Source organism: Schistosoma mansoni, assembly GCF_000237925.1.
Source record: "Schistosoma mansoni, WGS project CABG00000000 data, chromosome 7 unplaced supercontig 0100, strain Puerto Rico, whole genome shotgun sequence".
NCBI classification, from domain to species: Eukaryota; Metazoa; Platyhelminthes; class Trematoda; order Strigeidida; family Schistosomatidae; genus Schistosoma; species Schistosoma mansoni.
This window is the reverse complement of record NW_017386020.1, coordinates 374,858-446,946: the sequence shown is the minus strand read 5'-3', so window position 1 is coordinate 446,946 and position 72,089 is coordinate 374,858. Positions and strand designations below refer to the sequence as shown.

Sequence of the window (72,089 nt, the reverse complement as noted above, 5' to 3'; positions counted from 1 at the left end):
TGAAAGTATAGCTCGGAAGTATCTTGTGTTACTTTCACTTATTGAGTTAACTCTCCCACAGCATATTTAGCTAATATTCTGATTAGGACTGGTAGATATAGATCACAGTATAAAGATACTATAAAATAATTTAGTTTGGTAATGTGAACCGTTGGTTTCAAACTCAGCATACTACAGAAATGGCTATGGATTTGAGACATAAATATAGCGGGTAAGATCCTTCTTAGGATTGGAGTTGCACACTTCTACTGAGAGATTACACACTAGGACAAAATAACTGTCTATTTAATTTTGAGTATTAGTGTTTATATAATTGAATTCAATCTCTGATAAAAAACTAAATTCGAATGAGACAATCCCTCATAGAATAACTTATTTGTAAAGTATTAGTCGAAAAATTGCCAGTAGGTCTACAAAAAATTATCACAAAAACAACTGTTTGACAGATATATCATAGTTCACACCGCGAAATGACTTTAGTTGGACAACCATTGAAAACCAGGTAATATTAGGTTTATTGGTCATTCCTTATAACACAAATAACTCTGTTAAAAGAGACCCCAAATCTTTGTTAAAACACTAAGATTTTTTAAGACATGATTAGTATCTGTGAGTGCTAACCAGCATGAAATTTAGGTCCAGCATACGCTGGACGTTCATCAGTAGTAATGTTAGATTTCCATTGATTCCTTAAAAGTAACTTATTTAATGTTTGTTTATTTTCAATTTAATGATTCACGTTATTCAACTATATTTTCTGCTTCTGCTATGTATCTTACATACACAGGTACACACACATATATATATCCATATTAAAAACAATCATATTCTTTCAGTGAGAGTAAACAATTTTTAAATGACTTTGAAACATTTAACCCATTCTATGTTGTTGTTGTTGTTATTGATGGTCAAGTTGGGTAGATCAATTAGTTTAATCATTTGATGAATTAAAAGTGAAGAGAAACAGTGTAGTAATAATAATGGTAATAGTAATGGAATAGTAGTAATAATAATAAGAGAGAAGAGGCCATCCATCTCAGTATATCATCAAATGCTTATAGATTGTTTGTGACTGACCGTTGAAAATAATCATCAAGGTTAAAAATTAAGTAAATAAATGAGTAAATGAATTAAAATGAGATGAGATATTCTTTATGTTTCTGTCATCTAAAATTTAAGGTCAACTAGATAAATAATCACAATAAGGGTAAATAAATAAATCACCATTATCCATTTAGTTACAGAGTTAATATTTACTTTCTATCAGATACATGGTATAAATTCTAACTTTAATCAGTTAACATCTTGACCAATAAGGATCACTTATTTAGTTCACCTTACAAGTTGAATTTAAGCAAACAACCATTTGAAACCAGAGAGTATTAGGTAGTTGTTTTTTCCTAGTCGTGAGATTCCTCAGTTTCGATCTTCTTCCATGACCTATACAAGAATCGAAAAAAAGGTGTTCATGTTTCACAGTGAACTTAGAACTAATAAGTTAACATCCAGTGGTTTTCATGTCTAGCCTCAGCAATATGGAGCAAATATTAACTATAGTTATCGATAATATCTGTCTCACGACTGACACTATTGAACTTCACTTTATTCAATACCATATATTTAGTGTAGTAAGAAAATTTCCGAATTATTCTTACTATTCATTCTAGTTTTACGGATCTTTCTACGCATTATACATACATATTAAATAAGGTATAACACGGTTATTTTGTGTATCTCTTTATGGGTATTGGATTCTAGTATAAAAAACTTGTGAGTAAAGTGAAATGATTACTGTATTCATTCTGGATGAAACCCTAGCCTCCTAATTTATACATTACTTTGTAGTGATTTTGTATCAAATAGAAATTGTCTCATATCCGATCATAAATAAGTCTATCCACCAGCGTTTTTACTTAGGAAATCAGTATTGAATCTATTCATAAGGGAGTAGATGATGATTATTTCATTAGATAGTTTATGGAAATCAACAAATTCAATTAAATACTAATTATTCAAGATGAACTGATAGAAGCTGTAAAAATCATCGAAAACCGAATGAATTAAAGATATGTACTGGATTTCTCATATTGAGTAATGTATCATTTAACCATTAAGTTCGTATTCAACTTTTGAAATCTAAATGGATAAACTAACAATCTATTTAAGTATGTATAAACTGTCAAACTGTCTCTTGTTTTTGTTTGTTTTTGGAAACTCAATATGAATTAATGTAATGAAATACTTGAATAATAATAAGATGTTTTACGGATTTATATACTCTTTCTTTAATAGTTAACCAGAATTAATGATCACTATATATGTATAAACATGTTTTGTATGACCAGTATGTAAGTAGTTACTCAAAGGAGAGAGTCAGTATGTAAGAATATGCATATAGACATAAAAGCAAAGTACCAATTTGTCTTTTGTACATTTATTTCCATTCACTTTCTAAATTAAAGAAAAAGAAGATAATCTATTGAGTATCAGTCAGTCAGTCAGTCACAACGTAGAACTTCGTACGTACGTACATCAGTTCGAGTTGCCATACCACATTAGCACAGAGATGCAGTTGTCGATTCAAATCCCATAGTGGTAGAAGTAGTAGGAGTATAATCAGAAATCCAAAAGATTAGGGGTTTCAAGAAATTATTGAAGGAGTATAGTACAGTGAAATAAATTTGGAAAGAGAAAAAGATAAAGACATGAGGAATTCAGAAGATTAGAATTTGGTAGAACACAAAGAGTGGATGCATCTTCGCCATTGCAAACGATTTTGAGCCATGTCATTCAAGGTCTCTAACCATCGGTTGCTGTCATCTCGCGAATCCCAACCAGGTAGTCTACACCTACCAACATGGCCCAGTCCACTTGTCAGTGACTTCATTGATTTGTGCCACGTTTTGGTCTGGCCACCCCTAGCTTTCTTCCAACCTACTCCTACACCATGAAACATTGCACGTCGGGGCAGTCGGTGGTCGGGCATACGTAACACATGTCCCAGCCATCTCAACTGATGAAGTTTCACTACTTCATCAATCGATTTGCCATCCCTACCTAGTACTCGTTTCCTAACAACTGCATTACTTACCCGGTGGTCCCAGGATATACGAGCAATGCTTCGAAGACACCTATGATCGAACACTAGTAGCCTACGAATATCCTCTACTCTTATTGGCCATGTTTCACTGCCATAGAGTAGGACGGAGCGAACTGCTGCACAGTAAACCCGTCCTTTGGTTGCTAGACGGATATCTCGCCTACGCCATAAATGACGCAAGTTGGCGAAAGCTAGACGAGCCTTCTGTATCCGTGCTGAGATTTCGTCACATACCAGACCACAAGGGCTGATGAGACTTCCAAGATAAGTGAAGTGGTCTACACGCTCAACTACTTCACTCCCTATCATTAGTTCAGGTGTCGATGCAACCCAATCCTGAAGTAACATTTTGCACTTCGAGGGAGAGAATCGCATTCCGAACATGCCTGCATTGTTGCTTATAGTGGTCAGAAGACTCTGCATGTTGTCAGCGTCTTCACCGAGTAAAACTATGTCGTCGGCGTATTCTAAGTCGACAAGTGAGTCTCCTGGTAAAAGTTCAACTCCTGGAGGTTTAGCTGATGAAAGTGCTATCTCTAAAAGTAAGTCAATGACAAAGTTAAACAAGAATGGGGAGAGTGGACAGCCCTGACGAACGCCACTTGTGGTAATCAGTTCTGATGACAGTTCGCCATAGGCTCTAACTCGACCAGTTGTGCTCGAGTAGAGAGCCTTTATGAGGTTAATGTACTTCTTTGGTACTCCTTTCAGTGACAAACATTGCCATAGAACCTCACGATCAACAGAGTCAAATGCCGCCTTAAGGTCAAGAAATACTACTATTGTGGGACGTCTGAATTTGTGTCTATGTTCTAGGACCTGACGTAGGGTGAATATCTGGTCTATGCAACCACGTCCAGGTCGAAAACCAGCTTGGTTTTCTCTAGTCTGCTCTTCACGAGCTTTGGTTAGGCGACCTAGTATTATTGAAGCTAATATTTTAGACACTATATTAGTCAAACTGATCCCTGTGATTGTCACAAGAGGACTTTTGTCCTTTCTTATAAACTGGCACAATCAGTGATTGGGACCAGTCAGATGGAATTACGTCCAGTTCCCAGATTCTACCTAAGACCTCAGTCAATCTCACTGCTAGTACTGGACCACCATCCTTAAAAATCTCAGGGGTCAACCTGTCAGGGCCTGCTGCTCTCCCTCGCTTCAGATTTCCTATAGCTTTTCCAACCTCACAGAGGGTTGGAGGACTTACATCAATTTGCCATTCAGGACGACTGGGGATCGTGGGTAATTGAAGTGTGGCTGAAGGCCAGTTGAACTGATCCCTAAAGTGTTCTGCCCATCGATCCAACCTCCTGGATTGAGAATGAATTATATGCCCATCTTTATCTGAGATGGTTTCACTGATATTCGGGTTCCTAATACCGGTTTCTTTAACGAGTCTGAATAGCTGCCTACTGTTACCTATTGCCGCTGCCTTTTCCATCTCTCTTGCTTTCGCTACCCACCACTGTTCACGATCATTACGTAGACTTCTTATAAGCCTGCGCTTAAGTTGACTCCGCTCTTCGTTATGCTCAGAGCCAGGTGGGATGAGTTTACGAGCATCTATCAGTGCGGTAGATGCTGCCGAGATCCATTGTTTCTCCCTAACGTTATGGTTTACCTTATTAGCGGATATCACTGCTGATTCCACAGCTTTTCGGATGTCATTCCACGCTGCCTCGGGGTGGACACAACTTACATGGCTGCCTAACTGTTTTTCTAGTTGTTCCTGAAATATATTCTTAGCTTGCCTACCATTAAGTAGAACCCTCAGAGGCTTCCCTGCAGTGTCTTTCCTACGTCCAGTAAGACGCAGACAAATACGTGCTCGCACTAGAGCATGATCTGAATCTAAGCATGTGCCCCAGAATGAGCGACAGTCTTCTATCGAGCCCCTCCATCGGTGGCTGATAGCGATGTGATCTAATTGGGTCCAACGTTGGGACGAATTCGGGGGTCGCCAGGTCAAAAGATGTTTTTCCTTATGCTTAAAGTTAGTATTTGCAAGAAATAGGCGGTTATCTGAGCATAGCTGCAACAGACGGTCGCCATTATCTGTTCTTTTCGCCATGACACCATAAGATCCACCCAGGTGTCCTTCCCTTTCACTTAGTTTACCTACTTGAGCATTAAAGTCACCTGCTACTATTACTACATCAGAACGCCTAGCTTCTCGGAGAAGGTCAGAAAGTTTCCTGTAGAACTCATCTTTTATATCGTCTGAGCTGCAGTCAGTGGGAGAGTAGGCAGAGACGACGAAGAGGCAACGACGAATTTCCCTATCTTTCCGAGTCCTTACTGATCCGTTTAGTCGAACAGCGCATAGACGACTGTCTACTGGGATCCAGTCTAAAAGAGCTAGTTCTGCCCTAGGACTTAATGCTATACCTACTCCAGCGAGGCCACGGGAAGCAGCGTCAGGGCTTCCAGATACACGGAGCGTGTATCGAGATGAAACTTTATTTTGATTAGGTGCGGTCAAATGAATGACACTACTCGGATCTTGTATGCGCGTTTCGGAGACGCAGCACACATCGATGGTGTAAGATTCTAGAGTTCTAGCTAAGGAAGCCTGTTGTCCTATTTGGCACAATGTTCGGACATTAAAAGTTCCTATATGTAGTTTAGAGCGTGGTTTCAAGAGACCAGGAATAACGTTCTGTGTACTCGAATCGTTTGCCCTAGCGGTGCGACGCGATAAAAGGACGTGGGAAGGGTTAGTCGAGGAGATAACAGAGTTATTAGGTGTAGGAAGGATTTGAAAGCGACCAACTTGGTCTTGTGTGCAGTTAAGGGTATGAGGGCTAGTATCACTTCCCGGCTGCCCACACCGTGGAAGGGTATTTCTTGAGGGACCTGAAAAAGAAGTTGGATTAGTGTTGGTCTTAACGACCTGGGAGCGTGACCGCAGTGCCCAAGGGACATCTGCTTGAGGCCGGTCACGCACGGCCTTTTTGTGGGGGATTTTTGACGTGTTAGCTCCGTTCTTCAAAAGTCCTTACCGCCGGAGACGGAAATCCGTGGGATAAGGCGAGGTGTGCATTTTTAGGGTCGACCTTTTCTAACCCCACCCCTCCTTGTGGGAAGGCAGCATCGCTGTCATGCTGGTTGTCTGAAGGAAACACCTTACTGCTTTCACACCTCTGTACAGTCAGCAGTACGACTTCGCCTTCGGACCTTGGGATTGCTGCTTTTAGTCTCACCGCTCTTCAACCGACCTGTCTGGCATGGTAGGACCTTGAGGAACGATTGTTCCAGCCAGCATAGCTCGATTGGATCATCACGATAGGCAAGCCCGACCACCACGTCAAGGTAGCAGCAACTCTATTGAGTATAAGTGAACTAATTTTCCTATGAAGAAGTAAATATTGAATTTCTTATTAGCATCAACTATGTTATCTGTACAAATAATATTATATGACTTTTCAAGTCGGCTTGTCATAGGACAGTATGTTTTGTTGATTACTTTCATAGTCTTATAGATTGTTACACAAGTTACATAAGTTTAATATACCTAAACATTGGAAATGATATAACACCAATTTATGTGTAGAAATGTTGTAAACGGAAAGTTGTTTTCATTAAATTGTCATTTACCTTTTTTAAAAGTTGATCAAAGGTTAAATATCTTCTTGAATTCATTGGGATGTTAACTAGATGTGAATAGTTGTAAAATGTCAAAGAAAGAGATTTGAAACTCAGAAGAAGGATCTTTCAACAGTGTTCTGTTCTTTGAGTTAATTGCTTTTATCTATAAATTACTCATTGTCTTTCCACAGATCATCTTAGGGAAACAGATGGGTTACTGGGATCGATCACTTGTGTGTAACAGTTTAGTATGTCATTATCCAACGTGATTTGTCGTATCGATAATAACAAGGTCAGTTTAGCCAATTATTTTGATTGGTTTACCTTGGTCTTGTCTGTGATTTTGTAAGTTGATCACTGACTGGTGAACTGAGTTTGGCTCAATAAGTCCACTGGTTGCTGAATAATTTGAATGCGATACTCCGAAAATAGTCTCTAGTTTTCACTCTAAAGAGCACAGAAGCAATCTATTAAAAGTCTTAGATTTAATTTTTGTGCTAGTAAGCATTCACTGGGCGTGACACTCAACAACACTGCCCTGAAACTTAAAAGAAGCATTGCATTCATCCAGATGATCGATATACTATACTGAGACGTCTGGACTAGCTTAAAGCTGAGGTTCAAAGCTTATAGTCAATCACTTCCAGACAGTTAACAGCAAGACGTAGTACATGTGATGTTTTATCGCTGAGACTAGTAACTATATTCAAATTTGAATTGATAAGTATAGGTGAATTAATCAAAAGTCGTCAACTGTTTGTCTTTTTTTTTTAACTCGACAACCAACAGCCTATAAATGACAGTATATTAGGAAATCCATTTCGTATTTTCCCTCAGTCAGCTAAAAATTAAAACAATTCAGTTTGACTGGATTAGATTAGAATATTACTTAACTGAATTTAGTGAGTCTCTGTTGTGATGTAGGCTTCTTGATCAAACATCACAATTTTGTTAAATAGTAAAATATGAACCCTTACAACTAATGATAAGTTGTGTTAAGACCACCCAGGACTTTTGGTTTTAAAAGTTAAGTTATTAACTGTTATGTTGATAGGTTGGTCACCAATGCTACACATAAATTAATCAATAATATAATACAATGATCATTTAATACCCTTAGTAACAACTACTTCAGTAATTCTTCTTTAATAAATTTTTTTTGGAGATTTAAAATCTTAAAAAGTGAACTTTACTCATTTGATGAAAGAAGAATATTACTATGCAGTATCAAAATGACGAATACTTAAAAAATTTTAATTCCCCCCTTACTTCTCCCCCCCCCGATTGCTTTCTTTGTTCTTTTCACTTATTCGAAATGAATTAATTTGCTCACATTCATAAACAACATAAACTAACATAGAATTCAAAGAAAAAATTCTTTTTAAGAAAGAAACACTATACTACTGATTTATTTATTGAAAAGTTGTAATGATCATGTGTTCATCTACATACTTATTGTTTTAACGAGTGTTGTTTTGCGCTACTTCCCCTTTTAACAATGTGTATTGTGTATCTAATCAGTGATTGACATGACAATGAAAAGGAGAAAATTGTGTAGAATAAAAATGGTAAATTATTCATATTAACAACAACAAAAAAATGTTGGGAAATTTTCAATCATTAATCAATTAATTGTTAATCAGTTTTTCGAATAAAACAAAAAGGCTCAGACCATTGCTTAACCCACACACATACATAAGAATCATTGAATGTAGCTTACAAATGTAGATTGTTCAATGTAGTAGATCATTTTTTATCCATTTCCTTACGAAAAATAATTATGAAAAGGAACTGAGAAAGAAATAAAGTCAAAATGGTTGGAAAAATTTCTGATTTCATCAAACCTGTGAAAGCAGGATAGAATTTTGGGTCTGTACAATGGTGGAGTAAGAGTGGGTAGTTCTAATCAGAGAATAAGTAATACAACCCAGTTATTACATTCTCACCATTCTCATAATTAATGAAAGAAAAAAAATGGGGAACTGAATGAATCAGTTAGGTGATTAATTACTGAATTAGTAATCAAGTGAGTCAAATAGTTATAAGACTCAGTGAAACAAATTTTACATCTGAAGGAAATATACATCACGCCCCCCTCGGTCATGAACATACAAAGATGGTAAAAGATGTGTATTAAGAACAGTTCTTCTAAAAAGAACACAAAAATAATAGAAGTAGAATGATGAATGAAGACAGAAAAGTCTAATTGTCATGGTATTAGCTAATCGTTTGGTGCTACTCACATATTTTCAGAACCAAACTCTCACTGGTCGATTTCTACTCAAATTATTCAGTATTGTGAGTTTCTACGTTTGAACGACTCAGTTATGCGAAGGATGAAAAATGAAAAAGAATATCAAATTTTATCTAAGTGGTCTAGATGTATTCCACACACTTTGCAAGATTTAAAGTTCTTGATTCTTACTGAATAGATGGTTGTAGATTATAATCACTGATAAGTTTAAAACTATCTATCTATCTACCAGTATATATATATATATATATATATATATATATATTACATGTGCACATCTCCTGGTTTTCATTACCTCTTTAGATAATGTTGGTTGACAAGAAAATTTTTTTCCTTAACTTACTGAAAGACATTCGTAAATAGATTATAAGTAAATGAATAAGAAAGATTGAGAAAACGCTTTCGATGAACAGCCGTTTTTTCTTAGTAAAATGCTCCTCAGACGTACGTATAAACCAGGCAATATGACTCTCCAGTGTGTCCTGGCCTCGAACTCAGTTTTCAATAACTATTTCAGTTACAGAAACTTCATCAATCTAAATCATTTTCAGATCAAAATGGAACATCACACAAATAGATTAGAATTGACTTAAAGGCGGAGCAACAAAGACATTCTATATTTTTATTATTTCTAATAGGAATTATTGTTAAACATATAAGCAAAGCAATTATTTCAAAAGAAACTAACCAAAATTACGTTATACTGACTGAATATAATCTGGTTCGGTAATCCATTAATTTGTAACTTGTCTTCTTCAACACAAAATGATAGAGACATACACACATATACCTAATTCAGACATTCATATAATTAATTAGATTATTATCCATATATGTTATTAGATATACATATGCATACCTGTATCTTATCATTTCGAATACACATAAACTAACATTCGTCTAAACTTTCTTAAACTAGAGTTTTGCTTAAAACAACTTTGAACACATAGCGACGCCGTAGTTATGCTTATTTTCCAAAACAGCCATTTCGATTGAAGGAGTTTGGTAGAGGTCGGTTTTATTCATAGATTATGTTCAATGTAGACTGTTTTCAGTAGGAGAACCATTGAAAACCAGGGGTCAATGGACACTAATTTTATCGTAGTATGCGACTTCCAAATACAAGTGAACATATACGACCTATGAGGTATCAGACCTAGAACTTTGAAGTCTCACTTTGACCCCTGAGAATAATTTGTAATTCATATAACTTACAAAAAGAACATTTACTTGTGGACTGTAGAATTTGATAGGGTAAAGGTTTGAGTCGGCCCCTATTCAAAAAAAATGTTAGTTTTAACTTTATTTACTATAGGCTAAATAAATAATGATACAATTTAATTGATAAATTGTTTATCAGAAAGACATTTTACTGAAATTAAATACACTTTCTTGAATGTAATTTCCTAACTAATGATGACATAATGAAAGACGGATGTGTGGATGTGTCTATCAGATTCGAATGGATGACTTTTAGGTTCTAGTGTAAAAAGTGAGTGACATTTATCTCTAATTATTTAAAAAATTTTATGGAAACAATTAAATTTAATCTCCACACTTTTTAATTTTTTTAAAATTTAGTTTTCATCATCATTAAGTTACAATGACAATGTTAAGTGTGTCAAACCGTTACTTCTTTCTATGTAGATTGTGTATACTACCGGAATTAATTGACCCCTATTTTAATAATATTTTGTTTACAGTAAGAGTTGCCAAAAATTTATTTGATTAGTGGTTTATTGAATAATAGACGAGCTATTAAAGTGTAGATATGTTAAAGAAGATGTTTTCTACAGACAACTACATCATATCGCTGTCTCATAACTCTATCCCACTAACGTTTGAATAGATTCACTGATAAAGATTTTGCAAGCGAAAATTTTCTATGACATTTCTTTTCACTATGAGAAATATTTAAAGATAATGAGAAAATATTCACACTCAGATTAATGAGGTTATATAAGAATATTATTTTAACAATATGGTCTGATAACTGTCTTAATAAATCTTAAAAAACTTGAAAAACTTTCTAAAATCATAGCAACCTATTCATTCTGGTTCATGACTTTTCACTAGTGGGCATCCAACATTTTATAACAGATTGAACTTCGAATATTCTGACCTCACGGCAAACACGACAATCTTGGGCTACTGAATTGATGTTTAGCAGATCACATTCCCCTTTCTAAAGTTTCACATCGACCTAAATCTATTACTCAACACCATTATGTAATGCACACGATGTTGAGTCACTAAAATTTATGACTACAATACAATTCGATCAATAGAATTCAATCAGCATTTATCATTAGACAAACATGACACTGGTCACTGCTCAGTGATCAATCAATATGAGTATTTCAGAATAGCTAAATGGTGAGGATTACGGCGGCCTGCTTGAATATATGGGCTACCTCTTCCTTCCATATCGATACTTCAACAAGTTATCTAATTTTGTTTGTTTTAATGCATCCTTATGTCGATTAATCTCATAAACTATTCAGGTGAGTATCTGAAAAGTGTACAACATTTTGTTGTACACGGTACAAAAAGCTCAATCAGAGATATCGTGGTTTCTGGCAATATGCAGCGAAAAGGATGTACATTATTCAGATATCGATTGACTGAACTGCTAACTTCTAACTGGCGATCACTCAAAATCTATCGTCGGGATCGACCAAGTACTAAGAAATAGAAACTTGTTGAAATATTTTGTGCTGAGAATTCTATATTGTACCAAAAATATAATATTGAATAAAGCTACTACTACTACTACTAAAATATAATGTTGTAGACTCTTAAACTGTATGAAGCGGGTTTGAATCTCCTAGGAAAGATAATTTCCCCCAAATTTATGAATCAAGAAGAGTTCCCCACACCCTGACTACCTCCAACTGCCAAGGAGTGTTGATGTGCAACTTTTTATCAATAAGAGGGAATGAGAAACTAATCAATCGATTTATTGTCAAAACTGTTTATATAGTCATTGGATGTTACATGAAATAAGGAGGATGTAAACCTTATTTTGTACTTATTTATGTAGTCAGAATAAACAAAAAAGATGATCGTGTAAACATTTTCGGACGTAAAGAGATCAGAAATGTAGTTGCATAGACTTCTATGACCTAATTTTATATTTAAAAACAAGACATCTAAAATTCTTGGTTAAGTTTGATTAAATTTGATGCATAACTTCAGAAGAACTACCTATGCAACATTTTGGTGTACAGTATTAATTAAATGTACTGAAAATAACTACTTCCTGTTTTATTTCTCTATTGTTTATTGAACTGTAAAGATTGATATTCAGAAATAACATAATAAATCTGTCTAGCTTCATTCATAATATAGCCAACTATACACGATTATTTAAACTGATAAATTAAGAGATTGGGGGGGAGGGATTGATTTCATGAATTGATATAAACTAGATCACCATTGAAAACCTGAAATCACTTGATGGCCACTATGCACTGTCGAAGAATCCCATACTAGAACGAAACGTTTATCTAGTGCTTTGAGGTTTTCAATGGTGTTCTAGTTTATATCAACTCATGAATTCAATTATTAAAGAAAAATTGATAAATCTATGTTCATTTCAATAGTTGAAATCATGAGTCAATTGAAGCTAGACTACCATGGAAAACCTGGAAGCAATGGATGGCCGTTTCGTCTTATTGTGAGACTCCTCAGCAGTGTGGATCCATGTCCCACAGTAAAAAACGGCCGTCTAACGCTTCCAGGTTTTCCATGGTAGTCTAGCTTTAATTGACTCATGATCTCAACAATTCAAATGACTTGAGTATCCACAAAAACTCCTTTTGGTGTAAATCTATATTCATCAGTATTATTTCTATCATACTTACTTACTTACGCCTGTTACCCCTCGTGGTGGAGCATAGGCCTCCCACCAGCATTCTCCATCCAACTCTGTCCTGGACAATCCTTTCCAGTTCGTTCCAGTTGTTATTCATCCTTTTTAATATCTGCTTCTATTTCCCGATGTAATGTATTCTTTGGCCTTCCTCTTTTCCGTTTCCCTTCCGAATTCCAAGTTAGGGATTACTTTGTAATGCACATTGGTGAATTCCTTTAATGTATGTCCAATCCAATTTCAACGTCTTTTCCTAATTTCCTCTACAACTGGAAGCTGGTTTGTCCTCTCATTTCTATCATAACTTAAATCAATTAACTACTTAAGTTTAACCTACACAAGTAGTATGACTCTTAAATATTAAAATATTTCTCAAATAATAATAATTTTCTTATTCTATTAAATAGAATACTTCTATATAATATATAATCTCACATGATTATTTTATACACTAAAAGAGTAACAAAGTTTTGAAGAGTATAATACCTGGCAATTATTTTTTTTTAAATTCCATGATTATATAACAGTTTTTTTGTTTTTTTGTTCTGAAAGAATAATAATAATAATAATAATAATAGCAGTTCAGTATGTTTAAGCCAATTAAATAGGTGGATATTTTCTTCAAAGCTAAAACTATTTAGACCCTCATGCTTAGTTGTTGCTGTTGTTGTTTTCTTTTGTCTGTTTATTTTTGTATTTTTAATTTATAATAAGAACAAATAAGAATATAATTTTATTATATGTACAATGTTTCAATTTTTATAGGTTGTGCCTTCGTTACATTTTGTCATAGACAATCAGCTTTAAAATGTCAAGATGCTTTACATGGTAAACAGACGTTGCCTGGGGTAAGTTAAATAATAATTATTATCATTATAATAACTAATACTCATCTACACATACACACACACACAAACACCAATATTTTAAAATAAGGTTGGAGATAAAACCAAAAAGAGACATACATGTATGGTAAGATGTGAAATTGCTATTTTTCTTAAAATTTGAAATATGGATAAGGGGGGATAAACGTGCTCAGATAATAATTTATATACATGTTTCAAATGGGAATGATAGAATTCAAATGTATCGTGAAAGATTTTATTAAAATATATAAAATGGATAAAAAAATAAGGGATTTGTTACAATCCCTTTTGTACTATGATTTTCAATATTTTTTTTCTATGGTATCTTTATTATTATTAGGAATGGTGGTAGTAGTAGTATTATTATTATAATTAGAAGTAGTATAATTATGAATTCTATGAAATTTTCGAGTTACATTACCATTCATTTGTTAGTTGTATTATGAAGCTATGTGTAACCCTTTTCTCCCTATACTTTCACTTGTTGACTGATTTCTTGTTCAACTAAAAATGTTAGTAAGTTTATTAAACGAAGAATAATTTTCAACACTGATCATCCATAACTTCTAACTAAAACTTGAGAAATTCACTTCATATACCTCGTGGTGGATAATAATAATCATGTCGTCAGTGAAACAGATATTAACAGTGACATTATAGATGATCTTAGCAATCAACCATAAATTTATTGTATTTGGTAATTCATGCCATTAAATTTCATTTCATTGGTTTAAATGGTTAAGGGTTCACCAGTAAGATTTTATGATTGTGATTTCATATTTTAGAGAGACTATGATTGTGTACTCACAGTAGTGTAAAAAGGGACCTAGTACCCTTTCAGTTTTCAAATATCCTTTAACCGATGTCAGGCCTTTATAAGTTAAACTAATCTCTATAAAACTTTAATAAGCTATAATATAGTTTATTCCATGAACTGATATCCACCTTAGTGCTGGTTGATATTGATGAAAACACTTGTCAGGTGATATATTATCCCTAGTTGCGATCCTATATGTCTGACCTATGACTGTCAGCCTATGACAGCATGATACTGTCAATGATAAATGTTTCAAACTTTATTTTCAAAGAAGTAGAGAATAAGAATAAGTCATTAAAATGTTATGAGTACCATTTAAGGGCCTTGTGTTTTTAGTAATGATCTAATAAGGAGTGGTTGGATGAGGATTATTTTGAGTTTCCAATCTATGATGAAACATCTAAAGACTGTTTCCTAACATTCAACAATTTTCCATTTTATATCAGTCCTGGAAGTAAAATAATTACAACCTTATTTTTCCTCTCTTTAACTTAGTGTGATTTCTCACTTGCCTTGATTCATATGCAAGAATTTTTAAAATTCTTAAATAGGTGGCTGTATACCTGGAAAGATTTGTGCACAGACATTGTTTGATTTATCATGAAATAAATGATTTCAAAGAAACAACATTACTTATTCAACGGGCTAACCTTAGCTAAACCACCAGAAACCACCAGAACCACCAGAAAACACCGGACAATTGTTACAACAATTGTTACATCCAGAACCTCACCGGATATCAAACCCAGAAACTGTAGATCTGACAGCGAGTGCTTTACATCTGGATTACTGATTCAGCACCGATAGTTTATATTCTCACTGTTAGTCAATTCATGATATTGTGAAACGATTTCCCAATATTATTTTTGAGAAACTGCATCACACCCGATACAATTGAAATTCACCGATCACAGTTTCTCACTAAAATTCTTGAAATTAATCACCACTGAACACATGATTATCATTATTATTAGTAGTAATAGTATTAGTATGGGAGATTTGTAGAGGTTATTGAATTGTATAAGTCCCATCACGAATTAACCGACTTATATCTCAAATGGGGATGAGAATTTACACCGTCATAGAGTTCCATACAATGACGAAACTATCAGTGCACAATATTGCCAATCAAATTCAGAAACGTTTTCAAACCCTATACACTAACGACAATATTGATTAGTGATAATACTTAGTAAGAAATATTTGATAACTTTTATGAACATATTCTAACACACATTAACCCTCAGAATGAAGCAGTCTGTCAATGTTTTTACATAATTTGTACCGTTTTGACGTAAAAACAAACAAACAATTATCCTATTAATTGTTTCAATAGCTTATTCCATGTATATATATACTGTCTAGTAGAATAAGTGATAGTCGATTGATCAATTTTTTAGTATATGAAATGTAATATTCAATTCTTGAAGTAGGTTTCACGGGATCGTTTGTATAATTTGAAGAATCGAATCAACCAGATGGTATTCAATCACCATTTTGTCTCTTTACGATGCTTGTCATTCGCAGTGAAATCAAGACCTCTATGTAGAGGTTTGAACAAACTAACCCTTTGTATCTCTCTGTAAGCATGATGAACTTCAGTTAAGGATTTCGCTACTCAACGTCTTCATTTATATGTAGAATATAATACGATCGTCATTGAGTGTTATCTCTCCTAGTCAACATTTGTGACAGTATAATAATATCATTTCGAAATGATAAAAGACATTCTTAAGAATTGGATAAATTCTTGTATAATCAATCAGTAACTAGTTTCGAAACGAATTCCATTGGGAGTTCTGCTGGAATATTGTGATCTATAGAGTGAGACGGTTAGAGAGTAGGACATTAACAAAACAATAAAAATGTAAGATCAATCTTATTCTATATTGTCAATTGACTGAAACCATCACAATCCGACTCACTCAATTTATATTCAATGGCTATATCGTATTTGTTGTAACACTTAGAGCTTCACTGTATTGGATTCTCATTGTAAAGTCATGAGTGTACACTGCTGATTAACTCAAAACTAGAATAATTGTAGAAACTGAAGTTGGTTAAAGATGAAAATCTATCATCAAACTATGGACACCTTTATAACAAAACATCGAGCTAAATAATAATAGTCAGTATAGGGTTATGGAGATTGTTTGGTTTAATTAAAATCACGAACCGATCAATGTTATGCCTATTGAAGTTCTACTTATACACCATCAGACACTGGGCTCAGCGATATAGAGGTTAAGCGTTCGCGTGCGAGACTGAAAGTCCAGAGTTCAATCCCCGCTTGGGGGTTCATAGACACGCACTGCTGGAAGACCCTATATTAGGACGAAACGGGCGTCCACTGATTTCGAATTTTCAATAATTGTCCAACTTTGACCGGTTCGTGATCTCAATAAATAATGACAAACATTTTGAATTGTTTAGTATAAAGGTTTCTAAGTTGAATTCTGATCAATTTCCTCATAGGATATCAACAGTAAGAAATCGATGAAGTTTATCAGTAATGGAAGTTTGTTAAAGTACTTCAACTAGGGATATGATCACTGGTAAGGTTGAGGTTGCATACCTCCATTCAGCAATCTCATAAGCTGAGCCAGTGGGCTCAGTGGTCCCCAAAGTTTAAACAGTTGTCTAACTTCATTCAGTCACTGAAATCAACTGTAAATATAGAGTAGGCTGTGATGAAAACTTTTACCAACAAAAAAAATCATTCAAATTCACAGATTATTAACTATCAGTTAAAAATAGAATTTTATTTCATGACTTTCATGAATTGAAACACTGTCTTTTCATCTGAAAAAAAAACAAAATTTCAATTTAGTTTTAATTAAAACAGAACAAAAAGATAAATATTTATCATTCAATAGGGTAGAAAGGTGGACAATAAGTGAAGTGAGAAGTGGTAGATAAGGAAGAAGGAAGAAAGGTGACAGAGGAATTGTATAAAGGATACAGTGTTAGAGAGAAACAGAGAGAGAGAGAGAGAGAGTAGAGAACTTCACACTAATTAAGTGAGATTTTTTAAAACTGAACAACAGCGAAACAGCAAAGATTGATGATGATAATAATAATAATAACATAAAATGGTCGTATATGGTCAAAATTAACATGATTAGAATGTTGTATTTTGTCCATTAAGCTACCCGATCTATCACAATCATACAAACATGCCGATTTACATACATGGTTAACATATTTCATTTCAACCGTCATTACTAAAGCATTTCGTCTTTTTTGTCTGTCTTACTCTCTAGAGGCAATAACATAAACCTTTTTTATCACAAAAATTAAAAATGAAAATTTTTTTCTTTTAAGCAACAAAAAGTTTTATAAAGATTCACACCAATAGATCTGCATAGTTTTTATTGTATAAGCGGTTGTCAGTATGTATATGCAGTATCTATGAGCTTGGATTTGTATGTACATGTTGATGTGTAGGTAGGTTACTAGGTGGTATTTGATGATAATCAAATGAATTATTTATTGAATGAGAAATCATGTAGTAAGAAAAATGTTTTGAAAATTATCTTCTTCAGAAATAATCACATCTTGTGCAGTGATGATAATATTTAAAGTACATAATAAATATATAGAGAATATTGATTTATTCTGTTTGAAACTTCCCATTGATGTCTAGGACTACAGTTGATCGGTATGTTTTGAAATATATGCATTCTGTGAAGATTACCTCAACGTAGCTATTAGGTCACAACTATCTAAAGGAGAGTTGGATGGTGGCTAAAAGCACAATCAAGGACGCATGTTTAGTCCTACTTCGGGTTCACTAGATGGATTTACCTGATTCTCACAGTTCATGTTCACTCAGAGATCCAGTGGTTAAGTGGATAATGCGTTGGCGTTTAGAGTCAAACTCATGAGGTTTGAATTCCAGAGTCCATGCACACATAACTGATAAGTCCTAAATAGGACGAAACACGAATTCTGGGTTCGATGGCTAGTCACCATCTAACTCTGATTAAATTGTTATTAACATATAGAGGTAGTGTTTGTAGTATGTAATTTAGATTATTTCTGTAAGAATGGGGTTGAGGAGGAGGGAGGGTTAAGCAATAAATAATGACCGACCAATATAATATAATATACAGTATAATATAATATTATGTGAAGATTTTATCTTCAAATTAAAGGACATTTTTTACCAAGAAATGGGGCTATAGTGATATCGAATGAGAATCGCTACACACAGCATACGTGAATTCGGTGACGCAATGATAGCATAGTCAAGAGAACTGACTAATATTTAGTTCAATCACATATATGTGGTCGTGAGTGCATACTGTAAAATGAAGTCCAAAGTAAGGTGAAAGAGCCATCCTTGTTTGATATCTGTTTGTGTTGAGAGAGGTAATAGCTTTGTACGAAATTTTTTTCCAGATGTACGTTCCCACTGAAAAGTTTTATACTACCTTGAAACAATTATACAGTGTTTGTTAGCGGTTTAACTGACACGAGTTCGTTGTGTAAATTATAAAATATGGAATTTATTCTCGGTCAAATTACTACTTCGTCATTTCTTGTGAGTGTTTTAACTAACTTCAGCACAGAAACATTGCATTAATCATGTTAATTCATTTACAATATTGTTAATAGAACTCATATTCTCGTTAACTCCTTTGCATGACTTTACTTCAGGCAACTACACTAATCGAGGTAGCACTATTTAAAGTCGAATGAACACTGTACATACTTTTTTACGCCAGTATGGAGCTTCTTAGTATTTAGTAAACATGACCACACATCGAGGAGATAAAACGCTCGATGTCTGGTTACCATGTTCGTTAAAGATGATCGACGGGTTTTAATTTGATCGTTCATGGTTTTCGACTTCCACCAATTCCAATTCCAGGTTAGAGCTCATCAGATCTTGTCAGGTTACACATCAATCATAACTCGTTAGGGTGCTGGGTATGATTCTTTCAGGGTCGTGGTCCTGCCTCTCTATTTCAGTTAATTATTATTTAACACAGTATGTCCTTCAACCAATACTATCGATAATAAGGTCTACCTCTTCCGGAGTGTTAAGTAATGTAACAGATAAGAACTGTATGAATTTCAGTCATTGTAATCAATTGTTACCGAGTGGTGATTACTGTCCAAAATTGGATTATTTGAAGCAATAGCTTTAATTGAACGGATATCAGAAGACAAAATAACAAGTCAGTAAAATATGGGTAGTTTTCACAGCAAAAATGATATACGATTTTATACAGAGTATTGCACAAAATAAACATGATTAAAATCCGTTATTTATATTCACTACAGATTGATAACCGTTGAGGTATCTATAAAAGCCAGAGAACAATGGTGAGTTGTGTGGTCTTTGGACGGAGCCTGTCAGTGCTAATGCAAATCCACTAACCTACTACAGACTGAACAAACAATCATCATATCTCATTGTGAACACTTAATCATTAAAATCACTGTGTTGGTGTCCAGTGGTATGCATGTCCAAAATCAACCAACTTTCTATGTGTTGTGATGATCATCCACTTCATCAGTGACAACATTTTTACACCCAACATGTCTGAACTCTATTAATTACGACTTTTTACTAGAACTTCTGTAACAACTTGAAAAAATTCGTCAGTACGGCAATTTATAGTTTAGTTTGGAGGGTTTTGTAGAGTCTGGTTTAACTTACAGGTCTCGTTCGTTACAAAATGGTCCTTCATATTTTATTCCTGAGTCATCGGTGCGCACTACTGAAGTCTCATGCTAGGGTATAACAAATGTCTACTTTCAAATGGTTTTTAATGGTATCTCAAGTTCAATCAATATGTGATGAATACAACGTTTAAGTCAAACCAGTACACTCGAAAACCCTTCAACTAAATGATCAAAAATGTATTTAAACCTGCAACTATTGTAAGACTTAAGCCACTCATCAAAAGTTCCTGAAATCAACTCCTTATTAACAAATTTACTTATTTCGGCAGTGTTGCGTACACGAAGCCAGATGTTCTATTTGGAAAGCCTTTTTTGTTGTTCTGCTCAACATAAGCACAGCATAATTTACTTATAAGGGAGCTTCCAGATTATTCTGTAGGTATTAAGTCAGTTCATCCCGATGATTATGTTTATTACTGACTATCTTTGGAGGTCTTGTTTTCATTATACGTCCTCGGGTTCCCACTTTTTTTGGCTAACCTCTGACTATATGATCGACTGACCATTTGCTCATAGATCTATACCGATTTATATGTTGAACGCAGACCATGCAGAATGGCATATTTCCAGAAATTATCTGGGGTCCTCCACAGTTACTCGGTCCAGAATTTTTAAGATCTCTCGTTCAAATTTGTGGCAATAGATGTCTGTGTGAATTGACATATGTGATAGCATATCACTGCTTGCCTATGTTAGAGTATACTTAGGTGAAGAGAGTGTTCACACTCTCCAATGCAAAACTTCCCACAGCTGACAAAATTTATTTTATAGATAATGGTGCATTCAACTTTCTTTGATACTGCATCTTTAGGTCTCTATGCAACAGGATGAAATAATTCTACTGGCTTGTGAGGAGTACTGATTTAGAAGGATACCATAATCCTTACAGTGATTTATGAAATGTATTTCACAAATGATAGGATAGTCTCGTTCCTGGTTTCCTTGGTTGATTTTGAGACGCTAGGTCAATCCGGTAGGCACATTGTGATGAAGCTTTTTACGTAGCCATTCTTATAGAAAGTATGTAAGAATCATGATTTTTCAATTATTTGTGTAGTGAGTATGTTGCAGTGAGATTTGGATCTTCTGAATAATTAAACATAATCATTCTTGTGGAGTGCTGAGTTGTGATTGTTATAATTTAGTATCTAATCTGAAAGGTTTTGCTTCCTGTATACCTGTTTTCCCAATGTTTTCGTGTTTACTCTGTTTATCAGAACGACTAGGAAGACATTTTATTTTCTGAATCTTGATCTCTCATGAATTCATCGCCATCAATGATGTTATTGATCACTCTATAAGTATTTGAAAACAAGAAATATATATTATGCGTATAACATATCCAAATCTTTGATGAAACTGTAGCTTTTGCATCACTGCTTTTTAAATAAGTCCTGGTGCAAGAGATTACGTTTAATTCATTGCTTAAACTATTCTCGCAGTACAGACATTCGCTTAAAGTAGTCACATTCTTGAATAGATTGATCTTTTCAACGGAATATTGTATCACCTTAATTGAAATCAATTCTTATTTCATCTGGTAAATAAAATGATTAAATTGAAGTAAAATAAGGCAAAATTATGATTAAAATCATTTCAATTAATTTAACTACAAGTAATCCAAATGAATCAAAAGACTAACAAACACAATTATAATACACACTGATTAGCAAACTGTTAATGAGTTTATAGTAACATTTGAACAGGTTGTGTCGGATAATTTATTATTGCGTGATAGGGGTTAGTAAAACTGTTAACAGGTTAAAATCAAATGAATAATTGTGCTTTTCTAAAAAAAAAAAAAGAAAAAAAGAGAGAGAAGCAAACAATGAGTTTGTAGCTATAATTACGAAGGTTTGACTTGATAATTTCGAATAAATTGAGCATTGGGTAGATTGTTATAAATAAATAAATAAGTATAAGCCACTTTATTCTCTGAAGAAGTAGCTTACACTAAGTCACGAAACATCAGAAAATCTAATTTTTTTTTACCTATTGGGATATTAAAAATATATTACTTATGTATAATATTAAATAGGGTTTGAAATGGTTATGTATGTATATTTATGTTATGAATATATCATATTGAGCAATTGTTCTTTTACTATCTCAGTAGTTAATGTAACCATAACTTTTTAGCATTATTCAGGTTTATTTATTTATTTATTTGAACATATAAATATTGGTATAAGGGGGCACCAGATATATATGTGCCACACAAAAAAAATGTCATTTCATTTAATTGTGTGAGGGCTAGGATGCTGCCCGACTGCACAGCAGATGGTTTTCTTCGAGGGCCACATTCGGAGCCTTCAACCTAAAAGCCTAATCCACAAGGTGGTAGAGAAACATAAGAAGATGCAGTCTCATGGTAGCCGACGACCGACGATTGGTTCATACGCTATTTGTTACCTCAGGATTCTGGAGTCATTGGTTTGGAATCAGGGTTTTCCAACTCCCCTAGGCGGAATTTCTGTATCCACCGACCCGGTTAAAGCGCCGGACATTCGCTTTTCGTTCTCTCAATTTCGTAAACAACACCCCCACAACAAGAAGGCAGTGTGTAGAACTTTCCTGGCAGAGGCTATATACGTGTGGCCATGTGAGGACATTTTGAGAGGGAGGGCGGACTCTCCCCACTCTCGGCCGTACCAGGGCCGATGTATGTTTATAATCTTGTCTTCTAGTCATATTTATCATACTATTATAAAGTATTTCCTGAATTGATCATTAATGTATATAGTCAAAGTCGTATTCCTACAGATATAAAATAAAAGTACGTTACAAAGATTACAAGAATATTTTCTTCTAACAGATATATAGTGATTATCAGATGGAATTTTGTGGAGATTTTAGTAATTTTTTATATAGTTGAGATCATGAGTCAATTGAAGCTAAACCACCATGGAAAACGTTTACTCATGATCTCAACTATTGAAATTACTAAAATCTCCACAAAGTCCCCTTCTGATAATGACCATATTTCACCAGTGACTGGCTCCATGAGGTATTTCCTGGAGTTATAGTGAGAAGCAGTAACTAGTGGAGTTCAACCAGGTCTGTTGAGAGATATTGGCGAATGGTCGCTCAAATTCGTGGGTTGGTTGAAGTAAGACATTGACACCGTTGGATGCCAGCTCAGTGGTCTAGATGTCAGGCGCTCGCGCGCGAGACTGATAGATCCTTGGTTCAAATCTCGCGAGGTGGGATCGTGGATGTGCATTGCTGAGGAGTCCCACAATAGGACGAAATGGCCGTCCAGTGCTTCCAGGTTTTCCATGGTGGTCTAGCTTCAATTGATTCATGATCTCAACTATATAAAAGATACATAGTGAGTTAAAAAATAGAAAATAATAACGACAGTAACAGTAATAAATTCAACTTCATCTTGTAATAGTTAATTGAGAACAGTCGATCATTTTTTCTAATCCTCATGTTAGCATTAATTGCTAGTCACTGGGTTAACGAGCGAAAGCTTATAATCTCACTAAAAAAAAATTAAATCACATCATCATTATATCATCATATAATCGGTATCAGGAAATTGCCCTGATTAATTAATAAGAGATTAATTGAGGTTTTCCTAAATTAATTTCAAACTGGTTTATCAAATATAAAACTTAAATTTAATCGATGGTTATTTTTATAGCCAAAGGGTAACAGAAAAAAAACAGTTAATGTTGTTTAGACAGAAGAGCAATCAGAGTGATTATGTATATATATATATGGAGCGGACGGTACTGGGTTTGATTCCCAGGGTGAACATCAACTCTGCGGTGCAGGTACATCTAGCCGGAGAGTCCTGAATAAGAAGAAACGCGCATCCTGGATTCCACTGCTAGTCAACATCCATCTTTGTTTATAATGGAAGTGACGTAAGGCAATATCGATGCAATCCACACAGGATGAACATATGCTAATAACAGACTGATCAAATCCAGTCGTTAACATCAATGGGGAGGTTCGAACAAACAATACAAAATGAATATCTATGTTGGATTTATATTAAAATTAGGGAAAAATATTCTCACTGGGAGTTTACTAAAAGTAATCTTGACATTTTTTATCTAATGTGTAACACTCTATTAGTTTGTAGGCATAAAATAATCACCTACAACCAGATTTCGATAAACGAAATTAATTTTTAATCTTGAATTTCGACTTACGGTTCAAATTTTTAAAAAACGCTTTGTTTGTATGACTAATGCAATTTATAAAAAAGAGGGATCGTGGTAAGCAGTGGAATTCAAGATGCGCTTTTTGACCCGTATAGGACTTGTCATCTGGTTGCAATTGAATCATAGTATTAATATTTATACCGAGACTCAAATGAAGTACTTTCCTCTCCAAACTACCAACACCTTATTTACTAAGCTAATGGGTCCAGATAACTACTTGTACATTGAGTTTGATATCTATATAATTATTTGAAAGCGTTTAAATTATCCCACCATTGACGTTTTTGATTGAACTTGAAGTGGTCTTTATTAGTATATGTTTATTCTGTGTGGATCCCTTGGATGTATTCATTTTTTTATAAGTTTTTATAGAATAGATAGATTATCGATAGCAATGGAATCTGGTAAGTCAACGGATAACGCACTGGATTTTTAAAGCAAAAGTACTACATTTAAGTTCTGGTGTGAACATCAACACTGGGATCCAGGCACACCCAGCTGATGGAACCTACACACAATGGAAAGAGGATCCTGTACCCTAAATTCAGCAACAGTTCATCTATTTTATAAAAAACTCGAAAAAAAACGAATGTGTAGAGACAGTCAGTACAAAATGCATAGATCCTAACAAGGACTAATCGAAATTCAATTAAGATTATTACTGTTATAACCATTCTACACCAGATTATAAAATAACTTAATATAGTCATTTTGTGTCAATTTTCTACACAATTTTGCATAAAATAACGTTGCCGACTGAAACACTGAGCACATTAAACTGTTGATCAACTGCTTCTTTTCAGTTTACAGTTCCAGAGAAATATAAATATATATGAATGGCCTCATATAAGATAACACCCCAGCTAACATTAAGATCCTTTATTAAGTCGGATACAACAATATAATGCCAAAGATCTACAAACTTAAGTTTTAGTCAACTTATATTTCCTACTATCCGGTATGACTTCCGTTAATATTTTATCTCATGATAAATATTACTTTTAAATATACAAGTAGTAAATTCCACATGAGAAACCTAATGAATAATGAAATAAAAAAAATTCTTTTGATTATTTTATCATACAATTCATAAATGCTTTTTCTTAATATATTTGTAATCTGAGTATCTGAGTCAACGATAATCGGTAAATTCGATGATTTAAACATAAAAATAGGGGGGAAAAAATTCTTTTTTTTCCTAATGCACTAATGTTGTGTGATAATTGAATCCATTCAAGCGTATATGTGTTTATGTGTGTGTGTGTTTGTTTGCATATGAGTATTATTAGCCTATCTATATATGTATCTATATAGGTAACTCTTAGAGATATCTGATGCATAACTGAATGTATATAGATCATGAAATTCAACTTTATATTGTTTTAATAAAATTCATTACAAGTTCATATTGAACAATTGAAATAGTTGTTTTAACTAATAACAAACATAATTAGTTTTTGAATGAATGGATACATATATATATATATAGATATAGATATGTATAAAGGTAAATAGATATAAAGGTAACATTATTCGATTAATCGGAAGTATTAAATATAAATGGAGCATTGAACATTGAAATTTTTTTCTTTTTTTTTAAAAAAATCCATCAAGTTTATTTCAACTTAGGTGTTTTATATTTTTTTTTATTGTTTTTTTTATCAATAATTTAAATAAAGGGGGGAAAAGGTGGGTTAATGGATATGAAACTTTTGTATAACCTTACTTTTATATGATTTAATATTACCTCTATTATATACAATATGGTATGATTTGTTTAGATAGTTTTAGCATTGAATTGGGATTGAATATCTCATATTTGTTGATCTCGTTTATGTTGAAGATCTTCAAAGTAATTTGTAATAATTATAATTATCTGCTTACTAATAATTCATTTGGAGAAGTAATTCCTGAAATTTTAGTGGGGGTTCATATATGTGTAGAATAAAAATGTTGTCTCTAATGAAATGAATGATAACCAATGGATACTAATCCAGTGATTTTAATGATGAAGTGTTCACAATGAGATCTGATGATTGTTAGTTCAATCTGTAGTAGGTTAGTGAATTTGCGTTGACACTGACAGGCCACAACAAGAAAATGAGAGTAAAAAACATACTAGTAGAAGCAGTTCAGTTAAGAATGGATCCTTTCATTTACACGGTTTCTTCTCACTTATATGAAAAACATAGAAGAAAGTTACAACACGATCTCCACTGCCTGCTAGTCCGAATCACGTCCGAGAACATCTCAAGGCATTAGGTTGTACTATCCTCAGGATCAAAACCATGGAGTTGTGAAGGACAGATAGATACCAGTGCTGTACACTTGTCTCTCATACCATGACAACATGTCATACACCGACTATCTCACCATTTTTCTAACCAGTCACAGTCTACTTAAATAATTCATGATATTAAATTCAGTGAGATAACGTTCGCAGCACTTATTCAAGTCACACAAGTCGTTGTTTCAAAATGGTGACACTGATTGCATTATCGTCCGTATCCGATAACACAAATTGTCGAATCTCTGCATTACAGACATGGGATCATCACTCAATGTCAACAGTGCTTCAGATACAACGACGATCGAATACAGAGTTGACTCACATCCTCAACTCATAAAGGTCAGATTTCACCAACACAGAACAAAGCTGATTTCACAGATGCCCTGTGCACTTGAACTCATGCAGACAGACGGACCTCACGAAGGCATCAAAACTGCCTCGGACTTATACAAGTCACTGAGTTCCAGACCAACATAAGCTGTTCTGGTTTTCACTATGTGTAGATTATCATCACTTACACACCTACTAAAATACACGAACTACTCAACCACTTCTGACTGCTCACCAACAAGAGTGATTTTAGGCACAGAACTCTTCCAGTCCTGTGAACGTAGTGTGCACTGGAAATGTGCAAGCACGTGACACTGATCATCAACTGATCAAGTGCGCATTGCATTGCTCGAGAATCGCCGCACAGTAGGAAAACTTCATCCACATACTCAAAATCAAAGTCTTTCTACACGTAAGTGATGCACACCACCACTAACTACTTCCATCAGAACTGTTTCCAGAATATCAACGATGGTATATTTGAAGAGGGATCGAGGGATCGGGCAACCCTGTCTAACCCCATTGCTCGAATGGAACAGTGGAGAATGGAGTTTGAATGTTTTCACCATGCCTGAAATGTTTGTTTACAGGGCCTTCAAGATGTTAATAAAACTTCCTAGACACACTCTTCTTCTACTACAGACAATCACAGAGGACGGTCTTGTAAAACAAATGGAATGCGGTTCTGATATCAAGATACACAATGATTGGTGACCTGTGAAGCATAACGGAAGTTAATAGTTTAGACGCAACTGCAGGTAGACTAACCAATTCATAGCTGTCACTCATTATGGAAGGTGTTATTGGTCAGTGTCCCATCAGCTTCATGAATAATTTCATTCACACTAGACTTCGTGCCTCAAGTGTTTCGGATGAGTCGGACGGAGTCTATCAGTTATCAGATGCAGATGTTCTTTCTAACTCGTTAGCACGCTCTAATCACCAGGGTTCTCAGTCCTGATACAAAAACTCTGTACAATTTCATTTCGTAAAAATCTACGTTTATCATCAAACTCGCAATTGATAAGAGTAGATTGACTTGGTTCAAGAAAATGTAAGGAGAGTAATGAAATTCAATGTTTATATGTGTGCCTTTTCGCGAAGCCGCAGGCAACTTCACTTACCATTTTCACAACATCATGTAAATGTAGTCAGTCCTCATTTATACTTCTCAGTGGGTTGATAGCTAGCCGTGAACAGAACTCGGCTTGGTTACAATGAAAGTCACCACTATCAAAAGATAAAACATCAAACATGTATATCTATCTAGCTGTTACCCATGTTATTTTCATATTTAGTCATAGAAATCATCAGATAATTACAAATTAGAATCATTGAGTATCTAAACATCTTAATCATTGCAATGAATCTTTTCTATGATAACTACGAATAGTATTATTAGATTTTAACAATCCATTAAATATAACAGGTTTTTCATAAATCACTTCTATATAAGTTCATCAGCTATAGATCATTCCTTCATTTATTAATTAACTAACCTTTGAATTGAAATTTAGCCATGATTTTTAATTCTATTCAGATTTTATTCAAATTATGAAGCATAATATAAAACTATAATTTGTGTCATCTTTTTAAATGACCTGAAATTCAATTTATCTTAGAATTTAAACAATAATAGTTTACTAGAGTAAATAATATTGACTTTTATGTTTATTCTTAATATCTAATGTATTCTGTCCTTAAAATGAGTAACTTAAACTTTATAAAATATGATTTATAAAAAAAGATCCAAAATATGAAATCGATGCACTGTGGATCGGTTGAAGTTAGACATTAACACCGTCGGATGCCAGCTCAGTGATCTAGAGATTGAGAGTTCGCATGTGAGACTGATAAGTCCTGGATTCGAATCTCGCGAGGTGGGATTGTGGATGTGCACTGCTGAGGAGTCCCACAATAGGACAAGACGGCCGTCCAGTGCTTCCAGATTTTCCATGATGGTCTAGCTTCAATTGATTCATGATCTCAACTATTAAAATCACTCTTTTTAATAATTTGATAAGATAAAATGTTTCTTGAACTTACCAATTTTTAATCATTATAACTCGGTAATTGTGTATGAAATAGACAGATTTTTTTTATAACACATGAACAAAAAATGTCAAATAGTAATTTAGCACCATCTCCATGTGTATTTACTAATTTAACTGCTCCTGTAGTACCAGTTATATTCGGCAAGTTCGTCATAGTATAACAGAACAGTTCTATTCTTGCTCCACTTGGTGGACACAGGTCATCAAGGTTAAATTAAATAAAGCTTTTAAGGTTATCCACCATATTCCATCAAATTTGCCACATGGTTTAGGAGTTCGTTTTTTGCACATTTCTGAAGCCATTGAAATCCATATTCACAAACCAAACCTTTGCATCAAAAAGAAGTTAGTACAACCACTCTCGTTACCTTGGTCTTCGGTATGAGGGAATTTGTAGCAGAACTTTGATAAACTATCTTCGTATTTGTACCACATTTTGTATATTTTACTTACTTTCAAAATTCATCTCTTGATTCTTACATAACTACTATACTACTGACTATCCATCAAAATATTTTGTTGGCTCTTTCTTATCCTTTTATATATTATGCAACGTAGCAACTGATTGATTTTCGAATAATCACCTTGATTATTATCAAACCTTTTTTCCAATTACTCAATGTTAAAAGCGTGAGTCAATTGAAGCTAGACCACCATGGAAAACCTGGAAACACTGGACGGCCGTTTCAATTGACTCAGGCTTTCAACTATGAAAAATACTAAATCTGCACAAAACCCATTCTGATAATTAATACTCAATGTTAGTTTATAGTCGATATGTCATTATATCTATATACGTATCTACTCCATGAGTATAATCTCATTATTGTAAATCATATTTATATTAGTGTAGAGCCATAATGAAAAACTAATTGAAAAGAAATTTCTTCGCTCTGTTCTCTCCTTCTTTATTTACTAGATGTCTAAATGGGAATTTTCACTAATATTTACTAATTTGCTTATATTCAGAATATATAAGTAGTATAAATTTTACAAAATCAAAAAACATTCCTATATCTAATTACTATGACTATTGATCCATATGTACACTGTTTTTTTCTTCAGATGGCAAGACCATTACAAGTAAAAACTGCTGATATGGAACGTCGTACAGGTCCGTGATTTACTCAGCTGTTGTAATTATTCATATACATGTTGTTATTTGATTATAAAAGCCCTTTGTTGTACATTGATTGTCACTCTGTATATATTCTGTAATAATATTTGATATGAATGTTGTTTACTGTTGTTAACAAACAAACATAATAAATGTTAAATGTTGTAGTTTGTTGTGTACATCATTCTTGTTTATAAACTTTAATAAACAAAAATGTTTATTGTTATAAGTTACAGTTAGCCGGAATTTTGTCAGTCAAACTGAATGATGATAGTAGTGAGTTATTTTCGTAGATTCAGTTAGGTGCAGAAGAAATATGTAGACATAAACTACCCCATTTATACCAAAGCATATCAATAAAGTCGTGATAAATATATTATTGATTTCAATTGAAGTTATTATCGCCACGGACTGATATGTAATTGAGGATTGTTGATAGCCAAGAAGAAATGAACATAGCTATTTCAAAACTGTTTATGTATTCTTGGAGCTATATGGCTATAACAGTATATATATAGATGGTACTAGTTGAGTATCAACATATATAATATCATGAATTCATTTAAATTGAAAACATTAACCGTTGGATATTGATACAAAATCGAGCTCTTTACAAAAGCTAACATTTCTTAGTCTGATACAGTAGGAATGTATGAATATAAGTTGCTGAAACGTCTTCACATTTAGACTAGAAGGACACCTAGTTGATCATGATTTTCTTCAAAATAGTTATACAGATTTGTCCAGGTCATGACACTAACTAATACTTAAATTTAAATTTAGGCTCAAAGTGGAATCCAAGATTCATACTTCTTTCTATATGGAACTCGTCAGCTCTTTGTATCAACCTACTGGTATGATGGTCTTACTCTAATTTGCGAATAATACCGATGGTTTTAAATACCAACATGTCATCCAACAGACTTCTGAGTCTCCAGATATCCGCTAAATTTTTATGCGGGTGTAAATGTGTCATATTAGATCCTTCGTACGGGTTGTATGGTTTATACTAATTAATCGTTTCATACTAAGACAAATAGACCATATACTGCTCTTCATCTTATATGTTTTTCCGGCTTTAGTCAGTTAATGGTATAAATTATCTTTGATTGTAGATTACTTGGCTGTTAAATTTTAAACTAAGCATCATATCTGCTGTTCTACTTTGTTTCTATAATGTATATGTTTGTTATAAAAAGTGGTAACACTGGAAAAAATTATTAACACAGATTTTCATACTCAACAATCCTTGATTGATCGCACAAGCAAGTGGCTATCAGGACTCAGTGGCCGAGTGGATAACGCGATGGCGTATGAAGCGAGGGTACTGGGTTCGAGTCCCAGAGTGAACATCAACTCTGAGATGCAGGTACATCCAGCTGACGAGCCCCAAGTAGGACGAAACGCGCGTCCTCGATTCCACCGCTAGCCACTATCCATCTCTGCTAAACCTTGATTGTTATGTTTGCTTTTTATTATATACTCACATCTTGCAATTTATTTCATGACCAGACCACGTTTAGGTTAGATATAGAATTAAAACCCTATTCTAGTCCTGTTCTGTACTTCAGTAAACTGTAAAAACTTTTCGAGATTGTAATCACAGATATAGATGAATGGACACAAAAAATATTTTTAAAAATTACAAGCTACTAACTAATTTTGTAAGTAACATAATTAGTTATTCATAAGTTAAGATCGTGATGGAATTATATCACTGATTTCAAAATAGACTGGAGAGAATTGTTCGTAGATTAAATTTAATGACAGGTCAGCCTATCAATGGAATGGAGCTTCATAAGAAAAGCATTGGTTTTTCAGATCCTTTGAATTGGGATCCATTTGTTTATAACAATTAATGCAAATATTTATTTGTGTAGAAGGTGGTTTGAGGCAACCAGTAGACAACATGATGTAACATAGGTTTGGTGTTAAGAATTATTTAGAACGGTAAAAGGCTCTATTCCCCACAAGAAACCCGAATCGAATTCTCTTGTTAATGTAATTAGAATCAGTTTCACTGGAGCATAATGGGTAACTATTATCCTTCTGTAAGAAGTGAATGTTTTGAGATAATCTGTAAACTAGCACGAAACCGTTCTCTAGGGTTCGTCATCAACTTCTTGCAGTAGTTTAACATCAAACAACTGTTCACTGAGACTTCGAGTCAATTAATCAATTCGGTACATTCCAAAACTCATGTTATGGGATTCAGTAAGTACTAAGGATTAGACGATATTACATTGATTACTTTTCATTGTCCCGAAAATTCCGACTTTCCTTATTATAACTATTCTATGCCAAGTTTACCAAACTTTAAGTATGAATTTGAGTGCTTATGAGTATTTGATGAATAATAGTTTCGTGTTTAAAGCAATGTTTACAACTGATTATATTATTCTGCTTGGGTGGAAATACAGTGCAAGATAATAGACATAATTATTAAAACTATTGAAAAAAGTCATGCATGAAGTTTCAGTTTTGACACTCATATAATTAGCAGAAAAAAGTGTACTTCCACTAAGATATATTTTGATAACTAGAAGCTTGATTTCAAGAACAGTTAACAAGGTGAATCTAAAATCTTAGGGCGGAATTGATGTCCACCCTACTGTTCGAACATGAGTCATTTGGTTTCAGAAAGTGAACTTTTCAAGTCAATGGTTAAGGCGGATTTGAATCCTTCAGTTATAACGAAATATAAATCCATGTATTTAAATTCGAGTCAAGCTCTGTTTAAACGTTCGTAATATTATCTCCATTCCATCGAACTTGAAGTAAATAGACTATTGTTCGAACCCATGATTAAGTCTTTGAAAGGGGTATTTTTTAGCTCCTAAAAAACTACTGAAGCATGAAGTCAGGTTACAAAATTTTCTCTTAGTTTCATACCAGTATGCTCAAGATAGACCGTATATATATATATATATATTTATCCACCTAACTACCGTGGTTGACTAGCCTTCTGAATCATTCACTTAATATCCTTTTTTACACATGTGACTTAATTTGGTTTTAATTTTGTTGATTGTTACATTTAATCTAGCCCATTAAAGCAAATGACTTATTTACTGTTCATGTAGACTGACATAATGAAACGATGTATTGGATCGTCTAAATGTCAAGATATAATTAATTTCTCTAGTTTGTGTAGGGAAATTAAACCGTTTTATGAAAGGAGTTAGTACACCATATTTTTAAGAGTTTGATGTTTATCTCATATAAAGAGATAAATTGTCTTTGTTTACTTGATAAGGCTTTTCATAACCTATAACAAAATAAATTGCTTAAAATTTCCAACAGTGAACCCCGACTCAATGATCTAAGTGTTTCGTATCCGTTAAGAAACATGATGCTCTCCCACTAGGTTGGAAATGAGCTCTTCTATAAAGAGTCTAGAAATCAAACGTAACATGTGTTAGTGTTGCATTCTAGTTTTCATTAGACCTCCTAGTTGATGTTAATTTATAAGTGAACTAAAAAACACATTCATTTATACTTCATACTACTAACATCATGAACGTTTTTAGAGTAGAGTAGACTGGTATCAAAATGATTTTTCATCTTAAACAGTATCATTTTCCATTAAACGTTTTTTTCCATTTAATTCATGACCTTTCAGTTCACTAAATGACAGATAACAATCTGCTAATGATTTGAGTAAAAAAATAAAACTGATTTCCTAAAATAGTCTACAATAATCAATCGTTGCCTTACTTCAATCAATAAGTTAGTATCGTATATATGTTATTGACAAAATGTGGACACAACGCTAACTTCTAAACCTAAGTCAATTGATATAGATGTTTAAGCAGGGTGAAATAGTAAACCCAATTCTCCAAACTCTAACTTGATAAAAATTCAATGCTTTTCTACTCAGACTTACAGACATATATATGTATATAAATATCTCAGTGGAGATTTTGTATGCTGTAGTCCTATGTACATAAGTATATATATATATATTGATATGCTTATATGAAACTCTACTTGGATTGGTTGAAAAGTCGTCTACAAAGGAAACATTCTCTTCTATCCCCTTTTTCTTTGATCAATGAGTATACGGAAATAGGATTCAAAGAGAGAATAATATTTTCTCTTAATTCTCCTCTTAAGCATTTAATGATGAGTCTGTACTACGCCTACATCACCCATCTATATCATTCTTATTCAATACTATTAATCTGTCTAAATTAAGTGAGCTCGAACAGGAGAATATATATATATATGGGCTGATGGTCTGTTTATCTACATTCTTATTCTTCTTTTTTTATGTACATTCATCTCTACTCTATTTTAATATCAATAAATTTAGCAATTGGTCTGTTTAACATACATAAATATAAATATCCCCACGGGAAGGCAAGACTCATTGAACTAGCGGGCGTGAGAGAAGAGAGAGCAAATCAATAACAATACTTCCTCTCATACAAACATGTTATATTAATAATAATATAAGTATTCCATTTTCCATCATATCTAACTAAGTTGATTAGAGTATCTTAATTCCTTATTTGTATGTATATATACATAAATTATTCACATTTGTACAGATGAACTCGAGCAAACAGAACAAACACAAAATTTAACCCAGGACTATAACAGGTTATGTATTTGTTTATATTTATAATAAATAAATGACCATTATGACTAATGAAATATGCTCAATTTTATCTCGAAATACTAATACTACTAATACTACCAATATAAATACTACTTATAATTCTGATTGTACGACTGACAGTATGGATGATATTCTTGATGCAATAGTTGATGAAAATGATGAAGTTATATCTGGTGTAACTAAAGAAGAACGAACAAATAACAATAATTATAATATACACGGTAAAGTTTCAAACAATACACCTTGTTCAAGTTCCATTGAACATTTAACAGCATTAAATAGTAGTTTTCAATGTAATATAGAACAATCGACATCATTGAAAGATACAACGAATGCAAATAATGATAATTGTGATGAGGATGATAATAATAATAACGTGAATATTTCAAAAAATAGTCTGTTTATTACGAATATTCCTAAAGCCTTGACCGATTGTTGTCATTCATATGAGTTTTTATTAAATTCTGAACATTTGAAATTAGAAGGAATTGAAGATAGTTCAGTACAATCAAATGCATCAATGATATTATCGTGTAAAACAACCATCACACCGTCATCAACATCGTCGGATACAATACCAACATATACGACTAGTAGGTTGATAGACCGCACTAATTTGAATGATACAGATTTCATTGAACAACAATATCATCATTTAATGGATCAACAACAACAACAACAACATTCAATGGAGACGAGTAATTTGAATTCACAAAGATCTTCTAAACGTGGAAGTAAAACTAGTCTGAACAGTATGGATATGTGCAATAATAGTAATATTGGTAGTAGTAATATTAATTCTAGTCATAATAATAGTAATAGTAATAATAATAGTGGCAATACATCTTTTAATACTAATCCAAAGTCACGTAATTTAAATGCTGTTACTAACAGTAATAATAATTTTAGCAGTAACACCAATAATAGCGGTAAGTTATTTTGATGACAATGGTTTACTGTTTTTAAGTGTTATTTTAAACAAAATAGTTAAGTGAAACTGAACTTTTTTGTATATGAATTACCGCTTAGAAGAGATCAGGGTCATCCAATTTACTTTGTTATTACAAGTTAGTTATTTGAAAAGGATAACCTCGATAACATTTACCAAATTCATATTTTCGTGATGACGTTTACTTTTACGTGATTGACTGTTATCGTTTTTTGTTAGGTTTATTATGTGCTTCAAGGTCATTGCATATTACAACCTAAACAGTTATCCTTTTTTTAGTGTTTGACTTTTGTTTGAAATATAAAGTTCAGTCTCGTCAACTTCATATTAGCGTATAAATTATTAACGTTGGAGTATTGTTGTGTGTTCAATCTCTGGAACTTCAATACGTAATCCTTTTAATCAAGATCTAACAAACGCTATTCAGAATACTAAATTTAACTCTATTGATTTGTATTTTTCACTTATCTAATGTCACTAGTGAGCTATTGCCTCGCTGCAACCTAATCGATTTCATGGTGTTTTACTAAAACTCAGAAAATTTTTCTTGTAGTTAGTCAATAATAAACAAATGATAATTATTAGGGTAAGAAGTTTGTAAAGAGTGTTCACTTTGTAGAAAGTTGCTCGTTGTGAAGTGATCTTAGACAATGAACTTAACACCGTTGGATGCCACCCCAGTTCTCTAGATGTTAAGCGGTCGCGCGTGAAACTGGTACGTCCTGAGTTCGAATTTCGCGAGGTGGGATCGTGTAGGCGCACTACTGAGGAGTCCCATAATATGACAAAATGGTCGTCCAGTGCTTCCAGATTTTCCATGGTGGTCTAGCTTCAATTGGCTGATGATTTCAACCATAAAATTAAAATCTCCACAAAATCTCCTTCTAATAACTTTTAAATACTTCATAGCCATGTTATTACATATAGAGTATTCTACTTATTCTTGTATTATATTATGAATTTCAAACAAGAAATTTAAACAATGAAATGTGTCCAGACACACGTTTACTTTTGCAACAAATTACCGCTTACTATATTTAGAAAGAAATTAAACGTCCTAAAAATATTATCATAGGTTGAATTTAAAAGGAAAAACCAGATCAGTATTCACTTTTAAATCATCAATGTATCAGGACACATATATTTTATAGTTGAATTCATGAGTCAAATGAAGTTAGACCAGCATCGAAAATATGAAAGCACTAGACGACCGTTTCCTCCTAGTGTAGAACTCCTCAACAGTGCGCATCCACACATACATTTAACAAAAGTGCCAGCTCAGTGGTCTATCGGTTAAGGGCTCTGGCCCGAGACTGATAGGTCCTGGGTTCGAATCTCGCGAGAGCGGGTCCGTGGATGCGCACTGCTGAGGAGTCCCATAATAGGACGAAACGGCCGTCCAGTGTTTCCAGGTTTTCGATGGTGGTCTAGCTTCAATTGACTCATGCTTTCTACTATGAAAAATACTAAATCTCCACAAAACCCCTTCTGATAAAAGTGTTAATCATTATCCTTCTGTTAATTGATAAATCTATTATACTCTTATTATTGGTTGGTTATCTCTTTTTTTCAAAAAAAAAAAACATATTCAACATGACGTATACTAAAAGCTTAACAGCAAAATCTACAATATCATTTCGACTTGTTAACTAGACTTAAAACAGCCTGTATATAATGTAGTTTACCAGATTCTGTTGTTAGTCACAATCCATCTATCCTGAAAGTTGTAATAAAATTGCTATGTACACTTAGAATGCATATATACCAACTAAAGCTAACCAAGATTTAGTCTTGAATATCAATAGTGGGAGAATTTAAACCTTTCCTAATAATAACAATAATGAATATTCATCCATCTAGGGAAATTTCCATGACCTTAAAATAAGGTCATAATATACAAGATGAGTCATATGAAAGAGGGAATTCAATATGTTGTGTTTATGGTGAGCATATTCACTCTAACTTTCCTTATGCACTCACCCTTTGTTCTCATAATATTCTTTGTGTTGAAACTAAATGGGTCATTTCTCATCCATACCTTGTACGTAAACATTTCAGGAGTGTGAATAAATGAAATCGTCCATAGATTCCATTGGTTATAGAATGATATCATTTAGCGTACCAGTGGAAACAAGAGATTAGTCGTCAAATATTTAGTCCTATCATAGGGCTCCTCAATGTCAATGAGTATCCACAAGCCCCTCGCGAGTCGAACTCAGGACCTCTGGGCTTTGAGTAGTAAGCTTAAACTTCAGACCACAGAGTTCGGATCAGTTGGTTTACATACTTAATGGCAGTCATTATGTGATATTTGGTAACCATTATCCATTGTTGTCGGTGTTAGTTGTCTCACACTTGGTTGTTTGATGGTTAAATGCTCATTACCAGTCCTGATTCGTCCTAAGTCCGAACCTTGGTTTGGTTGCGAATGGGCACTGTTACTGAGGATTCTTATACGAGTGCATCCATACCAGTATATCTTGGTTTTCAATAGTTGTTTGATGAAGTTCAATCCGTGAAGCAAAACTACAATATTTTATGCTTATAATTCCATGAACTTATTCCTTTTTTTCATATAAAATTGTCTATTTGGTCTTTCATTTTATCACTAAGTCTATTATTATTTCGGCTCGCTTTCTATCCATCTCGTTAATTTTATCTCGTTGTTCTGAGGTAGCAACGTGAGTTGAACAAATATATAATTGTGTGAAATCCTCAGTTGATAGACTTAAGGTCGAACGACAAATGTGTATCATTCGGATAATGAAAACTTAATCGATACCTACAAAAACTGAAGAATAACGTAAAACGGTACTATTTATAAAGAACATGCTATCCTTCATACCATTTATGATTCTGATGTGTCAGTTCTATTTCATTTTCATGGAGTCAGATTTTTTTAATTTTTTAAACTGAAATGGATTTAAGCGCTTGAATTTATTCGTATGCTTTAGTCGATAAGAATAACTTGTCTTCATTCGTGTACAGTTATTCAACCTTTGTAAAATTCGTTTATATCCATCTACATGTATATCTGATTGCTTTATTTTTCCAGGTAGTTCAATTTTTAAAGAAAAACTCTTGATGACAACTCATAAAATTAACTCTCAATAACATAAGAACGACTTACACAATTCACTTCGTTTATCCTCATTGAATAGACTCTTAATTTAACTAATTTGTGTGTTTGTTGTTCACAAAGTTTCAAGTTCACTTAAATTTAATATCAGAAAAGGTTTCGTGGATATTATAGTAATTTCAATAGTTTAGATCATGAATCAATTGAAGCTAGACCATCATAGAAAACCTGGAAGTACTGGACGTCCTATTGTGGGACTCCTCAGCATTGCGCATCGACGGTCCCATAACGTGAGATTCGAACCCAGGACCTATCAGTTTCGCGCGCGAGCGCTTAACCTCCAGACCACCGAGGCGGCATCCAACGGTGTTAATCCCAACTATTGAAATTAAATTTAATAGTTTAACTCATTAGTCAATTGAAGCTGGACCACCATGGAAAACATGGATGCACTAGACGGCCATTTCTTCTTAGCGTGGGACCCCTAAGCAGTGCTCATCCACGATCCTGCCCTCGAGATTCCAACCCAGGACCTGTCAGTCACTTAAATTATAAATCGATTTCAGTAATTTACTAAAATTCACTAAAATATTATCTACAAACTGGAAGCGGTCTAACTTGCATTAACGAAAATTTTAACCATAGACATTTAGAAATTAGTAGACATCATTCCCTTTGCTCTTAGTGAATATAAATAATTGTTGTTTTTAACTCACAATATTTCCAACTGAATCCAAAACGGTCGCTCAAAATCGTGGATCAGTTGAAGTTAGACATTAACACCGTTGGATGCCGGCCGGCTCAGCGGTCTACCGGTTAAGGGCCCTGGCTCGAGACTGATAGGTCCTGGGTTCGAATCTCGAGGGTGCGGGACCGTGGATGCGCACTTCTGAGGAGTCCCATGATAGGACGAAACAGCCGTCCAGTTGTTCCAGGTTTTCTATGGTGGTCTAGCTTCAATTGACTCATGATTTCAACTATGAATCCAAAATGTTTAGTAAATGATGTCATCATTCAGTTCATAATCAAGATAGTGAATCTTTATTAATTTTTGTATTAGTGAAGACTAGGTTTTACTGATAGTTTGTAGGACGAATAGAGCAAAGTGATATTTTCTAAGACTATACTGTTTATGATATGATAGCCAGATAGTAACTCTATTGGGGTGATGTATAAACGTCTTATTAACCAATCGTTTACGAACTTTAATCATATTTCATCTGTTACGAAAGAACAACTTCTGTCTAGTAGTCTTATCGTTGATCTGAGTTAATTTAAACATATTTCAGTCTTTTGGCAACCAACTACACAATCACATTATTTCACTACGTATCATTTATAGAATAAAATCGAATTCATTTATTTTATTAATTCCAAGATGGCCCCATCATTCATCTACTCACAACCCGTAATATAACAATGGAATTTGGATGGTGATTTTAAAACTATCCATTATACCTACAATTTGGTATAGACAAACAACTTTAGTAGTTAACTTAAAAACACACTTTTCTGATACACGCTTTAGAGGAAATGATTCACCATGTACTGAACTTTGAACGGTCAGCGCTTTAACCAATATTCCACTGCTATAAGATGCTTGAAGTTGATCAGACAAATATCATCATCACCGTAGTTTCATGCTTGTTATCAGTCTTCAGTTAGATGTGTTGGATGCTTTAACAAATAAATCAACAATAAGATATACCAGCCACAAACTAATTTACGTAGGATAGGATTATTTTTTGAATTCGATTCAGGATAAGAATCAAGCAAGTGTTTAATTACTTTAAATTAGTATCAAAATGGGTTAACCTAAGCCTTCAATCTAAGTCTAAAACTAATTAGAGTTTATTCAGTGAGATGTTGAATGCTTTTAGTTCATCAATAGTAGACATATATGTACATATATGCATGTATTATAGTTCTGCAAAAGGTTTGTTAGAGCCAGGTGACAGAATTTCAAGTGTATGATATAGAATTAAGTTATATAAAGTTATTTTTATACTTTACTGACAAATATCACAAAGCCATCGACTGATGGAGGTCAGACAAACTAAAACAAACGAACACATTCTACTTTATCATGGTTTGGTATGATGATGCTCAATAATAAAGTTGCATACCTTTTGGTGACAGATATTGAACAGGTTTACTCACCAACTAGTTCATAAGATATTTCCATTTAAAAGTATGAATAGCAGTTTTATAGTAACACTTTACATACTTTGTTATTACAAATGCCAGTTGGCTTTTAATGATTGCAAAATTTATTTCAGTTTATAACTTCGAATTTCTACCATTATGGTTTGTAAAATCAAATTTGTAAACTGTGTAATCATGTTTTAAGCTCACGAAATCTTATTTATTGTCATTTACTGGTAATTAAGATTTGTAATTTAGTATTACTCTATGTTGTTTATTGAATAATTGACGTAACTGATATAAAAAGTTTTATTATTGTTCACTAGTAGCATGCTTGACTATAAGGATGAATGTTTATGATAGTTAGAGCTTTGACATTAAACAGTTAATGGCAGTCGGGAGGAAGCCCTGAGCCTAAGTTTCATGCTCATCACCAACATAGACCAAGATCCATGAGAGAAATGATGATCCCGGTGAGATTCGAACTCCAGTCACCAAATTTTAGAGTGTGAGACGTCACCACTGTGTACTGTCTTTTTATTTTAGATGATTTCAAGGAATTACGTATTATTTATTATATCGATTCCCGATGCTATTTCCACCTTGTAATAAGATGAAAAATTGTTTTGTATACAAATCTGTTTACTGAATTAATGATAGTAGTTAAAGTTAGTTACGAAAACAATCCCAACTTAAATATGTTAAAGCATACGGTGGAAATTTAATGTATTTGAAGATAACTTTTATAATTCATACCATTAAAGGATTATTGACAAGTAGGTTTGAACTAAAAATAAAGATAATTTGACATATTAAACTATGTTGAGCCACGAGAAATCTACTGAAACCTCCTAATGTATGAGCTTTAATCGCAACCCATTATTATATAAGATTTAATAATAACACAGTTTGTTTTCAGAAGGGGTTTTTGTGGAGATTTAGTATTTTCATAGTTGAAAGCGTGAGTTAATTGAAGCCAGATCATCAGGGAAAACCTGGAAGCACTGGACGGCCGTTTCGTTCCATTGTGGGACTCCTCAGCTGTGCGCTTTATTTTCTCAAACAATCAATTCATCAGCCTATTGTAAAGTATAAAATGCTAATAATGACAATGGTGACGATTCAATTTTCTACCGGATTACGTAAAATGTAGAGTATAAATATGTAACAATTGTAATACATGTGAATGGAACATACTATGATTAGTGACTGATAAGAAAATCTGTTATTGTTTGACTATGTTTGAATGCAAAAAATGAAACGATATTTTAAAGGACAGTAATAAACTTAATTCAATGCCACACTGAGTTTACACGTTGATCTATAGATTTGTTTAATATTGCTTATCAGTATGGGGATTTGTGAAGATTGTTGTATTTTTAAAAGTTGAATTAACGAGTCGATCTAAGCTAGACCATCATTGAAAACCTGTATGGGACATCATTATTGTTGGATATTGACTCAGTATTCAACAGTTTAAGCTTTCGCTTGCGAGATCTAGTTTCCTAGGTACGCGTCCCGCGTGCGAAATCATAGATCCTCACTGCTGAGGAGTCCCGTAATTGAACGGAACGGCCTTCCACTGCTCCCAGGTTTTCATTGGTGGTCTAGCTCAGACTGACTTTGAAAATATTGTTACTTAGATAATGGATATCATATTGAACATTTATTAATTTCATAACAGAATAAAATTATACTGATATCAATCATTCATTGTTTAATGTTGAACTTCAAAAGAATATTTCTGAAATTCTAATGGAAAAGTTGAAATTAATGAAGCCTGACAAAGTTACATGTTATATAGTTAATACAATAACTTAAGGATTGTTTTTTTCTTTATTGAAATTATTCAAATATTCAATGTTCAATTTGGTCAATATGTGTTACAAATTATCTAGTACTTAAATGAGCATTTTATGTTATTTTTTTATTTATTGATTGTTTATTTTTCTTTAGAAGAACGTAAATTATTTGTTGGTATGTTAAGTAAACAACAAAATGAAGAAGATGTCAGATTATTATTTGAACCATTTGGTACAATTGAAGAATGTACAATACTACGAGATCAAAATGGAAATAGTAAAGGTAAAATATTCATGATAATTCATCATAAATTAACTTTTAAATTGAACTCATTCATAATATTATATTTGTATTGCTGAAGGGATTTTGTTTGGATTGGATTTTTAATTTGCAAATTGTATTCGTTACAAGTCGATCTCAGTTGAGATATCATTTCGTTGTACTTAAAATTGTACCGCTAGACATCAGCTCAATGGTTTTAATGGATGAGAGATCATATGGTAGGATCATGGGTTTCCAATAGTACCTCAACTCAGAGCAATCTGTAATTGATTCAAACTACGAAGATTATAATAATATTGTTTATTGGTGAACACGATTTCACCACCATGAAAAATTAAATTGAATTATTCGAAGTGAGTTTTCATTATGGAAAATCCTATGTAAAAACCTTTGCTGGATAATAGGTGCGCAATACCAAAAAGCCCTAAACTAAAGTTTCCAGTTGTTTTTCAGTCATTATTATAAATCTTGACTTCAAAATTAAAAGAAACTCGACAAAATCGTCCAATCAAATAACAATTCCGTACTGATTTTTAAAAAATTTCGTCGTATCATGTAGGATTGACTAAACTAAGGAGTAAGATAATAACTCATCGATCACATAGAGTAAGGATGGCGAGCCGTACCATTAAGCGGTTGAATACAAAAATATGAATTAACACTTTTTTGGCTCATTGACCTGAAATAATCATATGTAATGAGGGGTAAAATTACCGTAGATTAGATCTCTTTTGAGATCATGCGTATCTACTACTGAGGAGTATAAAACCAAGAGTTCTAATAATTTAAAATAAAACGTGATTAATAATGAATGCTGAATCATAAAACCCATATAATTCGACGATGAAATATCCATAATTCATTTGGACTATTACATAATAATATACATAATAAAGACTTTTTAATCTTTAAAACTTTCTATAATCACTTCAGGGTAATTTAACTATTACATCGAGCTAAACAAAATGAACGAAATTCAAGGTCCATTGAAAATTGTTATCTGTTAGTACAATCCATTCATAATACTATTATTATTATTTGTTGGGGACGTTAGATTCCCAGAACAGCGAGACTAAACTATATGGACGAGCCAATCAGAAGCTTTCGCGGGTTTTCAGGGTCACGGCGCTAAGTTCGGTACCTAATGCTTACGTACGGTCGGTTTACAACGGATTTTAGAGAAGACGTGATAATTCAGCGTCTACAAGAGAAGTGATCATAAGATTTTTGCGCGAAGTTCAATTATCTATTTGGATAAATAGAGTTTTGGCATTATAGCTGATGTCAGTTCGTGATGAAAACACTAAGTATAATTCCTAACCTTAACCATGAACTGTAAATCATAATTTGAATTCTTCACACAGGTTTATAACCTTCATTTAGTCTTAGTTATTATATCGACACTCTCAGAGTCACTCTAGCGTCGCTCAAAGGTCGTCCATAATTTATAGTCTCATCCTTAACCCTAAATCATAACCCTAAACCATATCAATATACCAACAACATTGAAGCTATATGGTCGAGGCTAAAAGAATTTTTGAGACCTTATCATGGTTCCAGAGGTTGACTACTATGGAGCCACATGGATGAGTTCCTGTACCGGATGCACTATGATTTTAGAACTTCTGAACCTATATCTAACCTTGATAAGTTTTTGAGTCATGTAAAAGAACAGTATCCCCTTTAATTTTTGAGTTTTCTACTGTATATTAGCTGTCTTCTGATTGGCTAATATTTCTCAAGGTCATTTAAGATTCGTTCGAAGGTCGTCCACATAGTTTAGTCTCGCCTCCCAGAACTCACTTGGGAAAGGTCCTAGTTTTGTAATTTTATTCTGAGAATTTGAATTTCATGTTTTCGCTCCAAGAGACGCTTAGTTGACCTACAGCTTACACTTCCCACTCTAAATTCCTTGACTGTCATTGGTTGATGGACTTTTTAGTATACTATTTTGTGGCTCTTCCAATGCCTTTTCCATCTTTATATAAATAAGCTTGATTTGTGTACTTAGTGACTTCGTATTTTCTGGGTGCATGTAGAATACATTATTCTATGTCTCATCAAGACTTCTTGATCTAGTTATCAGGGCTGGGGTTAAAAGGACTGAAATAGCCTATCGTGTCACTGAGTCACTGACCTTCATTCCGTTTACTGAGTAAGGTGAACTTGTAATAACACCAAGCATATCATTATTATAACCATAATTTCAATTATTTTGTTATGAACATTTACTTTTGTTCTTTCAAATAAAGGGTGCGCGTTTGTAAAATTCTCTACACAACAGGAAGCACAATCTGCTATTCTTACCCTACATGGAAGTCAAACAATGCCGGTAAGTTCTCAGTATATTCGTGTATGTATGTATGTATGTATGTATGTATGTATGCAAATGTGTTTCGTCCTTCAAAAGTACCATAACTAATCGATCTTGATTAATAACTAAATGGTACCAATTATAATTAACAAGTTATGAAATTTAATAATAAAATTGTGATTCCTAAGCTAACCGATAAGATGCGTCAAATGTTCATGATCATTTGATAGAAAGTCAATGATCATTGTTTTAATGATTTAGAAACTGATTTTTCAAGACACTAATGTTCAAATAACACTCAAAATATATAAATTTGTTTCAATTTGAAATTTCTAACATCACATTGGTTGTCTCAAAAATCATCAGCAAAAATCTTGTAGATCTATTTAAGTATTCAGTACTTTCATTGGATCATATCTTCAAGTAAGGTAAATATTGTTTTTTTCGAGGTCGAAATTAATAAATCTGTCAACGCTATTTCTGTATTCTTTTCATCTCCGAAATACCACTTTACCAGAAATTTAATGAGAACAAGAGACAGCTCGATGTTCTCTAGTACTTTTTATGCTACATATTCATAGATCACATGTATAAATAAGTAAGCCACATGATTACATAATGAATAGCAAAACATCGAGTTTAGCAGGTTCATAACTAAGAAAGTGAGTAATCTAATTTTATTCAATTGACCGTCATTTTAGATTAGCAAAAGAAATGAGTCACTAATGTTTACCAGTAGATCTATATAAAATTATTCTGAAAAAAATTACTCTTTGTATCACAAATTGACCTTAGTTAGTCTACAATCGAACACCTGGATACACTGCATATCTAGTTCATTCTGGTATGCAGCACGTCTCAACAATTCGCAACCACATGCCTACCACCTACATGGATTAAACACAGGACCTTTAAATCTCATAACTAGGACTTGACATTTCAGTCACTTAGCCGGTTTAAAACTGTTTGTATTTTCAATTTTAATCAATTCATGATGTTGCAAAACTAGTATCCCACGCCATTGGTGAGTTGTTAGTTCAGTCAAGTAGAACTATTCACGTTTCATATTTTGGAGCTTTTCAGTTTACTTGAATAGAGATATGAAGTTTAATATTTTTTTATAATACCACGTTTTATTGTTCATCCTTTCTGAAATCTGCATCATTTGTTCATTAAATTATCATCATCACCACCAATGATACAACAACCACAGGGGGCTTCATCAAGTATCGTTGTGAAATTTGCCGATAGTGAAAAAGAACGTCATACAAGAAAAATTCAACAATTGATTGGTCCAATGGGTTTATTTAGTCCAACCATAGCACTATCTCAACTAAATGGTAATATGTATTCACAAATGATAGAAGTAAGTATATGTATTCATTATTTATATAAAAAAAGTTCTGTAATACCGATCATTTGATATATTTAATAGCCATGCTATACTATGCTATATTATGCTATAATCAGGAAGAGTACAATTTGGCTTTTAGCATATTAACTGTTTTAGTAACATCCATTGAATAATTATTTATTAACATAATATTAATATAGTCATTCATTAATAGGAAACACAGTGCACATATCAAAAAATATTGGGACTCAGTAAACATGAGTAACAATGTCCATTGATTAATAGACAAGATAGAACTCATTAAGATCAAACTAGGGTATGAAGCCTACAATGTGATTGGCTATTCATCCAGTTATATTTATGGCTATCAATCAATATAGTAAATAGTAAACATCAACGTGATCATGACTCTATAATTTAGATACTTATCTTCGTAATAAAGATAAACTTGATTTCCATGTAATTTTGTTTACATGATGTCAGTTCTAGTTCATGACTTTATCAGAAAGAAACAATCTAAAATCTATTTCAAAATAAACAAGATAATGATTTGAAAAAATATTCACTTTTCCACCATTTAATTACTCATATGTAAGATTAATGTAACTTAAGAATCCATTTTATTGAACCAATATAAAGTGTAATGACTATGAAGTGAACTGTTATTTTCAGTTGTCAATGCTTGTTGGTTTACATTACACAATGAAGTTCAGGTGAATGAGAAGGCACTCACAAGAAGTTAAAAAAAACATAAATTCAGAAAATTGATATTTATTCAAATAAATCTTGAAAAGATCATTTGCTTGAACTGTGATGTGGGTTACTTATATCCACATAAGTAGTATATGGTGATCGTCAGACATAGAATGTGTTCCAGCAGAAGATCGATAAGGAAAGAACATAAACGAAGCGCAATAGGTATGGAAATGCATGAAAAATGAAATCAGAGAAGATGGACTGATATTTGCAGAAGCAACTGTTAAGATTAAGACAATTGGTTGTTATTTTGCAAATTACCTGTTTATTGTATGGTTATCAGATTTTAGTGAGATAATTTGTAATTTGTGCTTAAATACATTTGATTGTCCCCACTGTGTTCTTGTTCACTACAGCACATTCTAAATATTGTAAGAAATGTGGTTCCAAGTTGTAAATTCATTGATCATAAAGTAATCACACTGTCCGAAGAAATACAAGGAGAGATTATTAGCGGATAAAGCAAACAACACAACAACAAGTGGCAAGAATACAATATTATGGTGAATTCTAAACAACTGCAACGAATTTTCAGCCAGTTTGTAGTCAAGTAGAAAATAACTTTGTAAATGAATAGTTTCTGGAAAACAAAAAGGCTATTATTACAAAGTTTAAACAGAATTTACATATTTAACGAATCTGTTAAGCTCTTCTATGGGTTCATTTCCCTGTTAAAGTTAAAATTTGCTTCAGGACTAAGATGTTAACGTTAGGATTCAGGGATAATGTTGATATGCCTGTTACATATATTCTATAAGAGCAGAATTCGACATTTAGTATGTTTAACATTTTCGTTTTGAAACTATGGTGACATAAAGTAATTTTTCGCTATTATTTTAAATATTTTTCAAATACTCGTTATACATGATATTTGAGTTTGAAGTAAAAATCTATAAGCCCAGTTCTCAATTGTGATTGACTAGTCTCTATACTTTAGACTTTGACAGAAAAGTCCATTTAAACTTCTTGATAATTATGACTCAGAGTTGTAAATAAGCCAATTAAGACTTCATTGTTCTTTCGCTTCCATATCAATCATTCTCTGATCTCATTTTCTTCTCTTCGATCTTCTTAACCTTCTGCCACCAGGAATTTTACTTTCGATGATGATACATTCCAATTAACTCTGTCGATATCAGTAGCACACACTACAAAACAGCCAATAAAGCCTTGCTTTAATTTACAACAGTTTTCACAGATTTTATTCTTTTCTGAATTAACAAATTTAGAATTGATAATTAATTTGCATATAAACATCTTGGTTTATTTAGAATATGGCACAAACAACAGGTTATATAAATCCAGTTGCTGCATTAGCGTTACAACTTCAGCATGCCAGTCAATTAGCTACAGTGAATTTACCAACTAATGTGACAAATTTAGCAATGATTTCCGCTTTAACCAACGGTTCTAGTGGACATTTAGGCTGTGCTCCATTACTGCATAGTCCACGTTCAGGTACTGCTAATCTATCGCCTAACTGTCATACAAATCCAATGGCTGCGGCAGCGGCTGCCGCCGCTGTGCTTGGTATGTCCGGCAGTAATCCTCAGCTAACACAAATATCACCTCAAATGGCAGCTTTATCCAATGTAAACAGTACATGTGTCTCTGGAGAGACAGGGAGTAATAATCCCACTAATAATGGAAACTCTACAGCGGCAGCGGCCGCCGCTGCACTCAGTACAAATGCGGCAATGGCTGCAGCCGCCGCAGCCGTAGTTGCTATGGCAAATGGAAATGTGACCGGGAATGTGAATTCAAATGGAACAACAGGTGGTTTGGCAGGACAAACAATAGGCTTAGGATCTCCTGGAACTAGTGGTCATACAATAGCTCTACATGCAGTTCCTGGGACACATACACCATCGGCAAATCTCAATGGTCTTGGCGCTGTTTCTCTTCCTTTGAATCAAGCAAGTAAGTCTATTATTGTCCAGCATATTATTATTATTATTTTAAGTTTCATACGTCTCACATAGTCAAATTCGAGTCCCACATGAGGGTCCATGGATTTTCACTGCTGAAGAGTCCTCCGTTAGGGCAGACCGGCCGTCTAGTTTTTCCAGGTTCTTAATAATGGTCTAGCATAGATCGATTAGTGATTTCAACCGCTAAAATGTACCAATTATTCCTAGAGTTCGCTTGATCAAGTAGGAACATACCGCATGGATGATCCAGATGTAAACAATTCAAGAAATAAGTTAAGGCTGACATTTCATATGCTTTTATATAAATGTTTTGATTAAGTAGCTCAATCAGGGTCATTTAGACACTGATTAACAGATAAATTAAAAAATTCCTCTGCCCATACAATTATGATCAACTTTTCCCACTGTTACTGACTAATATCAACAACAGAGTCATTAAAAAAAGGCAATTTTGTTCCGTATTGGAATTTACTTTTGACCAGACTTAACTAATCTCCACATTTCATTCAACTATGGTGTATTTATGAGTGACTAGTACTAAAATGAATTTCCAATGTTTGCAACTTGTTAGTTTCAAAATATTATGAAAGTAAGCTAAAATACTTACCAATAAAATTGACTGGAGTTAGAAACGTAGATCATTGGTTCCTGACTTTGAGATCCAAATTGTATTCATCATGTTTGCTATAAAACCTAGATGTAGAATTTATTTTAAGGTAGATCATTGATATTTACTAGTGAGTAGTTTTAGAATAGGTAATAACAACTATCAAGTGATTTTCCAAATAATCTTAGTTCAACAGCTAGTGTGTCGATTGCATATGGGCTAGAATATTCATTTCCAAACTCGTCGACCATAGGTTCGAATTTCACTCTACATACTAGGTTTACGTAACACATAGGTAGTTGTAGTAATTGTTGTTGCGTCATCACCTTTTGCAAAATGCTAATGGAGATTCAAACCTAATATGTCCTTGGGAAAAGAGGTATAGAATAATATTAATAAAATTCTTTATAAAAATTTCTGCCTTACTAATAATTTTTATTTAATTTTTTTTGTAGTTTCAAATGCTTCTTTCGGTTTAAATACATTAACATCTCCATTAACTGGACTTCCTACTGATGCACTTTCCCATTTGTATCCCAGTGTTCCAACTTATGGATTATGTAAGTGTTTTTTATCGAATAATACCACTGAAATTTGTTTAAAATATAGTCATTTCCCCATAAGTGATGTTCATATTATTCTATAGTAACTAGGCTGTATCTCCTCCTCCACTATTGAAATAATTGATTTCAAGTTATACTACCTTGTATAATGATTTGTAGTAATAGACAGCAGTGGATGTATCGATGTTCGAACCGAATAGTCGAAAGCTGAATGTTTTCACTATCAGGCCAAGTTATCTAACATTTCAGTCAGAGACACAGTCAGTAAGTCATGGATAATGGATATTACAAGCCAAGTTCTTCTAGCTATGGATTTTCAAGAATAATTAGCTTAGAAAATCAATGTATTATGATCTAAACATTTAGATTTCTACGAAGTGATATTTATACCTTAGTTATGTTATATTGTTTAGTATAAGTTTAGGAAGTATTAAAGTTTGCATTTGTATTTCCTAACGAATCAACTTTCAGACAATCAAACTTTAGTTGGTTGGTTACTGAGGGTAGAAGTTTTACTAGCTTTATCACGTATGTACATAATACGTACAATGACTTCACTCAAATCTAGTCATGTGTAAAAATCCACCAATCTAAAAGATGAGATTTACATTTCAAAACGCTATTGTATCTGCATGTTTGTGCTTGATTACTTGAACAATTTTAAAGAATCTACTTTTACTATAATTAACCTTGAAAATCCAATCAACTGGTATATAATATCTAAATTGGCATTGACTTGACAACCTTTATCAAATGACTAATCTCTTAAATCATTATACTAAACTTCAAATTTTGATCAGCTGATTGTACATTGTATTATAATTTACAATTCAATTCATTTAGTACATTCATTTATAAGCGTCTAATCACTCTAAAAGAGACCAATTATTGAATAAGAAGCTTTCTCATCAAAAGTCGAATAATTATGCTTACAACTCGTCCATATATGTATATAACAATTACATCAAGTCAAATGTTAAATGATTGTTTAAACTGTTACACATAGGCTAATTCATATATAGGTTATTTATTTATTAACATATTCATTTAATAATAAAAATTTAATTTTATTAGCTTATCCTTCTCCGGTTACATCTGCTTTAAATCCATTCGCTACAATGGCACATCAAGCTCTTACGATGCCTATACAACAGAAAGAGGGTACTAAAGATCTGATATTGACAGGTATGATCTAATTTAAATTGATTACACTTGTATACGTATATATATATATATATTCATTCTTTTGACTCACTTAATGATCTGCTTTATTGTCCACCATAATATTTCCCTTGAATATTATTAACTAAAATAATAGTAACTTTGATAATTGAGATCATGAGTCAATCGAAGCTAGACCACCATGGAAAACCTGGAAGCACTGGATGACCGTTTCGTCCTATTGTGAGAATCCTCAGTGGTGTGTACCCACGACCCCGCCTCGCAAGATTCGAACCCAGGTGGGAACGGCCGTCCAGTGCTTCCAAGTTTTCCATGGTGTTCTAGATTCGACTGACTCAAGATCTCAACTATTGAAGTTACTATAACATCCACAACAACCCCTTCTGATAAAATAATAGTGTCTAACTTTATCAAACTTCTTTCCGTTCATTTTAATTTTGTTATAGAATATTACTACATACTTTATATATAGTATTTAATAAATTTATAAACTGTATAAATATATAGCTATATTTTCTTAAAAAGATTTAATCACCGTCCACTCACCAAGTATTTGTAATACAAACTATACAAAGCTAATTAAGATAATAAGGTGGTGAAAAAATGTAGTTTCGTTAAAAGGGTACATTCAATTTATTCTTTGCTTAAATAACTTCATAAATATTTTGCATAAATAGATTGTTATGAATTGATACTAATAAATGGTAAGAAGTGACTAGATAATTGCCTCTCTTTAACTATAAACAGACAAGCAGGGAATATCTATATGTCCCCATACAAGATCAAACCAATGTTTCTTCAGATTTCATAACCAACATAACATCAGTTAAATACTGTCCATTACTCCCTGTTTTTTAGTGATTTTCCAGATGTCTATTTGTGATAAAAATCCTAATCAAGTTTTTGATAAAGGAGATTTGTGTTATTTATGAGTGACATTTATAACAGACTGCTCTAGATTGAGGGTATTTCGGGATATCAAAGAATATCAGGTACCAGGACTCTTCTCAAGTGAGTAGTCATTGGTTCATCAGAATCCAGACCCAGGGCCTGTTGACAAGAGCTCAGACATTAAACCTCTAAGTTGACACCCAATGGCCAATGGTACATATATGCGACTTTATTATACATGTATATATAACCTTGGAGATGTAGGACACGAGCTTGTGTCATACTTATGCATTCTATACTATGTTATTCTAAACAGAAATACACAGATTACCAGTAATAGAACCAAAAATTCAATATGAATCAAAGTGTTATAAGACTACCACTATTGGTTAGTTATATTTCAAATGAATTTCAGATCATTTCAGTAAATTAACTAAATAGATTGAGTAAAATAATTAACTGCAAGTAATTAATATTACAAATTGTTTACTTCATTGTAACAAAGTAATTAGCTATTGAATCACATTAAAATGATCCTAAATAGAATGAATTGATTAACAAATTATATCGAAAAAAATATACTACTATGCATTATAAGTAAGTAGTTCAGCATAGTGTAAACTGTTTAAAATTAAAAGCTGAAGGATATTTGAGCGAACAATTGTTTTCAATAACTTTATCATCAGGCTCTACAGTTATAAGTCCATAATTATTGTGATATTTTACAAAGGCCAAAATGAGGCATGTATTAATTAATTTGATAATGTTATATGTTAAAAAAAATGGTGAACGTTTGCATCTGTTATGACATATATATACTTTAAAATTGTGTTATTTGTAAATTAGAAAGGTGATTTAATAAAGGTCAAAGTGATTTGTAATCAAGTGTCTAGTCACAATCGATATAATAGTAATTTAGAAAAAATGAAAATGCCAAGAAATTGTGTGAATAAAATGCATAGTAGGAGAATTTCATCTTGTCAATTGAGATAATAATGATAAATAGTAATGGTAATAATAATAAGATTGTTGTGTGAATATAATATGTAATAAAAGGGATGTTATCAAGATAATTACGATAAAGGAATTGGGAATGATAGATGTGAAGATTAAGATAGAGGTAAGCAAAAAATGGAGGGGATAAGAGGTTTCCCTTTTAAGTAATGACCTTCCTAATTTACAAATAACACTATTTTGATGTATATATGTCGTAACAGATGCAAATGTTCACCATCTTTTAACTTATGGCATTGTCAAACTCATTCATACATGCCTCATTTTGGCCTTTGTAAAATATCACAATCATTATGGACTTATTATTGCACAGCCTGGTGATGAAGTTATTGAAAATCATTGTTCACTCAAATATTCTTCATTTCTGAATATATTCTATGGGGGGATCTTTAAAGTGTCCAAAATTAGTTTAAAATAAAAAGTGAATTGATATAGGATATGACTTAATAATAAAATATGAAATGAAATGCAAACTAATTATAGTGAACTAATTAATTAGATAATGAGTATAAGTGTTACTATTAAATCAATTTCTATAGACAACTAAATTAACTTAAATGATAATGGGAAAATTATTGAATGATTTATGTTGATCAGTTAATTAATTCAATAACAGATTATGTAACAGAATAAATCAAAGTTTGAAACAATGTTTCTTCTAAGCGAAGACGTATAGTGGCTGACAGTGGAATCCAAGACGCGCATTTCATCCTAGATAACGAGATGGCGTCTGAAGTGAACGGTACTGTGTTCGAGTCCAAGAGTGAACATCAACTCTGAGATGCAGGCACATCCAGCTGACGAGTCTGAAATGGGACGAAATGCGCGTCAAACTGGATTCCACTGCTAGCCACTATACATCTTTGCTTACATTTATATGGTTGTTTCTTAAAAATCTACTAGATCATTATATCAGTTATAACGATTGTTGAATTATGAAATTTAATGGATAAATGGCGTTCTTTTTAACTTTTTACCAATTTTTTTTGTTTTACATTTTAGTCGGTTGAAATATTCTTTACTAAATGATTTATAAAAATGATTATATTCCGTATATGTTAGGTAGGCGAGATTATAATTTATGGATGACCTTTGAACGAATCTCAAGTGAACTTGAGAAACATTATCCAATCAGAAAATAGTTAGTATAGAATGGAAATATATTATACAAAATCAAAGAATTAAAATGCATACACTTCTTTTAAATGGTTCAAGAACTTGTTAACGTTAGAAAGAGTTTCATAGGTTCTAAAATCATAATACATACAGTAGAGAAAATCATCCATATGGCTCCATAATAGTCGTTCTCTGGAACTATGATAAGCTCTCAAAAACTATTTCAGTCTCGACCACATAGCTTCAGTGCTGTTTGTATGCACTCCGGTTATGAAGTCCATAAAATGCCAATTATGGATAACATGATAGACATAACCAAGTCTATGTAGGTATGTGTAGGCTCTCCCATCATCCGTATATATTGTAGTACCCGGTATCAGACAGTGTTACTGGTGCTTTTATTATCCAATCTGGATAGAGCGAAAAGTCATATTCTAGCAGACTTCTTTCTGCAACACATGTTACATCGAAAGACAACATCATCACCGTAGTCTGCATAAGGTCCACAAGTCATTTAATTATCATAATCACACATAACGAAACTTCTTAGTAGTCCCATTTGTTGTAGCCACTCAATTGTCACCTTTTCTCTAAAATCAATTGTGAACCAATCGTAAGTTAGCATCAGGTACTGAAATTAGCGCTGTGACTATGGAATCTCTGAAATACTTCTAATTGCTTGGTTCATAAATTATAATTTTACCGTTACATCTTAAAAAAGGAATGATTTCCTTTTGGTAAGATAATATAAATGAATAATTTAATTTAGTTAACTTAAATAAGTTTCTCTCAATGTTAAAGACTCAATATCTTTTATAAATTCACTTTCACAACTCATATTATTATTATTATTCTGTCTAATTTTCTTCATTAGCCAACAATTTAACAAACGATCAACGGTAAATTTATTTCTAATATTTTATTTTCATTATTACTTCTTGTTCAACTCATTGACAATGACTCTTTTGAATTGTCAAATTGAGTCTATTTTATCTAGTCACCATGTTTTACATTAAATGAAAGTTATTAATACTACTATTATTATTACTATTACTATTAGTAATATCATCGTTTAGTTTAATCTTTGAAAAATAATCTTTGTTGCTGGGGTATTGCACCAGTTCATGTTATGTGTTAGTGTGTAGTAATGCGTGTTTACTTTTCCCCCCATTTTTCATTGTCAATTGTTACAAAAAAAAACAACTATAGTAAATGTGTTGATTATGATTCGTCCACATTCGTTATTACTATGATTATTACCAGGTTATGAAGATAGAATTAAAGTAAACCGTGCATCTATCTATATGTCTACTTATTTATCTGTTCATCGTTCTACACAATTGATGTTATACAGGAATAATGTTCATTTAATTGTTATAATTATCATTGACGTTGCTAATCAGTATATTTGTATTGAATCAATATGTTGCTTCGTGTCATAGATGACTGTAAAAAGTAACAATAATAATATTAATAACAACTTTGGTGAAATAATGTTGCTATCGAAATTCCACATTGTTTTTTGTTTTTGTTCTAATGATTATTTATTGACGTTGTCAATTGTTCAACTTTAAATACTACTACCACTACTACTACTACTATTACTACTATTATCACTACTCACACTACCACTACTACTATATATCAGTCAGTTTACTCTGAAGTATTAAGATTATCTTTAGTTTTTTAGTGTATTTTCATATTTATGTCAGTTGTCAGTTTATTCATTTATCAATGTTCCAGTGAATCAATGTGAGTATACGTCTGTACCAATATGTGTGTGTGTGCATATATATTTGCTTGTGTATTTCAGTCAAAGATATTATTGTTTCGTCATAAATGTCTATGGTATACCTAAATGTATCTAACCGATACAAAACGTAAAGTTTCAAGAAATGATGAATAATGTCAGTACACAAACACACCCAGCATCAAGAAAAATAAATAAATAAACAATCACAGAATGCGGTGTTATATAATTTAACAATACCTTGTTCCATGAACATAAAATGCACATAAAATGTTTTGATGTAGTACGTATTATTGTCATTATGAATGTAGACAATTACTTGTCGTGTGTTATATTTGATTTAAATAAACAAATAAGCAAAAGTTATTTGACAAATCATTAGTAAAATATACATAAAATGAATCAAGTTGATTATACAAAAGAGATAAGTCCTGAAAATTATTTGTTTTACCTTTCACCTAATAAAAAAATTTGTCAGTAGTATAAAGATTTGGAACAAAATATATTGGACTCATCAAGATGATAAAAGAGTAAGCCATGATAGAAAACTTGAAAAAAAAATATATATATTGAGTCATTGAATTCTAAAATAAACACTACAAATATAATGTAGTGAATAAAAACAGTAAACATGAAAGTTGTTAAGTTTAAATGGTGGATTCTTTATGAATGAAATATTTTTACTGGTTGGAATTGAATCAGGATTAAAAAAGAAGTGAGAATTTAAATCTATCGGGATTAACATAGATAGTAGTACTGCTATGGAATAAAGTCTGTGTAGCTTTTTAAACTAATCTCAATACCATTGATTGATTGATTCATTGAATGTTAAAAATCAACGTTTAGAAATGTAAGTAATCTTTGTCTTGTTAAATAATACTATAGCTATGAGTTAAGAAATCTAAACTTTGTTCAAATTAAGAGTATTGAACAAAAAATGATAATCTCCTTCTGTTAGTATCTGTTATGAAGTGCTTTATTTATCACTATTATAATTCAACTGATTGGAAATTGTATAGTTTACTTATGATTTCAATGGTATATTTGTATCACCTCCATATATGAGGAGAAGAGTTCAGACAGAGATATTCACTAAGATACAAATAGAGCATACACCGGATATAGTCACATGTGATAGATATGGTAGTAAATTGTTAGAACTTGTTTATGTACACTTGATTGTTTGATTCAATTTCGCTTTTCTTACCAATACAAAATTACATTATCTCATTAAAGATGATTTATTTCCTGAAAGTATCATAGAAAGCGTCTTGAACTATTGAGTTTTCATTGGCTTGCTTGTAAACAATGTCTTCTGCACAGTGTCTGTATCCTGTCAAAATATGTGTTCAAATATTGATGGAAATTCATGTGAAGTACTTATCGAGATATTACGAATGTATGATTTGTACATTAAACGCGCGAAATGAGTTGCATTCAACTTGTATCGAAACAAGAATATATCTCATTATATCCATTCAGTCTTGGTGACTATCTATGGAGATGATAGATCCAGGAGAAGACTTCTTTTTATGTTAATCAAACGTTTCAATGTTAGCCGAGAAGACTAAAAGAACGACACAAGTGCATGACAGTTAGCTAAAAATTAGCTACAACTTCTGACTTCTGAGGACTTTCAAGAACATTTAATACAACAGAAACGGATAAGGAGCAAATGCATTCTCAATAATGAATAGTATTTCGAAATAGAAGAAAAATGATCGACCTTCACTAAATTTTGTAAAACAAAGTTTTTATTTTAACTCATTTTGTATACCTATTGGATAGATTACATTTACACCATTTCTGTTATCATCTTTTGTAAATGTAAATGACTGTAATGTTCAGAAAACATACAATACAATTTCCGTAAGTCATAAGTCCTGCTATAACTACGAGATATGTTGCCAATACTACTAACATTCTTCACACTACCACTGCTACCACTACTACTATGGTGTATGCTACTTATTTCGGCAGATATAAGTAGTAAGGAACATCAATCAGAAGTGAAATGCCTGGCAGCAGAAGATTGAGAAGATTAAACTGAAGAGAATAGGAATGTAAAAACGGAGTAATTGTAATAACAACAGGAATGAAGGAACGATGAAGTTTGTGTGAGACAATTGATGGAAGATGTACAAATCAAGTTTTTAATGTATGGTTTTCATACTTTATCAAGACTTTCTGTAGTTTCTCATTAAACAACGTGTTGGTCTTCCCCATATGAGTTTTGAGTTCACTGTTATCATTATTATTGTTACAACTACTAAATGGTAAAGTAATCGTATACACAATGAATTTATTCTTGAATTCCCAGGTTTGATAATTGTTTAGCGGAATAAAATTCATAACCCATCCTCGATTAGATTTTTTTTCGTTTCTAATAATTTCAAGTTACAAAGGTTTTTGAAAAAAATCCTTGCACCATTCTTTGTTGCCATGATCCTAAATATCAGCTGAAATCCACCTGAGTGCATTTGAAAACTGAAATAAATGTTGTCTGACTAAGTAAAAATAACGCATTGTATTTATGGATTTTGATTTTATCATAAAAATGGTTTTCAGTTAGGGTATTTGTGGAGATTGTAGTACCTTTGACAGTTCGTTTCACGAGTCAATCTGAGCTAGACCAATATTGAAGACCTGGAAGCCATCAGTGGTCTAGAGGCTAAGCATCCGCGTTCAGGACTGAAGGTCTTAGGTTCAAGTCCCGCGTGTGGAATAGTGGATGCTCACTGCTGAGGAGTTCTGTACTAAGACGAAACAACTGTCTAGTGCTTCCAGGTTTTTGATAATGGTTTAGCTTAAGTCGACTCGTGAATTCAATTGTTAAATATACTACAGTCTCCACAAATCCCCTTATTGTTAATAATCATGTGCTTATTAGTGACTAACTTCAAGATAGTTTTCCTGGAGTTCTAGAGAGAAGTCGTGAACAGTGGAGTCCGATCCGTGTCGAGTGTGAGACATTTATCCACCTCAGACAATAGATGAAGAGTTGCACAAGACCATCGATCAATTGAAGTTAGATATCATCTGTTTACGTGTAGGATTTAGTTTTTTCTACAGGCATCTTATTGAAGTACATTACTTAGTTTTGTTAAGTCAAAGTCCCTTTCATTAAATGATCATCTTTGGTAACATGCGTTTTAAAGATCAAGTTTACTATTAAATTTTATTTTCTGTTTTTAGTTCTTTTTCAATAAATTTTCATCTATCGATGATAAAGTATAAAAGACCTAAATTCGTATATTTACATTACTAATGAATTCAAAGTTATTCAATCCTTTCTGATATTTAAAGAATGTTTTTTGGTTGATAATGAAAGTCAATCTGAATTATTTAGACTTGAAACTGTTCATATTCTTAGATTTATATCAGTCAATTCAAAGCAAAATCTCTGAAACATTTGATTGTTCAATAGATTGTTATACTTTATCACATGGAAATACTTAAAAAGACTGGGTGGTTTATACAATGATTAAGAGTTAGTTAAACTGATTATTCGACTAAATAATGTGTCGATCATTCATACTTTCGTTCTTCTACATTGATATTAAGTGAAGGCAATGGTGGACAGTGGTGCAACTTCGAGGATTGGTTGGAGTTAGACATTAACACCGTTCAATGCCGGCTCAGTAGTCTAGAGGTTAGGCGTTGGCGCGCAAGACTGCTAGGTCCTGGGTTCGAGTCTCGTGAGGCGAGATTGTGGATATGCGCTGCTTAGGAATCCTATACTGGGACGAAACAGCTATCCAGTGCTTCCAGGTTTTCCATAGTGGTCTAACATCAATCGGTTTATGATCCCCATCAAGTATACAAATATTGTCTGCCCTGTTTCTACATATGTACAAATGTAAATTTAAATAATCTGTATTGCTGATTTATTAAACATAAGTATGGTTTACACCAGTATACAAGCTGATGAATAATAAACTTATATCTGTGTATATGATTAATTAAATATGTATGAATCGGTTTCAAATAAACATTTATATATTTATATATATGTAGGGCCAGAGGGATGCAATCTTTTCATATACCACCTACCACAGGAATTTGGCGACCCCGAATTGGCTCAGATGTTTATGCCATTTGGAACAGTAATCAGTGCTAAAGTATATGTTGATCGTGCGACAAATCAAAGTAAATGTTTTGGTAAGTTCTTTTCATTGATTTAAAAGTGGTGCGTTTTTATTATAAAGATAGTTATCAATATGAATTTATATCAACAAGAGAATTTATGAAAACAAGTAAGCAAAGGGTTCAACTTTCTTTATTGTCCAACTTTGATTTAGACAGTTGGATAATATTACTAACCCTAACATCATAAAAGTAGTTGAAAGACAATTTTATGGATTTGTACTTGATAAATGAGTTGAGTTATAATCAAAATGAAACCGCTCATTCTTAACTATTCACCAATATCGTCAATTCATAGTAAAAATGAAATGTTCAATGTATTATCCCTTCAATGTGAAATTAGTGTTGTCAATTACTCGACTTTTTACTCTGTATAAGCTATTCAATCAATTGATTATTAGATCTTATGAGAACTTGTTCATTTCACTACATATTAGGCAATTATTATTCTAAATGTATTATTGGTCTATAAAATCTGCAATGGTAAGCCTTCTTTAATTCTGATAACAAAGTATAATACCTATCCTAACATGAATGACCACACATACTTCATGAAATGTCAATAGGAACATAATTACATGGTTATGAGTCTGTTAATGAAAATGTTACTCCTAAATTTAGTGAAGTTGAACAATCTTCAAATACATTTGGTAGATATTAAGTTTGAATTTACATGGTTAAAGATAACCGATGGATAATTCGTACCAAATAGCCCTCATTTACAAAGAATATCGCAACTCTTGAGGCAACTGCTTTTGTAGTCCTTACCAAACAGTATCATAGTTTCAGACATTAATAATGAGTTATTCCATCTAAATCTGACTTCGCATAGGACTGAAATATATTAAATAGTTGCCTATATCCCCTTAACATTCAAACATATGAAAATGTTTAGATTAGTCAATACATTATAACTTGACTGATGGAATGTGATCTGCACTAATGATTAAACAAACACCACGTTTGATTACTTCTCACTGGTCAATAAGTATAAATACCCAGAGTTTTTCTAAACCATATTGCAAACTGTTATACGGTAAATTTAAATTATACTAGATGCTTTCATAATCTCAATGTTTATTGTTTAAATAAATTTTAACAAATGTACAGTGAAATGATTTTGAAGAATATCTTCAATCGTTTAAACAACATTCGATGGTCATTATCCTTAACAGGTTCGATAAAACCGAAAGTAATCCTTAATCTTTAAACAGAAAACTATAAATGATATAAAAATCTATAGAGATTAATCAATATATCTATATGACACCAGTACTTATTTATCCCCCCTTAACTGAACATAATTCATTCACTATTTTGTTTAGGTTTTGTTAGCTTTGATAATCCAACAAGTGCACAAACAGCTATACATGCAATGAATGGTTTTCAAATTGGTATGAAACGTCTTAAAGTTCAATTGAAACGTCCAAAAAATGATTCTACAAAACCATATTGAAACAAAACTACAATAATAATAATAATATTGAATGTTCAATATGGTTTTTAACTTTGTTTTCATTTATCTTTTTTTGGTTTTATTTTTCTTCTTTTGTTTATTCTTATCACCTTTAATGTCATTGTTCTAAACATTTCATATTATAAAAAAAAATCTAGTATATTTATGTTTACTAATTACATGTACACATTCATTTAATTGTATTCAATGTATACAAGATCAAAGGGAGATGGAGAGAGTGAGAGAGAAAGTGGCAATACATAAAGACATAAAGCAATAAACAGATCTATTCTTCATAAATAGAATCAAATCTAAAACTGTATTCTTTTGTTTGTTTGTTTCCTTTCGAAATTCAATAGAACCTATTCGTTAGTTTACCTAGTGTACATAAAAATTGTATACACATAATTACACTAATAATAGTGATGAATAAGAGATAATCCTTTTGAGAACTATCCATTGAACAAAATTTAATGAACATCTTCGGTTTAATCAATTACAAACAAAAGTACAATAAAATAGAAAAAAAAACAAAAAAAAACCGAAAAAAAAATTGGATAACTTATTTTTTGAAAAAAAAATATCTAGAAAATATTTTTATTTTCAATGATATTCATAGAAAAAGTAAATTTAAACAAAAAATAAACAAAGATTTATATGGAATAAATAAAATAAATTAACTTGCATTTAATGTGATGTGATTAATGAAAAAACAAACAAGTAACGTACATTTTTTGCGGGGGGTGGGTGGAATATTTTTTTCTGTAAGCTGATTTAATGTTGTGTAATTTGTTTCATAAATTAATTATTTATTGTACTGCTTTATCAGTGATTTCAATTCGATATAATTCTCCTAATTTTAATGTATGTATGTATGTATTGTTCACAACCATTTCTTATAAATTGCTTTCATGAAATGGACGATCAAAAGAAAAACAAAGAAAACTTTACTTGTTTCTTTAATCAATAATGATTTAGTTTGATCTTTATTATTTTATTTCTTAAATTGAAAATATTTTGTTGTTATTAGTTATCTTTGCAAATTATATTGATCACATTCTTTTGTCAATGGTATTTCATTTCTGAAATTGCTACACTTTTTTGTGTTATTTATTGAACTACTTGTAAGTAATCAAATGTTTATCTTAAAATATTCTGCATGTATTTTGATTCATGTTTGAATACGGAGCCTGGAGATGTGTCATACCTGACGGGAATAATATACGTTACTAAACATACTGACCCAATTAGTTTCATCATAAATATTCAAAATTGACGAAAGAGACTGATATACTGAAAAGTTGTGAAACAAATACAATAAATAATCATCTTCAAAACAGAAAATCAATTTTAAGTGTAAGCTTTCCTTTTCTAATAATTATTTACTCATAACGTTTGGAGAATATTGAGTAGTATATATAATCAAACTTGAAAAAAAAAGAGGAGAACAATCAATTTCTTGATTATTTCTCAACGTTTACGCATCGAAAATGGGACAGTTCTCACTTGGAATTAACTTTTATTTTATTTTACATAACAGTAAAAAAAAACACTAACTACATAAACTACTCTTCAATATTAAAATTAAATGCGTTTACAAAGAAGAAAATATTTTAAAAAAAACAGGTAAATACATGAGTTATTTCAGTTATATAACATCTTCACACACATTTATACGTGTACATTTAATGATTTCTTGGCTACAAGACCATCATATTTCATCTAACTTTTGACTGGATTCCAAGTATCACTTCAAATATATTGATAATTCTTTTTAATTATTTGTGTATATGCAGTGTTTGTGTGTGAAAAGGGGATGATAAAATACTTATTTCATTTTGTTTTCTCTTTTGAACAAGTCTGTCTAGGGAAGTTTGTAGATATCAGTGTATAATTTGACGTTTACCTGTATACCTACATGGTTTATTCGGTAACGTCAGTATGGTGGAAGCCAAAGTAGACGAGACCGATTGAGCCCATATTCAGAGCCAATATCATGTTAATCTGACTCTAAAATTTTTAGTAAACGGCTAGTCATTTGAAACAGTCTTGGTCTACGCTTATAAGACCTGGATATTCAGATCTGAGAATGCTTATCAACTCATAGGTTTCGAGTTTGTCACCCTAAAAAATTGCTCACATCTGGTGCAAATACAATTTCTGTAATGACTAGGTTCGCTAGCGTTTGTTTGACCCAATGAAGGCAATTTAGTAGGTGTTACCGTTAGTTAAACACATTTTATGAATTTCACCTCAGCTGCTTTTTTAATAACCATTAATTACCAACCGTGGGACTGAGTGGAGAAAACATAGAGATGTAGGTTCATGATATAATGGTATGTTATGACAGAAAGTTGCGTAGCACTAGGACCTGTCGACTCCCAGGGACCTTCCGGCTGGGTACCTAGATTTCATGAAACCCAATAGGTTGAGTTATTAACAGAAGTGGTTCAGAACAGAATCCAGTAGAGAGTTCTTATAGTTGTATTCAAGATTGATATAATTTATAATAATCCTCTAGACGTGAAAAATATTTATTGGTTATATTTTCAAACGAATTATACTTCCTTTTGAACACTATAATTGTTCATCTATTCTTTGATTATATGACTTTTCTCTCTTTTATTTCCTCATGATATTCCCACTTCGTTTTCTTGGTTCCTTACTGTATATAAATGTTTACACATTCACAAAGCATCCAGTAAATACCCAAGCTGATTTCATTGCTAAAACATTCGATGTACTTAGAAAAGATCTGATACCTTCAATAATCTATCTTTCTTCATAAGGAACCCTCATTATTCCCTTAAAATCTCCAGGAGTACAGTTTTGTCTATAATTAACCTTTGTAGATCAAGTTACGCACTTATTCGAAAGAATAATGGTAAATAAAATGTTAGAATTTCTTCTAAAAAATAAGAAATTTGTTTTTAGATTGTTTTCAAGGATGAATTTAGTTTATCCAAATTTCTACTTGGACAGATTTGAAAATATGAGTAATACCACGCACGGTCATGTTTGCTAAATGAAAACTAGTGGTAGAAATCAATATACAAAATCAAAATGGCTATTAGTTGAGACATGAAAGTAATAAATGATACAAAAACAAAATTCTAGAAGCATAAAAATGAAGAAAAGAGGGAAACATGTCACGTTAAGTGAGATTGTACCGGTTCACATTTGATTGATCACTAAGCGGTGATTAATATAATGTTGGCCTTTATTGTTGATTGAATTTTATGGATTAAGTTGTAACGTGGATTCTAGTCTAAGTAATTCGACATCTTGTGCACTAAAATCCTGATGTTACGTGGTTTGATGTAATCATCGTAAATTTATGAGACTGAGTTTCATGAGGGTCAGGACTCATCAGCAACGCGTACTTGATATCTTGAGGCAACTAATTTCTCTAGTCTCTGACCGTAACACTGGATGAAATGGGTTTGAATCTGATGATTATATAGTAGGCTAGTTCTGTCAAGATCGCAAGTGTAAACAGGAGATAAATCCAAATTAGTATGAAATTTAAATATGAGGTTTTTTGGCTGCTTTTAATCACCTAACCCTAACCATAAGTTCAAATTTGAAAAATACATAAGAATTTACCAATTAAAAAATAGCTCAATTATATTAGTTGTTGTTCCGTCCCAAATAAAAACCTCTATATAAGTCTGGAATTTAAAGGTGATTGAACGTCAGACGTAATCAAAAATCATCTAACATCAACGATTAAACGAACATCTAATGAGGCTAAACTGTGAATAACCTTCACTAGTAGGAACTTATTTTCTGTATCTATAAAAGATAAGCTGCCGCGTCTGGTCGCCTCCATGTGCATCTACCAGTTCACCTGCTCTGGTGGAGCAAGGTATATTAGCCGTGGCCAGCGCTCGCTTTCAACTCGAATACGAGAATATATCCCTGTTTCGTTCTACAAGGTTGAAAGGAAAGCAGTTAGGAGTTCTATACTTGAAGGCCTAATCAACTGTAATAATTCTACGGATCCACAGATTGATTTTAAGATTGTTTATATAATTCGTTCAAATCTAGCTAGATTTCTTCGTACCCAACCCTTGAAAATAGACGAAGCTCTCACCATCCATGAGCTTAAACCAGAACTATGCGTACAAAAGAGGTAAATCTTATAGTTATCGTTACCGTGGCCTTATTATTATTATTACTGCATTTCCCCTTTACCTACGTCCTATATTCTCATTATTTTATTTATGAATACTCATCATATCACCTTATTCATTTTTACACCACTATGATCTTTAATGACCTTTAATTATTGTAACAAAAACGTTTTATTCACTGTAATCATCTTATTATATTCACTAAATCTATTTTTATTACTCGTATTACGTAATCTAGTATTATAATCTTTTTATTACATCATCATGATTATTCGTGTTCACATTTCCTCACGGAATTAGTACTTTAACAAGACATTTTCATATATATATATATATACACGATTGTACAGCTTGATAATAAATTCGTTGAAAAGAGATCCCTTCGCTGAACTTCGTGTTTTTAATGTTTAAAGGAGAATTATCGGTCAATGTAAATTAAATTTAATAGAAAAAGATGTGGTAATTCAAGGATTTAATATTTTATTCCTTTTAACAGATGTATATATGCTAATTATTCCATGTTACATGAAGAAACGACAGAAAAGTGCTCTGTGAAAGAAACCCGATTATAGTACAAAAACGTCATTATAAGACTCGGTACATATGCCTTCAACAAATATTAGTAAATATCAAAGGTTTTATTTGTTTTCTATCTACGTTACAACTCTAAAGAATAATGGTGAATCCCCCAACAGATAAGCCCATTCACTATAGTTTTTATAAGCGAAAGTTTGAATTATAATGACAAGATTTATAAGAAGCCTAAAATGCTTCAACTGACCATAATAAATGAGGAAATTGAATATAACATTTTAGGTAACAGTTAACTCTAAGATGATGTCCTGTTTGGAACTTATTAGTTTGATGTTTACCATTCCGCATACTCAATTAAATCTCAAATACCATGCCATCACTTTAGACGCCAACAATTAATATTCAAGCATATGAACCCACATAAAGAATAGTATCATCCTCATTGGATTAGTTGGTCCTTAAATGAACTCAGTAGATTATTGGCTATCACAATGGGATTTGAATTAATGGGTACTGAGTTCGAATATCAGTGTGAGTATGAGAACAGACGTAATTACATGCACGATGAAATATAAATACACAAGATAACAAACTTGTAATTATAGGAAATTTCTTGACATACGTTCAATGACATTGTGTGCTAATAATAGTTAATCAAACAGTGGGTAAAATGCAAACCTTTACAAATAGTAGTAAACTAGATACTGAAACGAATGACCATTTGACTCAATTCAAGAAGACTTTAATAATATAACTGAAAATGGGGCTTATGCTAAGAATGTAAATGTTTTAAAACATATTAAATCATAATTAAAGAAAAACTGATCTAATTAGAACATTTGATTACAACAGTTACAATTGTTGAATGATAATAAACTTATTTCCAACTCTTAAATTTATTCAGTAACTTAAAAGTGACGGTTATGAACATGTTTAACTTAGCTCAATCTTAACTTATATAAAAGTAGCTTCCAATCAATTCATAGAGTTATCTATATCATAGGACTGAAATAATTATCTAGAATCAAAATATCTATCAAATATAGACAAACTGTAGACTTCAAAATTTCAGACAACTAAGATGAAAATGAATTTGTCAACTGAGAAAAAAAAGAACTTCTAAATTATTTATGATTATTCATTACTATACTAGAAGCATCCAACGGTTTCTATACAGTTTCGTGTGTATACACATTCTATGATATAGCTACAGATTATTTTAAATGTAAAAATTTGCTTCATAAGAATGTGAAATTTTCCATTATCAATATTCAAGACTGTATTTGATAAATCTCTGTTACTATATGTGTAACCTGAGTAGATGAGCTTGATAAAGTGTTAAGTTAATAGTTTTAGTACATCCATTATGTACGAGTCACATGTATTCAGTACATAATGCGTTTGAAGTGAGAAGTGCTAGGTTTGAGTCTCGATTGGAATATAAATATTGTAAGTAGAGAGTAACCTAGAGAGTCCCAAACCTTAGGAAACCCATGCCATGGAATCCGTTGTCAGTTATACACCAAGCATATTTAAAATCTGTTAAGTAGTAAAAATAACTAACTCATAGCTGATAGGATATATACTCAAACATAATGATACTTACTCGGATCTGGTTCACTGTGTAGTTTCACTAATACTTTATAACACATAAAATGTGACTCAAGGCAAAAGATGAAAACCTACACTTCGTTACTGTAATACAATCAAATAAAAATTTAAGTATGGAATAAATTCACTTGGTGTTGTTTGTTTGAATCTTTCCATTGATGTTTAGAACTGCAATTGATCAGTTTCTAATTGGCATATGTGCATACTGTGCGTATTGCGTCGATAAAGCCTTAATTCACAAGCATTATAAGCACAGTATGCACATATGCCAATATGAGACTGATCATTTGCAGTCCTAAACATCAGTGGGAAGATTAGAACAAATAATACCAAGTGAATTTAAACTTCACCCCATTGCACAAGCAAGTGGCTATTAAGACTCAGTAGCTGAGTGAATAACGCGATAGCGTTTGAAGCGAAAGGTATTGGGTTCGAGTTCCAGAGTGAACATCAACTCTGAGAGACGAGTCCCAAATAGGATAGAACGCGCGTCCTGGATTCTACTGTTAGCCACTATCAATCTTCGATTATAAGTATGGAATGTTTGAGCAAAAAAAGCTTTAATTTAAAGTTTGACTAGTTTGCATACATTTACTCAATGTAATTATAGAAATCTTTGATCAATTCATAATACAAAACTGCCGATATCTACATTTTATTCTATGAAAATAGTTACATATTATCAATATTCAATATTCTTTATATAAGTCCTCATAATTATGTATCAAATCCTGTCAATTAATGATTTGTTTCTCTTATTAATTTTTTTATGGATCAGTTGTCATAATCGACTTAACATTGTTGAATCTATTCAGTATAAATAGTCTCTAATTTGAACATTGTGAAATTATTTTGATCATGTGAGTTCAATTGAGATTTGTAAAAAGAATTATTTCTTCTTATAGTAGTGATATGTTCAGGGAAATATCTTATAATTATCTTTATATACAGACTGCTCATCGCTGTCCGGTATTCCTTGGTTAGTATTGATTGTTTAATGAAAGTTAATTAGTAATGTAAACTATTTTCTTAGCTTAACTGTTGAAAATTTAAACTCAGTAGTCTTATGAACAATATTTATAATAATTCATAGAAAACAACAATTAATATCCCCTTTAAAACTCAATTGTGACATCCCTGTGTGGTTGTTCACTGTAACCCAGTTATTATATAGTTATTGCAAAATTCAACCATTTTCACCAAACTGAATGGACAGCTATGCGTCTAAAATTTAATGAATAGAAATTGTATTTAGAAGGAGATTTGTGGAGATTTCAGTATTTTTCAAAGCTGAAATCATGAGTCAATTGAAGCTAGACAACCATCGAAAACCTGGAAGCACTGGACGGCTGTTTCGTCCTATTATGGGACTCCTCAGCAGTGGGCATCCATCGGTTAAGGGCTTCGGCCCGAAACTGGTAGGTCCTGGGTTCGAGTCCCGCGAGAGTGGGTTCGTGGATGCGCACTGCTGAGGAGTCCCATAATAGGACGAAACGGCCGTCCAGTGCTTCCAGGTTTTCTATGGTGGTCTAGCTACAATTGACTCATGATTCCAACTTTGAAGAATAGGAATTCTCTTTATCGATAGTTACACGTAATGAATTAATACTGCAGTCATTTTTACTTACTTCACTATCATTTTGATCTAATCAATTTTGAATTTCGATAATTCAATGAGAAGACAATGGTTATCAGAATTATGTGATAGTATTTGTGCAATACATTTCGAACAATCTAATCACACCTATACATGTTAAAACATTTTTATATGAAAGATAAAAGATCAACTAGACAGTTTAAAGATAAGCTGTAAGAAAGAAAAATAAAGTACAAAAAAACAATGTGATAACCACTTTAGATAATAAATCCATATTTCCAATTTCATACTAATACTCACAGTTGGATCCTAATCTATATCTACTAAACGGACACACACACACACACACAAGGTTAGCAAAACATTATCCAAATTGAATAAACAATTACATAAGATTGATATTTAAAATCTTTCAGAATAAACTACACTATAAAGCAAAACCATGAAAACTGGCCTCGAATCCTTTAAAATACTGTTTTGCTAGTAGTATATAGTGTGTTTTAAACAAATATCATTCGCTAAAATGACAATTAAATATAGATGTATTTAAAGGTTTCTTTATGATTTAGAAGTTTGCGAAGGTTTATACATGGTTTTTTTGTCATTGAGATCATAGTATTTTAGTCACGGGAGCATATCTATCAGTACGGACCAAGTCCTTCCAAAATTGTTTACAAAATTAATTTTATGAATGCATTTGCAAATATCTCCCCCCTCCAATTATCTCGGCGTGATGATGAGATTAAAAGTTTATAAAATAACATTAATGAGTCAACGACAACACAATATTCTGATCTGTTCAACTGTCTTTAAGTTATTATAATCATGATTTATCACAGAAATTTCCTTTTGTAGTGAACGAGAACACGATTGTGGATAATTGAATGTAGTCGAACACAAAATTACATAATCTCTTTATAAAATCTTAGTCATACAGTAAATACTTTATTTGTAAAATGTTAATCAATCGTCTCAAACTTCACAGTTCCTTCTTTTCCATAACAATCTCTCTCTGTTCCCATTCTTACGTTCTCGATCTTCTTGAGCTTTTGCTGCCAGACATTCTATTGTCGACAACCGGTATATTCTACTTATGTTGATATAAGTAGCATACAACACACCTCGAGCTAACAAAATTGTATAAATTCTTATCTATTTACGACTAAACGTTCTCCAAGTCAAAATAATCTGTTTAAAGTTACTTATTAACTAAGTAATCGGTTATATTAATTTCAATATATTTTATCGAAAACCTTGATACTGATTGCTTCAACAGTATAGGAAAGTATAAGTAAATTCACACAGATATTTTGAAAATCACTCCTTCATCTCTATCTGATAAATTCTCATGTTTTTACTGAAGTCAAGTTGATGCAATTGAATTCTCATCTCACTGATAAAACCGTTGTTTTTTATTTTAAACTTATGCAGTAATTTAACTTTTGTCTAATACATTTTTAATATCAGAAGACAATGGTGGATGTGTCGCTCAATTTCGTGGATCGGTTGAAGTCAGACATTAACACCGTTGGACGCCGGCTCAATGCTCTAGTGGTTAAGCGCTCGCGCGCGAGCCTGATAATTCCTCGGTTCGAATCTTGCGCAGCGGGATCGTGGATGCGCACTACTGAGGTGTCCCGCAATAGGACGAAAAGACCGTCCAGTGCTTCCAGGTTTTCTATGGTGGTCTAGCTTCAGTTGACTCATTATCTCGACTATTGAAATTACTTTAATATGCACAAAAACCCCTTCTGATACATTTTATTACCCATTTGAGTTGATTAATACCTATCCGTTTGGATATAGTCAATATATTAAGCTTATTATATTATAAGAGAAAAGTAGAGGATACACAGTGAAGAAAAAGTTTTTATATATATAAGGGGTGAAGGTTCATACGTAATCTTAATGTATCATATTGTTACACCAGTGATTGTCAGCAACTATCATGAATGCAGTTAGATTGTCACTTAAACATCACACAATTCTATTTAATAACTTTCGTTTCTATGGATGTATTCATTAATCTATAAAAATGGTCTAATGTATTTTTTTTTTCCCCTTAATTTTGTATATAACAC

At 32.5% G+C, this 72,089-nt stretch overlaps 1 protein-coding gene and 1 non-coding gene across 2 annotated transcripts; both read left to right on the top strand.

Moving 5' to 3' along the window:
• Positions 1-30,116: 30,116 nt before the first annotated feature.
• Smp_041280 (bruno-like rna binding protein) lies at positions 30,117-62,130 on the top strand (the record flags this gene model as incomplete). The annotated part of the gene is made up of 8 exons (XM_018791030.1): positions 30,117-30,165; positions 42,922-43,050; positions 45,303-45,382; positions 46,578-46,730; positions 48,746-49,394; positions 50,468-50,572; positions 60,546-60,689; positions 62,000-62,130. The coding sequence occupies 8 exons, from the start codon at positions 30,117-30,119 to the stop codon at positions 62,128-62,130; spliced, it is 1,440 nt and encodes a 479-aa protein (XP_018645740.1).
• Smp_tRNA_00385_His_ATG.1.1 lies at positions 31,452-31,517 on the top strand. Its single transcript has one exon. It is a non-coding gene (tRNA).
• Positions 62,131-72,089: the final 9,959 nt, after the last annotated feature.